This window comes from Anabas testudineus, chromosome 10, assembly GCF_900324465.2.
Source record: "Anabas testudineus chromosome 10, fAnaTes1.2, whole genome shotgun sequence".
Classification (NCBI taxonomy): Eukaryota; Metazoa; Chordata; class Actinopteri; order Anabantiformes; family Anabantidae; genus Anabas; species Anabas testudineus.
Genome location: NC_046619.1, coordinates 11,313,391 through 11,379,902, shown reverse-complemented (window position 1 = coordinate 11,379,902; position 66,512 = coordinate 11,313,391). Strand labels below are relative to the sequence as shown.

The window sequence follows — 66,512 nt, the reverse complement described above, 5'->3', positions numbered from 1 at the left end:
AAATTGCCTTTGGTGACTACCTGACTAGGATTGAACTGAGGCCAGAACCAGGCCAGGAAAGCAGGTCAGGGGTTGCTGTTCTGCGGGGGATCTGTTTGGAGTCTGCTCTGTGGGTGTTTTTGTGTTTAGCCTGGTTTAGTCAGTCTCGGATTTACAAACATTTAAGGTCCTGCTGCTGTGCTGCTTCATTTTTCATTTAGTCGCAGCCCAAGGCAATGTCCCAGATTGGAAACTGCTAAACAACACACTGCTGCACTCTGCACCGAGCTGCTCCCCTCCTCATCGTCTGGTCTGGTCTGAGGAGATGAGGACCTGCTGGTGACCCCACAGCCTGCAACACACACACACACACACACACACACACATTCTTGCACATTTCTATATGCACACTTGTGCAGGCAAACACACACACACACACACAAGCGAGGCAAGAAAACACAGACAGATAGGCAGACAGAACACACACACAGGCAAGATGCGGAACGAGCCGTCTAATTCCACTAATACAAAAAAATCTGCAGAGACAGACAGGTATGACACAGCAACCACTGCAAACACAAAGAGAGACATTACACACACTCTAGTGCACAGTTAAGTGTTTGGTAAGGTCTAACTGTGAAACATAAGTACGCACCCATGCAGACACTTACACACACAGAAACACCTGATAACCAGTCTCATAACTACAGTTATGCGCAGCCTCTGCACACAAAGTATAGACACACACAGATGTGTGGCCGCCACATTTGAACCTACTCACATCAAAACAGAAGTATGTACACAGAGAAAATGCACTTACACACACACACACACACACACCCACACACACACACAGTAGATACAACTGTGAGCACACAAACACACACCTGTGGTTTCAGGCCAGCACACAGAGAACTCCTTAGTTTTCGAGCTGTCTGTCCCACTTAAAGTGAGCACTGCCTGTGAAGAGGATCTGACAGACAGAGAAAACACACACGCACGCACACACACACACACACTGCGATGAGTAAAGTGCTGGAGCAGAAGACCTGACTAAGCTAAATTTCCCCCTGCTCCCCTTTCCTATTTTCCATCTGCCTCAGCGTAGGAGAACCTGCGTGGGGAAAAATAATGCCCACCATACACATGCCACGCTTCACTTTCTCTACTCTTGCTGTGACACTCCTTTAAAAACACACACACAGTTAATCCGCTCTGTCAATCTCTGCACTTTCCTTCTGCTTTCTATTCATTTATTTCTTCCATGCAGCCTTCACTACTCCGTCTCCGCTCATTCTCCAGATTTCCTCGAGCCTTATCTCCTCTTAGTACCCTATCAGCTCCATCTCTCCCCTCCTCCCCTCCATCCCTTTGTCATTTCTGTGGTGCCGTGTGGTTGACCAACAGCCAGGGAGAGACAAGTGCAGGAGTGCCGGCCAAACTTGCCTGCCTCTCCGCCCAAATTACATGGGACAGTCCCAATTACCCTGTGGCCAACCAAAGCATTTCCTGGGTTAGCGCTAGTGACGCGTGCCCCCCTTTTACTGTGGTTACAGGGGGTGTCATTAGACGCTTGTTTTACTGCAACCCCAAGAACGTGCCCGCCGGCCGCATTCACGCCACGGGAAGCACAACTGCAACGTTCCAATAACTCTGCTGGGCCTGATGGATGACAAGTGGGAGAGCATTAGGGGTAACACTGGTGCTTGTAGTAAATTCCTGCTGGCCAAGAGGGAGATGCACAGGGAATGTTGCAGGGAAAATAAGAAATTCTAGACAAGCTGCTATGATTTCTGGGAAGCAAATATGTGTGAGCTGTAATGTTTTTGTGGGATTCAAAACACTGGGATTAAATAAGGACAGCTTTTTGGACAGGTTATACCCAATACTATGTAAGGTGTAAAGCACAGATGTGGAGGGATTAAATGATATATTCTAAGAAGCATGACTTTGACAGCAATGCTGGAGGTTGGCAGCTGGACAAAGCAGGTTGCAATAAAATATACAGTCTGTAGAAATCTACGAGATACAAATGATGGAAATGAGAAAAAGGCACAAGAATGTTAAAGACAACTAAGGAGGAAAAGTTATGTTTTAGTGTCTATGCCAAGTTCTTGATTCATACTGTGCAGGTCCACGAGGATGCATGTGGTGCAATGGTAGAAAATAAGTAAAGGTTATTTACTCAAATGTTGTATTTAAATACTATATAGCTGGACTTTGCTTGTTTTGCATGTTCCTTTTTACCAATCAAAATAACATTAGCTTACACAACAATGCAGCATATATTGTTCCTCAGTGACCAAAAGCACATGCTGCTTACATGTTGTTGCATAATAATTCAGAAATACCATATATAAAAGGCTCATTCTGCATAATCCTGGTTTGACTTTGAGAGATTTGTCCATTTATTATTAATCAATTTGCTGATAATACTTTCATACAAGTACATCTTTTAACAGAGTATTTGTACAGTTTGGTGTTCCTACGTAAAGGATTGGAGGCGCTTTGACCTCTATTACAGCTACTAATTGATCTTTTTAAATTAGAACCACATAAGCGCGATAGTAGGTGAAGGACGGGAAAAGACAGAAAAAGACAGATGAAGGAAAGTGGGCAAACGAAGTGGGGAAAGAGTAAGTGACTGACGCACAGAGCAGGATGAGGGTTTTCAAGAGGGCGGATGGATGGTGGGCTGGGGGGGGGGGGTGGTTGGGGTGGTGTGTGTGTGTGTGTGTGTGTGTGTGTGTGTGCCTGGCGAGAAGCAGAGTGACGTAATGGATGAGAGAAGAGCGGGATTAGCTGAGTGACAGAGATGAAGGGATGCTCTCTGGTGTCACCCATCCTCACTCTCACCACGTCCATCACTCATTTGGAGCATCCAGAGGCTCCAGAGCGTGTGACAGCTGTGCATGCCAGCTGTGTGCAAGTGTACGTGTGTGTAATCAGTTTGTTTGCATACATTTCAAAGTCTGTTTATGCACACGCGTGTATTGTATGTATTAATATTCCCTCTGTCAATCTGTCATTATTAATGCGCTCCATGTGTCAGTATACAAAGTTGTGTTTTATGAATGTATGCAGTGTGCATGTTTTCGTATGTGTGCAGTGTGTGTCTACATGCAATGTGTCTACTTCTAGTTGCCCATCTGGTGCTGCTATGCTGTTCTGCTCAGCCAGCTCTCTAATAGCTCCAATAAGCCTGTGGTTTTGCTGCCTCATACACATACAAACACATATATTCACAGATATGTGCGCACTGGCGCACTGGCGAATACACACACAAATCTACACAACTCTTTAGACACATGTAACCCCTCACTGTTATTCTTCTTCCAGGAGAAAGAGGCCGAAAAATGACCATTTATTTACTTTGAGCTCCAGGGCTGCGGCAATACCGTCTGCCAATAGTAGGAAAAAAAAAAGAGTCAAAGAACGAAACAGAGGAGGGAGTAGGACGGCAAAATGTAGGTGAACAACTGAAGAAGAGGGAAGGAGCAGTGGATGAACAAGAAAAGTATGAGTCAGAAAGATCTGAGCGATGGAGAGCATGTACTGGTGGATGTGAAGTTCGGAGCTGTGGTGTTTGGTTGAGTTACAGTCTGCCTGTGGCTTTTGTGGGATGGGCTGTAACAAGCAGAGAAACAAACCTGGGCAAGAAAGTGGCTGAAATCACTCTGAGCGCTTGATAAAACACATTACAAGTGTTTAATAAACTCATCTTCCAAGTGATTTTCGTCCATTTTGAGGTTTTGTAAGTGTCTGAAGAGACGAATTAAGGTTTACCTCAAGCATTTCAAATATTCAAAGTTGTATTTATGTTTGTCCAGGTCTGTTTGAGGGAGCACTCTGCCCTGCCTGCTCCTGGCCTGACTGCTGGGGCTCCGTTCAGTAGCAGAGTGTCTTTCCAGCTAGCAGTGCCACTCTGGGTCCAGTTCCAACAAACTGAGAACTTATTTACATTTAGGGGAAAATATGCCTTTTCAAATATGTCTTACAAGTCATTTCTAGCCAGAGAAATATTTCTACACATGTAAACAGGACAAATTGACAACTCAACTTTGACGCGATTCCCCTGGATGTGGTGGATTACGCTCAGATTCAAAGCCAGGTTGTTCCAGTTTATCCAACAAAACAGGTCTCTCTTCAACTCAGTGTTTATTTGAATCCTCTTGGGAAAAGCCAGGTGTTGCCAGTGTACACAGGCCTAATGTGGTTTGGGGAGTTTACCTCAGAGTGCAGACTACAGGTGCTTGTAGGAGTGTGCTGCAGTTCTCAGAAGATAAGATGCTGACACGGGGGGAGAGCATGTGTCTCACAATTCCTGAGCAACACGGTCCGACTCAGCACAGAGATGGAAAGAGCTAGAGTGACTGATGGATTGACAGATACACACACACACACACACACACACACACACACACACACACACACACACACACACACACATGCAGACTGCCTGTTTACTCTGAAGGCCAAGGTTGCCACAGTTACCTGCTCTCTCTCTCTCTCTCTGTTCCCTCTTCTGCTCTTTTTCATCCCTCCTTCTCCCTCCCTCATCTTCTGTTAATCTGTTCCAGAGCATTGTGATCACATGGAAAAAAAACACAGCAAGTGCACATATTTCCCCCTTAGCCAGGAGAGAAAAAAACACACACACAGGGGTGGGGTATGGTGTAGGGGAGGGATGGGGGTGTGTGATGGGGAGAAAAAAAAAAAAAAAAGCGAAATAAACTGTTTATTCAAAGGCAGCGCTGAGCCCTTTTGTTGTGGTGGGGACCTGTCTTTTATTAGCAGCCTGAAAAGCCTTCAAAGGCTGGAAAGACAGAGGACATGCCAACAGACGAGTGTATACAAGGCAGAGGAGAGAGGAGGGGAGGAGGAACCGAGGGGGGGAGACGGGAGAGAAGAGGAGGTGGTGAAGAGGACAGGGCGAAACGCTTTAGAAAGAGGCAAACAAATAGGGTCTGGGGACATGAATGGGTAAAAAGGTCTTGGGGGGCGGTGGAGGAGGTGATGCAGGGTTGAGAACTTGAGATTGTGCCACTGGCAGTGGGGACACAGAGCGAAGGCCAACGCAGAAGGAAAAGAGGGGGGGGGTGCTGGGACATTTCCAGATGGACCATAATATGGGGAAACTGTTCAGGCCTGTTCTCATATGTTTGCAACTTTTTACACTGGCAGGACTTTCACAGAGGCTTGTAACTGATTTTGTCAGTGTGTGTGTGTGTGTGTGTGTGTGTGTGTGTGTGTGAGCCTGTGTGTCTGCTGGGGAGGTTAAGAGAAGAATGATGTTTTATATCAGATCTTGATCGTTTAAAGAAAGTCCTGGCAAATACTATCTGGTGTGTGTGTTCCTAAATCTGCACACAGTTAGGGGTATGTGTTTGTCAGCGTGCTGTGTGGTAGGCGTTGGTGTGCATAAACTTGCATGTGTGAGGGAGATGGATGAATTTGGGGATAGCTTGGAGAGGCAAAGGAGACATTCCCTCATTGCGTAACTCCATCTCTCTTATCTCTGCTCTCAAAGCAAACTGTCGATGCTCGTTCCCACCTCTTTCTCCTTCTATCCATCTACTCTCTCTCTCTTTCTCTGTCTGGATCAAGTCTTCAGGGGCACAGCCTTTTCACTTTCCTCCCCTGTCAACCTGCTTTCCATCTCATCTCCTGATCCTGAACTGTTTGTCTACTTTGGAAAACTGCTGTGAAAGTGATGTGACTGCTGTGATCCAACCGTAGAGCACTTGGTGTGTGTGTGTGTATGTGTGTGTTTGTGTGTGCGCTCAAAATATGCTGATGGTATAACCTACTTGTGTGTGTATATGCATAATGCGTGCAATCTGTTTTAGTGTTTGTGCAGTGTGTGTATGGGTGCACACGTCTGTGCACAGTGACCGCTCTTGAAGCTGAATCAAAGTGCTCTGCTTTCAATAAGAGTCACAATCAGCAAAGTGGCAGCAAGCAATGACATCACCACAGCTGGGTCCCCAGCTGGAGCACAGAAAGGACTTTGGCAACTGTTTGTGTGTGTGAGAGAAAGAGAGAGGGAGCGTGAGTGTGTGGATGTATGTGTGTAACAGTCATAGTCCAGTGTATGCATAGTTTATTTGTAATATGCATATTTCATGTGATTCGTAAACTCTGTGGCAGAGTGAAATGCAAGCAGGTTCATGCCAATGTAGAACCTTTCCTCATAGCATTTATAAAAACTTGTGTGTGTGTGAGTGTGTTTGTGTATATATGGTGGCTGAGAGCGTAAGTGAGATTTCCAACCTCAGTCGTCCCCATCAGTCTCTCTGCACATTCTGTGCCTTGTTTGTATTGGAGCAGACGGTGCTGCGGTGAGAAAAACAACAAAATTTTCATCTGTCATTGATTAAGCTCATTGACGGTGGTGTCTGATGTCTTTTACACTCATTCCACACGCACCAACATGCAGCTGCACTCACAAACACACATAGTTAAACACACACACTCTGACTCTCCCTACTCTGCACTGCTACCAAAACTACCATACAGTAACGGGCACACCATGGAACATCATCAAGATCCACACCATTACTGCGTATGTGTGTGTATCTGCGTATGTGTGTGCGCGCGTGTCTGTTTGTGTTGGGTGTGAATGGATTTTCACACGCTAAGTCATGCAAGCCGGAAAATACTGATCATAAACTTCCAACCAGCATGAGCAACCGACAACCCCACACAGAGCCAACACACACACTGGACGCACAAGCTACTGACGTGGTTACACACACACAAACACAAACACACACTGTAAACTGCTTACATACAGACAAACCATGCTTTCAAACACACACACACACACACACATACAACACAGCCACTGAAAACACACTGCTACTGAGCATACCGCACAACCACACACTCCAAACTTACTAAACAAATGTCTGATGTTGTCACTCTGGTATTTACCACTCCACCACTGTCATTTTATAAGCCAGCCACACAACTTTGAATGTGCAAGCATTGTGATTTTCGCTGCGTGGTGAAAGTACAGCTCATAATGTGACAGTTATTGGTTGAAAAACAGAGCTGAAGATCTACTGCGATTCCACTATGTCGACATAGTTTATTTCTCAGCTTCACTAAAGGATAAAAACAAAGGTGAACACCTGAGATGTTATTTTGCTTATAGAAGACAAAGTGCTGCAGCCTCAGCAGCCTCTGTCTTAACAATCAGCTGATTCAGTGTAGCTTTTTCTTACATCTAACAATTTAGACAACTAGTAAATAGATCTTGAATTAAAGATTTTTGTCAAAATACTGTTTTTACCCAATTAGGAATATTATTACAGAAAGCTGTGTGGTATAATGATGCATAACTTTCTACATGACCTAATTACACAACCGAACAAATCTCATGTTGGGTTTAAAAGTGTCCATACGTGATATCATTTCTTTACAGTGCTGTAACATGTTTAATACAAAGGTGATGGAAGTGCACGGTCTTACTTAAGTAAATATGCAAGTGCTTTGCTAAAATTCCTCCAAAACAAGTAGAAGTACTGTTCCAAAGTCTTTGCATGAGTCAAAGTACATGCAAGAATCCTCTTGGTGTGGAACTAAAACAGCAGCTGATCAAGGTGAAGCAGATTTTACCAACTTTATGCACTAACAGGTGGTTAGTCCATAGTAAGACGCCATCATTTATTCATTGATTGAATGTTTTCTGAGAATTTTCATCTGCAGATGACTAACTAGGATTTCTAGCTGTAAAATAGTCAATGTAGCATAAAATGGACATACTCCATTAAGTACAAGTGCCTCAGATTTGTACTTAAATGTAGTTCTTGAGTCAATGTAATTAGTTACTTAACAGCTGGTTATTATTTCTCAAGCACTGTAACCAGTTGCCATGGCTTGAATACATGTCTGAACTCTACCGGAGCACTCTACCAAATAGGATTTCCTAATTTGAGGTTTTGATAATGGTAATAGTGAGTACTCCATAACATCGGATGCAAAACTTTCCCCAGGTGTTCAACCGTGTTGAGAGGTGTTGACTGCGAAGGCCATCGCGTATGATTCACATCGTTTTCCTGCTCGGCAAAACATTCAGTGACCCATTCAGTGACCTCTGTGGAAGCATCTGCATTTGATGTGTTTCTCATTTATCATTTATTCTGGTTTCTTTAATTCCTCACTCATCTATATATGGAAAATGTCAATTATCAGTTTCATATGAATGTTCACAGAACTATGAACCTGAGCAAAGGAGCAGCTTCTTGCAGCGTTTGAAAACTTGTTGAAATATTCTTTTGACTTTGCTCAACACAAAAGCAGACCTTTTTTTCTGTTCTTTTCCATTTTCAGTATTGTATCCAAAACCTAGATGTTTGGATATTTACAGTACAGTCTCTGAAGTTTTCTTTCACTTTGCTCACTGGAGTTCTTCCCAGATCATTAGAGTCCAAGACAATTCCTTCATCATAAAAATAATTTACTCCAACCAAGCTAAATACAGGCTGTACTGAGCTGAAGATAATCATTTAACCTAGTGGTTGTCTACCAGTTGTCACTACTTAATTTGTTCATTTTTTATTGTAAAAGGGAGTAATGGCTTACATGATAAAGAGTAGAGATTTCAAAACTCATGCATTTATCATGACGGCGATTTTATCATCCTACAATGCATCTTTTAAACCGGCCAAAGCACACACAAAAAAATCTTCTCTGTATTATAAAATATTGGCAAAGTATCCTTTCAAAGTACCTCAGTTAGTTATCCTTTCAGCAACAGAATATAATAGAGTAAACCTGAACACAAAGCAAACAGCAGTGCAGCAGAACAGGAGAGCGAAGCCAACAGAGACCTTGGGGAATAGAGCAGTGATGAGGGACGGCTACCAGAGGCACCCAGCAACCAACACACATCAGTGCACATGGGCGATGAAAAACACACACGCATCATTATACATACACACATAAGTGCGCACACACACACACACACAGGCCACACATGCAACACACCTGTAGTGCACATGTACACATAGTACACTTATACAGATTGAACACATACTGTAAATCCCTGCTTGTTATCATGAATTTTCTCATGTCTGCATGTTTCCTCTCATCTCGTTCCCTGTGCTTCCCTCTCCATCTGCGTCCTTCTTCTTCTTCTTCTCTTAAATTCCAGACAACCGTCGCATTCCATATTTCCATCTCAGGAGACAGCCTCTCAGCCCTGCCACTCTCCAGAAGTCCACAGCTCTGTCCAACATACCAGTCTGACTCCAAAGTCCTGTAAGAACACTTTACTTTCTCTCTGTTTGACACTTCCCATATATCACCATCATTTCATCTGTCTGGGACAAGGGCTAAGGGTGACTGAGCATGGGTGGCATCAGATTCCAGTCTGAACCTTTTTTGGTTGTGTCCCCTGCTTCTAACACGCATAGACACAAATCTAATAAATGGCAAAAGGAAAAGGCAGGTGGGTTTTCATGCAGCAGGAGTTTGATTAAAGACAGAAAGAAAGAAAGAGAGAAAGTGACAGAAGCCAACAGAGAAAGTGCAAGGAAGGAGAGGAGAGAGTGTGAGAGAAAGAGAAAGAATGAGAGGAAAATGGAGAATAAAACAACAGGCAAAGTGGGAGAGAAAAGGAGAGTGAGAAAGACTCTGGAGTGCTTTTTTGCTCCAGTGGGACAAAAGGTTACACCATGACGGGGGTAGGTGTCAGGTGATGTGTGACAAGTCCAAATTAAAGATGACATAATGGCAGGGGCCCGAATGGGGTCCAAACTAGGGGCTGAGTTAGAGTGAGGGCGGGGGCAGACTGTGGCAACCAAGTCAAGCTGGGTCGTGCTGGGCTAGGCTAGGCTGGGGCTGGGCAGCAGGGGGCTACCCTGCAGGCTCCTCCATATGGAACGTGTTAGCCTAGCGATTGCTAATGAAATGCAGGCTGACGTCAGGCAGACACCCACCCATTGTTTTGCTGCCTAATTTGTTATAATATTTGTCTTACAAATGAGGATTTTGCCGGGACAGAGGAAGAATAAGAGGTTACAGAAGGTGGGGAGAGGCTATTACAGTAAAAGCCTAAAATGAAGGCAGCAAATGAAGTCTGAGTATTTGCAGTGGAGGCCGAGAAAAGCTAGTGGACTTAGCATAAGTGCTAAGATGAGAAGGGCCAGCGCCTCAGCTGTCTAAGTGGGAGGTATAGTGACCGGAGGACTAGTATGGGTGGGTACGTTGGAAAGGGAGAGACTGCTGTAAGAAGCTTGGAGAATGTGTTAATTGCACTGGGATGTTTTTTAGCATAGACAAACATTTCTGCATTACTCACAACAATTTGTTTTACGAATGCATCATTCAAGCTTCTCCTGCAGCTGCCTGTTTTATGCATCCTCATTTACACTTTTTCAGTGTTTTTTTATATATAATCCCCTGTCCTCTCTCTCTCTCTCTCTCTCTCTCTCTCTCTCTCTCTCTCTTTTACTCCTGCAAGCCCATTCACCCACTTTCCAACTTACAGAAATAGGCGCAGTGGACCAAGTATAAGAATGCTTTTGTTATTCCAAAAGGACTTGTGCTGTAATTGACCACCACCTGGGCATCTGGCAGAAGTCACAGAGGGTTAGAAAGCAAGGGATACATAAAGAAGAGAAAGGAGCCATGGATGGAAAGAATAAAAGAAAGGACAAAAAAGGACAATCTGGGGAAGGAAAGGAAGCGAAAAAGTCTGACAAGAAAGGAAGAGAGATTAATGGAGGAGCCAGAGCGAATGATGGAAAGTGTGTGTGCTATGCCCCTTTCTCTCTGTCCCTTACTCTCCCACACTGACATGTCAATTTGAAGGTGCTTTATTGGCATGAGTAATGATGGGAGGTGTTGCCAGGGTAATTACATAGCACATTAAAGGGTTTCATAAACATTACAGTTCCTCCTCTGCCCGGTGGCAAGGCTAAAGGGGCATGGAGAGGGAAAAAACAGAACGAGAGAAATGGGCAGGAGCAGAAGCGGCACAACACAGAGCAGAACAGAGAAGGAGGATGTAAGAGCAAAGGGCACTTAATGGAGAGGAGTGGAAGGAAGAGAGAAGGGAGGAGTGTGGAAGAGATGAACAGAAAAGATGACAGGAGTGAAGGTTACCATGCTCATGGATTCCATCGCTGAGCGCCTGAACATGAAACAGGAAGAAAAAAACAACATGCCAGATCAGCGTCCAACACAAACCACAGCTGCATTTCACATCAGTATGCACAGAGAGCACAGCTATGGCTTTCTCTTTCTCTCTCTCTCTAACACACACACATACACAGTTGAAATACACAACTACACGACTTTGCATACTCTTGTTGCCACAATCTTTGCGTGTACGTGTAACCATTCACACTATAGCCACATAAGCCACACACTCATCTCTGCACGGTCTGTCACTGAGGGTCATGACACACTTACTCAACCAAACACACACAACCACAAGGACCATAATTAAACAAATATCCACCCAGTCACCGAGCATTGCATATTTATGTACAACCTCACTGGTCAAAAGCAATTAACTTGTACATCCTCTCAGAGCACGCTAACCAGCCCCTGCCAGTCAGTGTCAGACTGCTGCAAAATCTTGCATTCACCCTGACAATTGCGGGATCTTTTAGTGGGTTTGTGCATCTAAATGTCAAATCTAATATTCAGATGGTTGCTGTTGTTGTTGATTTTTATTTCTGTTTCTGGTTTAATTTTATGGGGACCATCAGACTTTCTTGAATAGTTGGCCCCTGCATGAGGTTCTGTCACGACTTAGTGATGATACTGATATATGATCCAGGTGCATAAAGATGGTGCCTTCCAAGTTTGATGTCTTTATGTCTTTGTGTTATTTTTTCTTTTTCCTTTTTTTTTTTTTTTTTTTTACATATCACTTCATCACACAAAGTGTCCAAACTTCAACAAGTAGCCCTGCCAGATGGCACCGGGGTGAAGATGAGACAGGGTTTCATTTAATGTTTGATTTTAAGAGAGTATTATGAATCTGCAAGCCACAGATGTTTTGTATTATTAGATAGTTTGGCAAACCTCTTCCATAACAATGACAATAAACTCCCGAAGCCACTGAATAATTTCCATAATGAAAATCGTACTCCGTATGTTCCCAAGAAGTCAGGTGCAGTGTGAAGAACACGACTACCTGAAAATAACTTACACTGTAAAACTCGATTTCGGCCTAACTGTGACGAAGCCAGATTACATAAATAATTATCCTGACGCAAGTCCAAAGAAGCATCAAACCTTCCAACTTGAAAGTGTCAAAGTAAAATGATTTCATTGCTTTAGCTGGGCTATGTATAGAGACAACAGCTGCAATGGATTCCAGGATGGAGGAGACTAAACGTTCATATTCGCTGGCTTAATCTTGCTAAGCGAGAGAAGGGAGCAGGCTGTGCACCACCAACATCGCTGCTAATAAAAACAATATTTTTCTTTTCTCTTCATCTCAACTGCAGCTCACTATTGTACAAATGGCTCTCCGCTAATTAATTCCTGCTCTTACTTAGTTGCAGCTGTCGATTCTCTCATCTCGCAGATGCGGACAAGTGGCGAACAGGTTCTTATTTCAAAGCCTGCCACACTGTACACATTCCTTGATTTTGCATGGGCCCCCCTGTCATCAAAGGGCCTTTATTAAGTGTCTCATACATTTACACATTGGGGAACAGTTTAAACTTGGCCCGTGATTAACAGAGTAGAGATATCTATCCCAGAAACCAATGTTAGGCTGACATCTCAACATCTGATGAAGGATTATCTGGTGAAGTTTAAGGTCCATGTCTGCAGGTATTAATCAAAGCCACAAGCCCCGCTCTCCCTGCAGAGATCCTACATATACACAGGCCTGCCTCTCTGATCCCCCCTCCCATCCAAACATATACAGCCCAATACCTTATAGACAAAGATAATTGGACACAATCCACTGCATTTGATACATCTGAAAACTCTAAATCTGCACCGTGTCACCAGGATGATGGATTGCATTCATACTGGTCAAAGTTTTCAAATGTCAGACAAACACTTCAGAGTACACAGCAGGAGGTGATATTGCCTGTCTGCTTGTCTTTGACTACATCCAAACCAAGACATATCAAAACGTGATCACGCACACCTCTACACACACATAATGGGCCAACAGCTGACTCAGAACACTCTGAGGTCTGCTTTTGGTGCCACTTCAGTCACCATAACATACAGTCCAGCACACCATGCCTCTCCTCCATGGTGACCTTGGGGTCAGGACAGAATGCCCTCATATAATGAAAGTGCTGTTTGGGGATTTGTTGGACTGTGATAGAGAAAGGGCAAGCACACGCAATGCACCCTGGGTCTTTGTCTGGGTGCTGATGGTATTGACGAGTGCTGATCGATGTTAATTGCTAGACAGAATGGCCATATTGACCAGGCTCCCTGGATGAAAAGCCTGCAGGCCCAGTCGGAGAGAGAGAGAGTGTAAGAGAGACAGATAGAAAGCTGCTGGGCCCAGACCTACAGCAGCTACAGGGCCCCAGACACACACACACAAACGGGACTCATTCACTTTAATGAGTCGAGAGAGGAGCACAAAGGCATAACGTCCATCAATGCCAAGTCTATTCAACACAACAGAGGGTATATGCAAAAAAAATATGTGTGCATCTCTTTGTGTGTGTTTGTGCACATGTGAGAGCATGCACATGTGCACTTGTGAATAATATGAGTGGCAAAGTTGGTCTCCTTCAAAGTAAGATGTTTTTGAGCACGGGTTAAAGGGAAGGGGACAATCGTGTATGTGAGGATGTGTGTGCACACAGGTTTGTGTAAGTGTGTTAGCTAAGGATCAATAGGTAAGAGCTGCTGAGGCAAAGACATTGGCGATCAATATGCTGGCTGCAAACAGAGGGAGGGACAGAGCGAGCAGATAAAAAACAGCCGGAGAGATTAAAGAGATGGATAGTGAGCACAAAAAATGTGACAGAAAGAGAGAGGGACAAAAAAGCCTTAATGTGTTTCATATCAGTTTTTCCTAACTTTGATGTTTTTAGGTTGTTACAAGGGTAAATGTTTATCATATTTGAAGATCAGGTAACGTTCATTTGCATGTAGTTCTGTCAGGACAAACTAGTGCAGATTATTTTCAACATCATCAACTCTAGGGACTACTTTTAAGAAAACTGAGGATGATATTATTCGTTCTCTGCCTTTTGTCCTGTCCTGTTTTCTTTTTGCACTCTAACCTCAATGTGAGTTCATATTGCTGAGGCAGATACACTTGTTTCCCAAAAGAAACTTTGTGTTACATAGATTTTAGAGATTTACAGTGGGAGTAAGATAATCTCAGCATCAGGATCCTTTTGAAAAATCTGCTTTCCGCTTCTATGTTAAGTCAAAGTTGTTTGTAGAACGAGTGTTGAGCTGTTCTGACTGTACTCTGCCATCATACAGAGATGTAGTACAGTCCCTGTTCTGAACCTTTCCATGTGGGCTTAAGAGTACCAGATGGGCTCATACCTCATCACCAGAATGTGGTTCAAATCCCTCCCCACAACATTTACACTTGTGTCCCTTGAAGCAGTGCGGTGAGTGGCAAAAAAGCACCCAGACACAGGTGCAAAGACAGAGCGAGCCAGTAGTAGGAAAGGAGGCCAGAGGCTTGTCTATGGAGCATGACTGGAAAGGCATTCAACCACAGTACCCCTACCCAGCCCGGCTCAGCCCTGTCCAGTTGTAGGAGAATCTGTGCGTGTGTGTGTGTGATAGAGAGACAGAGAGAGATTTGAAAGTACAATGTTGAAAAGAATAAGCTTACAATTGGAGCCAAGATAACTGTCCCTGATGCATGAGGCCAACCCCTCCCACCTCGATTACACACACATTTACTGTCTCTCTCTCTATTCTGTTTCTCTTTGCTGGCTCGTGTGTGTGTGTGTGTGTGTGTGTGTGTGTGTGTGTGTGTGTGTGTGTGTGTGTGTGTGTGTGTGTGTGTGTGTGTATGTGAATGAAAGGTATGGCAGGAGTTTTGTATTGGCTTGGCTGACCGTCTGCGGTTGTGCGGCGGTGAGAGGGAGTTTTGGGAGCGCAGAGCGGGCGTCGCTGCCGAAATCCCTGAGAAATGTTCGTTTTGGATCCGTGTCCGTGCTTACATACCGCCCTCCCGACTGTCTCTCATTCTCCTTTTCATTTTTCCCTCTTAAGGTTTAACTTAAAAGTTATGAAATGGGGAGTCAAAATACATTACTTGAAAGCGCGGTGGTGGAGGGTGTGTGTGTGTGTGTGTGTGTGTGTGAGAGAGAGAGAGAGAGAGTGTACCACCCTCCGCTCTCCATCCTGAGTCCGGGGCCACTGAGGCTGCAGGGCTCGGATTGGAGATAGGGTTATCTTCAGGGGAGATAAAGGAGGGCAAGAAGTGCGCTGGGCTTTAAGACAGATGTTCACTTGACTGAGGCAGGTGTTTTAGGAAACAGAGGGTTTTGTCACACGGTCTGAGACATTTTAGAAAACGAATTCCTTCCAACATACACCTTTCCCTTTAAACAAGTACATTACTTTTGATAGTATGACATAATACTAATAGTTTACAATGCATTTTACTCCTTACAGGAAATTGCACAAACAAATGTAAGTGGAAACAAAGTGAATAGCGCAGACAATAGTCGAGGCAAGAGAGTGGTCTGATTGTGGAAACTCATGGAGACAAGTTGGTTCGCGCTGTAAACAAGTCAAATTATCTCACCTCATTACCAGATGTTTTTCACATAGAACGGAACACTTGTTAAATTGGATATTTTTGCAGTATATGTTTGGTCGGCATCACATAGCGACTGACTAATCCCATTTTGATCCAATAAGTGTGTGTGTGCGTGTGTGTGTGTGTGAGAGAGAGAGAGAGAGAGAGAGAGAGGGGAGAGAGAAAGGTGGGAGGGAGTGAAGAGAGGAGGGAGGGAGGATTGATCCGCGTCTGTTAAAATCTTGTTCTGGTTTGTCTTGGAGTGAGGTCTGTGCCTGCCGACGCGCCTCTCCTGTGCAGCCCCCCTCAAGAAGAGCTTTTTTTTATGGAAGGAAACCCTGGAATTTTTTGAAAAGGAGACGGATCTGCATAACACCAGTGAAGTGGATAAAAACGCACGGCTGGGCTTTTCTGTGCACTATCTCTTGCGTTTTTTTCTCGCCTGGTGTCTGAATGAAACAGGGAGGCAGATATAAGGGCAAGAGGGACGGTGCAGGTCCCGGACTGGGAGTCGATCTGTCAGTGTGATTTTGGGTAAACACGTTTCCAGTGCGCTTGTTTTAACTTTTTATTTCTTCTGCAACTGGGGAGCTCGACTCTTCTCCTCTGGCACAGCGGAGTTCGTTTCTTTTCTTTTCTTTTTTCTTTTTCCCAGAACGAGCAGACTTTCTGTTTCCCCCACTCCAGAGAAACTTTCTACGTTTAAAAAAAATAAATAAAAAGATCGGATTGCATTTTCCCCCTTCAAACATTTTGGAGGTGATGTCATTGTGCTGTGTTTTGGCTGGTATTGTTTCGAGAGGGCGCAGGGAGGATTACTGAAGCCAGGCAGTAAGCAGCGGCGCAGGCGAGCGGGGAAGTCCGAAAAATCAGGTGCAAAGTGCGGCTGTCATTTCCTCGCTGTGTCGCGGGTGGCTGAGTCCGCCACCCAGTCACAGCTGTTCCCATCCTCTCCAGCCACCCCTCCCTCCCTCCTCTTTCGTTCCCCTTTATTATCCCCTCCCATTCTCATTCAGCACTCTCCATATACCCCTTTGAGCTGGACCGCTCCGGGACCTTATCACTCTCTCTGCCGGACACTGTTGCTCGGTGTCACCTGAGCCACAGACCCGTTAAGCCATTGTGGGGGCGCAGACATGACCGAGGCCGCCTTGCATTACCCTGCGCCCGCAGAGCCACCGTCTCCAGCTCCAGCTCACCGTTTGATCCATCACCCAGCCCAGGTAGCCCACTTCCAGCAGCTCCTCACTCTGCTGTGCTGGGACTAAATTCGCCTGCCGCTCCTGTGTGTGCCGGGACAGACACTCCAGCACTTTCTCGTATCATCTCACACAATCCAGAATTCATTTTGGAGCCCAGACCCGTGCTGTAGGGCTGAAACCATACGCATTGGATTACGCAGAAGATTACGCACGTACTGCATCTGTCCACAGGGCTGAGCATCACTCAGAGGGTCAGTAAGGTCGACTGGAGTTGATCATCTGTGACACGTGAGCGCGCTTTCACCTGTTCGTCTCTATGTCGGAGACGCGCGGTGTTTAAAACCCCAACCCTTGGCTACGCCCGTCTGGGCTGCTGTTAGAGAGTGCCCGGTGGTCACTGTGGCACAGTTACCCTGGCCTCACACCCCACATTGCCCGCGTTTACCACATTTACCCAGGCCGGGCGAACCGGGACACACTGCCGCCGATGCCAACGGGAGTGTCCGCTGACTCTTTGACTCTGTACAACATCCAGCTCATTCAAACCAGAGAGGGGAACTCTCCGGACTGTCGGACTGGCTCAGATCGAGCGAGGAGACTGTCATCGGGCCAAGTTCCATAGTGGAGGGGGGAAGCAATGTGGTCCCTTCTTTCCACGCTGACCGTCTTGTAAGTCACGTTTGTCACTTAATCGATCTAATTTCTCTTCACAGGTCATATCAATCTCTCTCCTCATTTGTTGAAACAGTTTAACGGCAGGGCTAGTTGCAGATGAAGATGATGGAGAGGAAGGTTGCAGTGTCTAAAGATTACATCACTCCTCATCACTCCCTTTAGAAAACATGCCATGGAAGGCCCTGTTTTGATTGGCTAACAGTTCAGGGTCGCTGGGTCAGAGTCAGGGCTGTGTTACTCATAAAACCTACCATAAACATCTCCATCACATCTGTACTTACTTCAGGGCTGACCAAGCTGGCCTACAGAAGGCGATTTTCCCCACACCAAGAAAATGCTTGTTTTTTTTCCTATTGAAAATATTTCAGGAGTCAAATAACACCAGCTTTATCTACTGGAATAGGAAAATGATAATGTGCCAAAAGCAAATCGAAGGGAGGAGGATACTGTTTCAGGGGGCTTGAGTTTGCCCATTCAAGGTGTGTCTTTTTAAAAGCAAAGGCATTTATTTTTCTTTCTTTGTGTCGGCTGTACTTCTCCCAGATGGCAGTCATCTCCAGATACTTCTCATTCCTTGCACAACCTGGGCAGGGTGTGTGCCGCTGCTGCTGGTGTCTGCCCGACTTTCTCTCCTCATCCACGTCTCCCTCACACTCTCTCCACTTACTTACCTAACGGCCTATATCTGTCTTCCTGTCTTGCCTGTACCCCTTGTTTTTTTTTTTTTTTTTCCAGAGATTACTTGCTCACATAAAAACGTATGAATTAATAGCTGATGAATGACGGTGCCCTTGGCAGTATCTACACAGGAGCAGTATCACTGTTTAGTCTGCTGCTTTTAGTTTAGGTCTACCAGACCCAGTCATCTTGCTGTTCATTTCCTTCTTGCATATCAGTTTTACCACAGCCACTTTACTTCATCCACATAATGTTCTACCAACTTGATCATCAGTCTTCAGCCAGTGAGAAAAGCCAATAGCCTCTTGCCACAACAACCTGTTACTGCTCTTCTCCTAAAACCACTGCTTCATATTGAGGTTTTCTTTTAACCATTGCTCCACTGTAGGCCATATACTGCTGATACCACTCACACACCCACTAGCCCAACCACTGTTCTTCACCGAGGCCCACTGCTGAACATCTGAGATTCTTGCACCGCGCTGAGACCCACTGCTCCAGTCTCGGCGTACCACGTTAACCACTGCAACACACAGCTGAAACCGCCACTCAGTCCCACCAGGCTGACCGCTCTCACTCCATGCTGGTGCCCAGTCCTCCGTGCTGAGGCCTGCTAGTCTAACCGCAGCCTCCATATGGTAGATCTACTGGGACGCAGGTTTATGATGTCAGATCCTTGCTTGTTTTGGCAGCCAGCCAAGGCGCACCGGGCTTTCCCTCTCTCTATACCTCTTTCTGTCTTTACTCTCCTCAACTTTTACTCTGCTCTCTTATTTTCTCATTTTCTCATCCCTCCCCCACCCCCGGCTGATCCTGTCTCCCTCTTTCCTCTCTCCTTCTCTTTCTTTCTGTGGCTGGCATAACATGGAGTGTCTGTGGTTTTTGTGGGAGCGGGGGAATCCATTGCCGAGGCACTTTTCCTGCAGTGTCCTCGGCGGCAGTGCAGCCTTGGTGTTTTAACAGCTGAGAGTCCTCACAATGCACAGGCGCTCAGGTTTTTTCGGCTGTGCAGGCAAAATGTGAGGGCCAGCACTCTGCTGCATTGCCCAGGATGTCTGCATCTATTAGAACGACACACCAGCTATGGGAAAGAAATGTTGGGAAAGAGAAGGGATGAAAGGAAACACGAGGATGGTATATGTGTGTGTGTGTGTGTGTGTGTGTGTGAGTCAGGAGGCAGTGACATGTGTTACGATGTGCATGAGCTGAACCCCCTTCCTCCTCTTTCCCATTATTTATTTTTTTGTCTACATCTCAAGCCAGACCACACTCTGTGGTTACACTACTGTCTCTTATTTTGCTACTTTTTCTTCTCCTTCTTTTGAGATGTAGCCTTTTTCTTTTTTGACCCTCTCCCCTCTGTCTTACATCTGTGCATCTGCACTCTCTCCCTGATATTATCTCCCACCTCTTTTATTCTCCGTCAGTCTTCTCTGGCTTCATCTCCCCTCTATTTATTCTTACATCACCTTCTTCGGTCGTACTTTCTCCCTATCCCTTTGTGAACCTCTCTATCTACCTCTCTCACTATCTCTTTCTCCCAGCAGTGCGTATGTCTTAGCTTCGGCCCAGCTGTCAGCTGCCTGCTCCTCCTGTATACACACATACACTCTGCACACATCTGCACATCTGTGTCCATGCCCATGACAGTGTGGAGGAGTCACCCCGCTAACCCCAAACATAAAGATGGGAGCCAGGGAATGATAGGAAAGGTAGAGTGGACAGAGAGAGTGAGATAAACTAGGGGAAAGATCAGGAGGACAACAAGTCAGAGAAGGAGAGTGGAGCAGAGAGAAGAGGCTTGCAGAAAGATAGCAAAAGATGAGGTGGGGAAAGACAAAATTCATAGAATTGCTTTGCAGCCCACACACTTGGTTCTGAACTTCATCAAGTCTTTAGCCACTAATTTAGAGCAGTTCAAGGAGTGCCAAAACAGATTTGCGCAACATATCACTCCCTCACTAAAGCTGTAAATAATATTTGATACATCCAAGGTCAAGGTCTAAACTTCAATTAAGCAATGTAATAAAGTGTGAGGAATTTTAATTGTAGAGATTTGTAACTGCAACCAGCTGTTTTAATCATAAATGTTAGTATCTAACAGATAGTCAAGTACAGTGAACAACAAGAAATAATACTAAAAAAGTTATTTTTTCATATGGATATACATTAATTCTACAATCTACAACACACCAGCTACCAATTACTTTCTCCATAAATCATCTTTCTATACATTTGTTAGCTCGTGTTCTCGATTATTCATAGCATCCCCTAATGGAACCACAGTCCACCGCTGTCCAAAGCCACATCACGGCAGAGTGTGCACCTGTAGTCCAGTCCAGCTGTCTACATACACAGAGCAGCCAAATATGCCAGCCCACTCCCTTAGATGTCCCAACCAAAACATGTTCTAGTTGTCTCGGCATGTTTGCCATTTTGCCACGGTCCAGTCAGGTCATTTGGAGGCCAGATTTTGGCAAAACTCAGGGACAGGTCAAAAAGTGGGTTTGGACAAAAAGCCTGTGGTGTTACTATAAACATGGCTCTGGGTGTTGTCCATCTACTGGTTCCTGAACCTCCACCTGTCTGTATGTCAAGTGTCTATACCAGCCACACACCCAGCAATGGGAGTAATTACTCAGTGAGGAAAAGAGGAAGAAAGAGATGGAAATGAATATGGGAGGCCTGAGTCTTCCAACATTCAGTGTTGCTGATATATTTCTAAAGTCATCTGTTTCTACTTTTTCCAGATGTATCCAGATGTTGCTGGTGATGTGCTGCAATCCATTACATGTGAGTGTATGCATGCATGACAAAGATCATTGAACTGTGTAAAAGACAAGTTGTATATTGGTAGTTTGTTTTTTTTTTAGTCTGTTTCTGCTCTTTATGTGTGTGTGCCAACCTCTGTGTGTGTGTGTGTGTATGTGTTCCCAGCGGGTACTTAGTGTGGATGGAGTCAACTTCAGTGTGCATGTGGAAAACCAGACACAAGCGCGAGACACCATGAGTCGGCGACACCATCGGGTCTACCAGCTATACAGCCGCACTAGCGGCAAACATGTCCAGGTGCTGGGACGCAAAATCAGTGCCCGGGGAGAAGATGGAGATAAATATGGTAAGACACACACACACACACACGGTAGAACTAAGCAAACACTTTAGTAAATGTGAGTGTATGCACAGTTAGATGCTTACTTGCACACACACGCACGCACGATCACACCAACTCCGGGCTGCAAGTACAAAGGCTTAAAGGTTGACCAAGTGCATGCATGAATGGATACAGAATGCAACTGAGCAGGCACACTCACAAAAGCACACACACATGCCTCCCCAGGCTTTGGCACAGGGGCAGTGGAGCTTGTCTTCAGAGTACAAAGACCTCATCGACTGGCTGCTGACTCAATGATTCACAAGAGAGCAAAAGAAAGAGAAAGAGAAGGTGTCAGTGAAAAAAAGTGTGAGTTAGGGGGAGAAGCCTAGCAGGTAGCATGTCGGACAGAGTGTTAGAAACTCATCTCCTTTATCGATCCCTCTATTGATTTCTCATCCTCCCTGTTGTCTCCACTGGATTTAAAACAGCAGGCTTCCTCTCCCTCCCTCCGTCCTCCAACACTGCATCTGTCCATCCCCCTCTCTCTCCCCTTCCTCTCCACCTTCTCTGTCTGTAATGATGTTAAACCCAATCTTAAACCACACACAGAATCAATGGGCAGAAGAAGAGCCAAGCCATGAAGCAAGAGTTCATATTTCTGTACTGCACATCTACTCCATTCACAAACACGTCAGGTGGTTGTTCGTAACACTTGCAAGCCAAAGATCTGTTTCGTCAAGAAGATCAACCAATCAACCAAAAACGATCAACGACGTCAACAGAAGGGAAAGAAAGAGAGAAAAGACAGAACGGGTGCATGAAGGTATAAGCATGCAGCGAAAGAGCAGAAGGGAGACGAGTTGGGGGAAGAGAGAGGAAGAGGGCAAGAGGGAGGGAAGTATTGATTTCTCTTGACCCCTTTGTTGACTGAGGTCATGTAGGAACCATTTTAGGGATTTATTTTTAAACAGGCACAAGCACTCTCTGAAGATGTGTAGTTAGTGAGGCTGTGTTGCCTGGAAGGGCGAACATGCGCACACACAACAGTCCACAGGGGCGCACGCGCACATGCACATACTGTACCTTAAAATAACAGTATCGCAGACACACAGTCTGTGTGTTCTCCCACTCCTCTCAGCCCACCGTGCTTCAACTCTTGCCTGTTATCTTCTTTACGAGGCCCAGTTGTGATCAGTGGCCTCTCATCCATGTGTGCGACCGAGCTTATCTGACAACCATCTGTCCAAGCAGAGACATTTACATCTGTCTGTGATTTAACAGCACTTTTAATAGTACCTATGAATCCTGAAACTGTAATTCAGTGTGAAAGCTTTATCTGGCTTAAACACCAAATGTGATAAAAATCTGGTAATCTGTGCAACTAGTGTCACACTGCTTGGCATCAGGTCTGTTAGTGTATTTCTACAACTGTTATCTGTATGATACAATACTCAAACCAATAAATCTGAGAAGAGCCTTAACACACAACATGCCGTATTTCCCTGTATTGGCTCTAATGTCTGTCTGTCCCTCTGTCTGTCCCTTCACAAGCCCAGCTTGTAGTGGAGGCCGATACCTTCGGTAGCCAGGTGAGAATCCGGGGCAAAGAAACCAACTTCTACTTGTGCATGAACCGTCGTGGAAAGCTGGTAGGAAAGGTGAGACTTCATTTTTCTGGAGACATGTTTATCAAAAACATCTAGCTTCCTACAGTTTCCTGACGAGCCTCTCTTCCCTTCTCCGAATGTGTGTGCATGTGTGTGTGTGTGTGTGTGGGTACCTGTGGTGTCTCTGCTCTTTCAGAAGGCAAGCAATCGAAGTGCCGACTGCGTCTTTGTGGAAAAGGTTCTGGAAAACCACTACACAGCTCTGATGTCAGCACGCTACACAGACTGGTATGTGGGCTTCACTAAAAGAGGGCGTCCTCGCCGTGGCCCCCAAACACTCCCCAATCAGCAGGACGTACACTTCATGAAGCGCTCTCCGCCTGGGGAGCAGCCTGACCTCACCACCCCCTTCCGCTTCACCACTGTCAGCAGGACAAGAATCAAGAAGCCGCGTGCTACTGGCCCCACTAGTACTGGCTAACGCTAGCACCCACTGTCTTGTCATCCAAAGCCTTGACCTGAGCCTGCAAATGGCTAACCTAGTCATCTCTTCTGTCGCACACGACTGAATACTTCTCTTTGTTGAGGCAAACATTGACCAGAAACTTGATGAATCATTCATGGGGTTTAGCTTTACACCTACTAATTTGCCACTACAGCTCCCTAGTTAGTGATCATTCCTCACAGTTTTAGTTCCCTTACTGCACCAACTGGACCATCGGACTGGTCAAATTGCTGGAAGCTCTATGGACCTGATTTGGCTCCCTTAAAGGACCAGAAATACGGACAGGAAATCTGAAGGGCAGCCAAAGAACCAGGCTCTATGAAGACCTTTATTTTACAGCCACAAAAACCACAAGGCCTTCATGTCCCTTGTTCTGGACCAGATGGACAATGTGAAGTATGGGATTACAACTGGACCATTCACAGAAAACAAGTGTGGTAAAGACTGAATAAACAGGAAAGTGGGTGCTTAACCTACGGATAAAGGGAAAACAGGAAAGAGGAGAGGACAGTGGCAGCGTGGACAAAGGGATAGAGTGATCTGCAGAAATCAAATGAACCAATAATGGACTATTGACATGTGACGCACTTATTTGTCTCACTGCTAAATTGGTGAGAACCTGTGAGACTGTTGGACGAGTGGATTGGATGGATGGCAAACGAACGAATGAGGGAATGAACGAGTGAGTGACTTACTGCATGTTTGTAAGAAGACAAGGAAATGTATGTTAGTGTGCGCGTGTGTGTGTGTGTGTGTGTGACTGAATGCACCAACAACCATGAGTGAAGCTGGATCACAAGGGACTCTGGAAAGGGATCATCCAGTCTCTGCATGAACCCGTGACAACTCACCGTAGGGACCGAAGCTTTAGAAACTGGAATGTATAAAAGCTAAGCTGCACCACAAACAGCCAGCCAGTCACAGCACACCAAACCATCAAACCAACCAAAGACAACTGGAGACCTTCTTCATGGCTCCTCCCTGTGCCCTGCATTCCACGAGGACACAAACCCTCAGTTTATAGGTGCAGAGGCTGACGAGCGCAGAGGCGAGCACGACTGGGAGGGGTGCCTTCTCATTGCTATAGAAACGACCCAGGAGACGATGCTCCTGTGCGATGCCGTGGATACAGAATGCTGCTACCAGGACATTCAGTGGAACAAACCAAAGTCTCATGCATACACAGGAGAAAAATATTAAAGGGAACAATTTATTGAAAGTTATATATATATTATATATATAAAAGAAAACAGAAACCCTAAATAAGCAACCTTACTATGATGGTTACTATAATTATTACGATAAAATTATTTCATTTATTTATTTCAGCTCTGTGTGCAGCAGTCTTTCTCGACTCAGTAAACCTTACAGAAACATTTCCTGTGTCTCCAAGCCTCTTTGAACTGCTTCTTCCTGTGCTCTCTTTTCTGTCAGCAAGTATAACATCAAACGAGATTCAAGTACACAGACACTCCAGCTGTGGTCGGCCAACTCCAGGGTTGATTCGCTGATCGACAGAACATCACGTTGTTGCTATTGATTATTAGTTATATAGTTAATAGTAAAACTGCCAAACGTTAGCTGATAAGTGCTTTGGTTCCCGCAGTTTTCTATCATCCTGAATAGACTAAACAGAACAAGGAATCTGTACATTTCACCTCAGACTAAACTGGTGGTATGATGGTATAAATCTGAATACAATATATTTGAGATTGTACTGTACTGTTTAGAACAAGATTTCTATTTCTTTAACATCTCAGTATTAGATAGTTGAGATACTGGATGTGCAGAATATTCTTCTTGAGTATTTAATTCACTGGATGAACCAAAAAGCCCTCTATTTATTTTATCCTTACACAACTCCCCACTTGAATTTACAGACATTTTCAATATTTGGGCATAAGAATACATCTATCAGAATAGAAAAGTGTTTTTTTTCCCCCACTGTATTCTGTAGAGACAAAGGATAACCAATACAGATGCCACAGTTATTAGAGAACTACATAACATGTTTGAAAATTTGCTCTGGGCAACTATCAAGGGCCAACATTAGACTGTTATTTCTGAGAATTTCCCTCTCGTCCTCCTAGAAGGTATGAGAGTTACTGTGAAGTCTGAGTTTCCCACAACAATTCATCACACATACTGGGGAAAAAACTCTTCGACCAGCAGATTTCTAATAGAGACAAGATGCAAGAATTTAATGGCTATAGAAGAGAGAGGAGATTCTCAAGTTTTCATGAGTCTTGTCACTTTAGATTAAACTACACAAATACAACAAATACAAATCTAAGATGGATCAGCTTCAAACAGGATCCCTTTGAAACTGCCTCAACAACTGTTGAGCAAACATCTGCAGTCATCCACACATTACAAAGTTTTACCACAAACATACAGCATGAAGGGTCAAAGAGAACAGTGGAAGGGAAACACGCAGTAGTGAGACAGTTTCATAGCTGCTTCTCCTCTCATCTATGCCCCCATCCCTCCCCTTCCTTCCCCATCCTAGCAGGAGGTCACTGAAGAGATGTCGCTGCCAAATGACCCAATCATGCCGGCAGACACAAACAGCTGACTCAGGGGGAAAAAGGGTTGTACCAGAGGATTCCAATTGCACGGCAGCAGGAATCTGTGCTGGAGGGGGTGGTATAAGGAGGAGACAGTGTGGGGGTGGGATAAAGAAGAGCGAGTGGGGGGTGGTGGTGGCGGTGCTGATGGGGTGAGCTGTTCATTTCTGGAACGTTGCTCCAGTTCCACTCGGGAATGATGGAAATATTCCGCGTAGCCAAACCCAGAGTGGAAGGTGTATGGTAATCATGTCGAGGAAGGAATGCCAAATATGTGCGTGAGAACGAAGCTGTGACCTGAGAGCTGCAGGAATTATGGGCCAAAATCCCACAGACCCAGAGGAAGCACACACACCCATATCCAACACATACACACATCATATACTAATGGTGCTCCACCAAGCACAAATCAATCCCACATAACTTATTCCCAGAATTTGAAACATGCTACTACACTAAACTGAACCCAGAAATGTAGAAAAGCAACCCCCTCAGCGGGCCAACTCCCCTCCCTGTCCTAGGAGAGAGAATACACACTGTACAATAACCAGACAACTCTCCGGGGCTCTGCTGTAAATGCACCACTTTGAGCATTTCAAACATGCATCCCTTTTTTTTCCACAGTTAGGGTGTTAAGACTGAGAATGTGATCTTCTGTAACAGGTTGTTTAGACTCCAAACTTGTCTAACCAAAGAGTCAGAGTCCAAGTCTCACAAACAGCTTCCACTGCAGGAGATAGCTGAGATTATACTCCCACCTGGTGGTCATCCTTTGACAATCCCACCACACAACTCTAAATTCAAGTCAGAACTATAAAAGGGGATAATCAAGTTTTTGTACACTGAATAGTGTGCAGTAAAATTGTAATACATACTTTATAAAATGCTTACAAATGAAACAAAGCTGGCTTTAACATTTTTACTTAGTAGATAGTAAAATTCAGTGTGCTATTTAACATTTGTACTGACTTGATATTAAAAAGCTATAATGTTGTTACAGCATACAAGTGATCTGCAGGATCCTATGGTTTCCAGTTACAGTGTGTAACAAGTAAAATAAAGAAACTAAAGGCCAAGTCGTATAAACTAATACAGATATGCAAAGTCAACAGTTTCATTTGTGCCCACATGTACTGTATGTTAGATAAGTCATTCTTTAACAACAGGGCAGGTGTAAATAGAACAAAAAAAACCCCTTACCCTACCTGCGTAAATGCTGCCATCCATGCTGAAAACAAAGTTGTTATCAGCAGCTTTTGTCCTCTTTGCGCCCACATTTGCAGCTACAGCGGAACTGTGCACTGAAATCCAAGTTCTGATGCAGTGATCTACACCTTTGTGACGTCACAGTTCATCTGTTCTCTGGCTTTGCTTTGATGTTTATGACCACATCCAGTTTTGAGAAAACCGACAATGCTGTGTGGACTACACCGATACAAACCCTGATACTACAGCACGTCAGCTGCCTTATCGAGGTTTCTGTCTTTCTCGTTAAGAAAAACATAGCGGCTGAGACAGTGGGAAATCAGTATGATCAGAAATCTGCATCCTGTTACAACCATGTATATAAAGATGTCCCTCATCAGGTTTGTCACGGCCCAGGTAAACATCATGTCTTGCAGTTTAATCGAAACCAGTATATACACTCACTCCTCAGAAAACGGAGTTTGAGTTGATTTAGTTAACAGAGAAAGCTCCACACAAAACACAGAAAGATGCTGATGACTCAAACTAGCTAAAAGCATTTGCTAAAAAGATCATAAGTGTTTTCCTGATTTCCACAAAAACACAAAACACAACAAACTCACACACTCACTGACAAGAAAAGACAGACAATTAGACACTCATTCACGTTACAGTTGGCTCAACACTCCATCACTGTCAAGTACTTTATTCACAATAAGGTCATTTTCTTCTTTAAAAAATCATTTTAATATACAACACAATTTTTGACAAGACAACTCCGTTTACAGCTAAATTTGAGCTCTTGAGTTCCAGCTTCTCTCATAACCAAAGCAAGCACGTAGATGATGGGGAGAGAAAGATGGAGCGAAAAGGGACAGATGAACAAGGGTTGAAGAAGAAAGAAGAAACAATGAGGAAAAAAGACAGTGAGAGAGAGAAAGAGGACTACACTTAGTATGGTTTTTGTACTAAGAACCAAAATACTCAAATAAAATTAGAAAATAACAGTAATAAAAAACAGTAAGAAAGTAAGAGTTAAAGAGAAAAAAAAGCAGAGGTGTACCAGGATGCCGTATCCAAGGCAACCTCACATGCATGTCTGTCTGTTCTGCTCTGTTCTGCTGTTTCACAAGTCCACATACACTAACACACACTCCCACAAATTTGAGTGTGTGCACTTCCAAGCAAGTGTGCATCTCTTGGGGGAGTTATAGAGGGGAGGGAGCAAGGGGGGGGGGGGGTGGAGAGAGAGAGAGACAGGGAGGAGTGAGAGGGAGTGATAGGGAGCAGGGAAGTCAACCCTGACACATTTCTCCCTTGTTCACCCCCTCCATCTCCCATCCTTCCCTCCTTTCCAAGAGCTGAGTAAAGAGTCTCTGTCTCCCACATCACAGCTCCGGTCATCCTCTGTCCATCTGTGCCACTGTGTGTATTTGTGTAATGTATATAAATATATATCTATAAGCAATTCTGCATCTGTAGGATCCTGTATTGGCAGGGGCTGAACTGAGGGGCAGAAGCTGGTTTAAGTTTGTATCTAGGAGACAAAGGGGAGCTTGTGACTTATATAAGGTCTAAGTTAATACTGTCATTAGTGTACTTTACAAAACATAAATTAGTAGCAGAAGGTAAACTTCTTGGGAGAGTTGCGTTGGTTCTGTAGTAGGGCATCCTCATCAGTGTTGACCTATGTGCATCTGCGTGTGTGTATGTGTGTGCATGTCACGGTGCGGGCAGGCAATGGGCACAAGCTTAAGAGTCTGTCAGAACGGGCAGGAAGGTGGCGAGGACAGGGTGGGAGGTGGACAGAGAGACGACAAGGAGAAAGGGGAAGAGATGGGCTCCCTTCCATGACGGATGCACCCATTAGCCAATCAGACCTGGGCTCCTCCAAAGAAGGGTGCGGTGCATGGCGCCACCTGGGGAAGAAAAAGAGTCTCCAATCACATACTGGTCTACTTACTGCAGCAAACATAAGACTGAACATGATTCTCTGACCTGTGCACATATAAACTCTCTCTGAGGTATTGCTAAGCATTTTACCTGCTATCTAGAAATGTAAGTGTAGGTGCGGGAGGGAGATCGTCCCTCTGACTGGCCATTGGTTGACACATTCAGGAAGTCCCAGATCAGAATGGTGTCGTCGTGAGAACTGCTGATGATCTGAAACTCATCAAACTGGAGACGGAACACACGGCCAGAGTGCTCCTGAAAACAAGAAAAGTAAATCAGGAAACTTTCTTTTGCAGCAGACTGTTCAGCACAGTTTAGAGGAACACAATCACCACAAATACATTTATAAAATGCTTAATTTCAGTTGTATAAAAATGATTTTAGGGTTTACTGGAGGACAACTGTATTAGACACAATAAGTGTTCAATAGGTGTTCCAAAGACTAGTTTGTGGTTGGTCTTAAATTCTCCTCATTTCTCAAATTTTAAAACAAGATATGGTAGGATATAGTGGAATTTAACTTTTTGAGGAGAAACTGTGTTTGAAGACTCTGGAGACACTAAAACTTTGGTGCTCACCACTAGAGTGCGCAGACATAGTGTGCTGGCTGGGGCTCGTGGGTCCAGGGCTGCCTGCAGGTCCCACACCTTGATCTTGCTGCAGAGGCAAACATGAGATGACAGAATGTCAGAACAAATTCAGCCTCTGTGAAGAAAGCGGTGTGTGTTTATGACACTCACCCATCGTAGGCGCCGCTGACAATCCTCTTGTTGTCAAAGCGAATGCAGCGCACCAACTCCTCATGACCTTCTAGCACTCGCAAACATGCTCCACATTCTATGTCCCATAACCTGCAGAAAGAGACACCTTAGTAAACAACCCCTACAGTATTTACATAGTGATTATTGCCCGAATGTCATCCCTAATAATCACGCATTATTCTTGCCAACTTTATTTTTATGGCCGAGGCTGTGTTGAGCTGATGGGATCTTAGTGATGTCTAGATAAGAGATCCAGTTTAGTTTTAGAAGAAACTACAAATCACTGCACAAAATAATTTCAACAATGTAAACTGTAAAATAAAAATTTCTTTATAAGATAGCTAACACTAAATTGTTCCACAAAGACAGCTTGGTGAAAAATATGGTAGTTCATTCTGGTTTCTGCTTGTACATACCGTATTGTGTTGTCAGATGAGCCACTGACCACAAGGCGATCTCTATACTGTAGACAGGCAATACCCCGTTTATGACCATTTAGAGTACGCACAAACTCACAGGTGCTGGTGCTCCATACCTGCACGAGGACAGCACAGAGAACTTTGTCAGACAATGGCCAGCATTTAATCAGATGTGTATTATTCATCAAGTTCGACAAGTATCATAGTCCAAACAACTCGCACCTTAAACTCTAACATCTGCCTTTATGTCAATGTTTGTAAATGCAAGTTGGCAACTTCATATTCCAATAGAAACACAGGTCAGAGTGTCTCTGGTTTGAATTAAGGTATGTTTGTAGAAATCTAGTATATTGGACGGAAAAAAACATAAAAACTGTGCTCCAAAAGGGAGATGGATAAATATTTATTAAAGCTCCAACCCACAGCAACTGTGAGCGTTTTTTCTCTGAAAATCAAACTTTCAAATCTTGTTACCTTGATGGTTCGGTCCCCTGAGGCAGACACAATATATTTGTCGTCAAAGTCGACCACATTGACAGCTGCTCTGTGTCCCACCAGGACGCGACGCAGGCTGATGTCAGTAGGTGAGGCCATGTCCCAAACTGCAATTGAACGGTCCTTCGAGCATGTGACCATCAGGCCATTGGCGAAGCGCAGATGAAGAACTGCCTCGTTGTGGTGGATCAGTGTGTTCAGTACCTCACCCGTTGTTACCTCCCACACCCTGCAAATAAGGACAGCAGAAGACAGATAGACAGAAAAGAGGAGAAAGAGGATAAAAGAAAAGATGACAGAGTAGTCCAGTTGACGAGGACAAAGGTGACAGGAGGAAAACAAAACGTGCAACATGGGGATGAAAAAAAAAAATGGGGATGTGGAATTTGAGAGGAAGGACATGAGACAAAAAAAGAGGAAGAAATGTGAGAAAGTGAAAAATGATAGCAGGAAAGAAGGGGTGAGAAGGAAAGAAAAATTTGATGTGGAGCAGTGAAAGAGACAAAATGAAAGAAAAGAATGTCCAGATGGAGAGTGGAAAAGATATGTAATGGGAGTGAAGGAAAAGGGAAAACAATTGAGACATGAGAGAGAATTATGTTTATTAGTTTTGCACAGAGAAACTCAGAGTTCACACATGAGCACAGGAGCAGCTCTGAAGAACATGTTACTCAACAGCATCATTGGTCATTAAGAGTCAAATGCAGAACACACTGGAAAAGCTGACAACCAGACCTACAAACAAAGTGCCTGTCAAGCTGTTGCTAAGGAAGTGAAGTCACATTTTCCTTGGAAACCACCCAGCGAGTACGGCTGAAGTGTGAAGTAATAAGAGAATTAATGTTGAGCTTCTGTGTGCAGTAGCCAAGCAAGTGTCAACATACACACACACAGGCCAGGTTTTTTAATATTTGCAATAAAATATATCCCAGTATCTCTGGTAAAGATAGTAAATCTAACTCATTATGAAATAATACATTTGAGTATTTTATGTATCTTAAGATATATATACGTATGCAAGTGCGTGTATATATATATATATATATATATATTATATATATATATATATATATATATATATATATATATATATATATATATATATATTATATATATATATATATATATATCTATATATACTATATCTATATATATATATATATATATTTACAGCTAGATTGCGATGTGCAGCTGTAGGTTGGGTGGGAGCCAATTGTAAAGTACTCTGCCAGGATTGTGACTTTAGCTTTTGGCATTCGAAATAAAATTTGGAATAGAAAACAGAACCTGTACTGAAAGCGGAAACACTGGCATTGAGAAACTTTAGAGAAAAAAAAATAGAATAAATAATTGTATTGGCACTATTAAAAAAAACCAAAAAACAAAACAAAACAAAAAAAAAAGGACTAGCTATGAACAACTTTAGCACTTCTTCCAGCAGATTTTATATTCTGGGTTTTGGGTAAAACTCTTTCTAAAATTGAAATACTTCTCACTAGTATACATACATTGTCCCTTTGAAGTGTTACTTTCAGAATTAATGTTTCAACCTTACATACGCTCAGGCTTAACAGAGTTTAGCTTAGCAGAGTCTTTACTGAAGAGTTCTGTGGAATTTGTAAGATGCAAAAACAAGTTCACGAGAAGGTTGGAAGAGGAGTCAACACAGACTAGACTGAATTTTGAATTTTGCAAACATGCACACACAAAGCTCAGTACAGGACCAACCTGTTACCTGCTATTTCATTGTCTCTGCTTCAATTTGTCATTAAGTGTGATCTGATCTTCATCTAATTCAAGAGTATTAACAAATATAATGTGCCTAAAATAATAACTGATAATTCTGATCATTATTTCTTTATCGAGAACAACCATAAAAACCTTATAGTACTATAAGTACTAATTGTGAACCCTTGGAATTAATTACTGGTTGACTGTCACTCTAGGTCGTTTTTTTGCTTCATTAATGAGTGTTTGTTGTGCTCTTGGGGTCATATTGACTAGCCGCCCACCTTATGGTACAATTCTTGATCATAAATCCTGTGAAAGTTACTTTTGGCAAGGCATAGCTCACATAAGCATATTCATTTTGTGCAGACCGAACTCAAGAAGTCTGTTTTTTGTCAGTCCAAGAAGCTCTACACCTCCAAAGAAATTGTCTCAACAAGACTACAGGCAACACCTGAGTCTAGTTAGCTTTTTGGAAGTCATTATTCTACGGGTTCACATACTTTTTCTTGCCACTGTATATCAGTCATCCACTACAAAACTCTTCCAGGCTTCAGGCTATTTATAAGTAGGACTTGAGCTGTTTGAGGGTACAGTGCCAGAACACTTGCTCAGCTCTAGTTGCTGCTTGCAGAAACAATGCGAGACAGATTTCACAGAACAATAACCCTGTTATCATTGAGAAACACAGAAATTGAAACAATATAAAAAGGTAAATGAGATCAAATTCTAAGTGCATAGTCAAAAGGTGTCCCAGGTGGGTTACTTTTTATATTTAAAACTTTACTGAAAGGCTTCTTCAGTACCAGTGCTCTTCATCAGTACCATGTGTTTCAATTTAAAGTGTTTCTAGTCTTTCCACTGTCAGGTTTTGTTTTCAATGCCAAAATCTAAAGTCACTCTCCTGGCCGAGCAGTTGGTGGCTCTAGAGTCAGATTGTTCTCGTTTGTCTCCGATTATTAAATGTGTTAATGTGAAAAAGTAACAGATTTCAGCTTATTCACTCAGAACAGAAATACTGGTATAGAGGGTATGCACAGACATTACTTATCCACCAGACAAAACAAGCAGCAATGTGGCTACCTTCAGTAGGTGTAACTGCAAAAGCAGGAGTAAGAAAAAGGCAGTTGGACTTGACAGTGATCGTCACAACTTATTAAAGAACCAGTGGTCAATTGACCGTTTCTCTCAAAGTTGACTAACAATGCTTTTTCTCAGTGTAAACTGCCTGAATTAAAGAAGCATACAGCTTCTGAAATAAATTCTTCTTCTCTAGCACATTAGTGCATGAAACACATCTCAGGTGTTAATTTTTCTGCATCAACACATTGTGAGTAATCAGTCCTAACAAAAATATGGAGAAGCTGCATTTGTCAGCCTAATAAAATTAACTGTCTATAAATGCTTAATGCCAGTGTTTGTCAAGAGTTTACATTATGTTTAAACTGAATATAGGTCAGTAAATATAGATGTGCAGAGTAACAAATTTCTTGGTGACAGTTTTCGGTCCTTCTTTATATTACTGTGTGTTCTATCTGTAAGAAATTGTGTGCCATACCTGACAGTTGAGTCAGAAGACCCGGTGACAATGACCCTTTCGTCATACTGCAGACACAAAACTGAGCCTGTGTGACCTGTCAGTATTTTCAGACACTCCAGAGACTGCTTATCCCAGATCTATAAGAAAAAAAAAAGACAGAAAATGGAAAAAAAGAGAAGAAGCATGAGTGAGGTGCAAAAATTAGATCTTGAATACAGAAAAGAAATGGGAAAAATAAGTGATTTTGAAAATGTTGCAGATTTGGGTCATGATAGAAATTCTCAGAGTGCTGTGGTGAGCTCTGTGTGCATATGTAAGAGCCATTCAGCTCTTCCCCGGGTGTGCATCGGCCTCATCCAGAACAATAAGAAGACAGATCCACTCTTCTCCTCCCCCTACCCTACCCTCCCCTCATCTTCATCATCATCTTCTCTTCTCCTTGGCCAGACAGATAAGTGGAACACACAAAGGGTCTGGAGCTGAGCCTTTTTATCCTATAATTCACTTGTGTTCAGTCTCAGTGTCTGCTGATTTAGCTTAGCGTCATAGACAATACGATGATAACCCATACCGAGCCAGAGGAAAAGATTCAATTCACAAATACACAAACACAGTTTAAAAGAAAAAAAGAAAAAGAAAACACACACACACACACACACACACACACACACACACACACACACACACACACACACACACACGTGTTTCTCACAGCCAACATTTTTGGCTCTCCACCACTGATGCTTAAACACACAGATAGGATCAGTGTTAATTCTTTCTATATGTCAGTTCAGGCCAGTAGGGCAAACAGATACAATATCTTTTCACTGCCTCATCAGCAGGAAATAAGTTGTAAAACCTTAGTCTCCATTAGTCTAAGATGTATACTGAATTTGTATGCACTGTGAGTAGGAGTGTGTTGATTTGCAAGTCTTCACAGCTATGACTCATTGTCAATAAGTTTAAAACATGATATTAGTCTAATAATATTCTAGCAATATTACAATTATGAAAAAATAATTGGCTTTGTTGTCACTTTTTAAAAGCTTAAGCTAGTTGTACTTTTATTATTTATGCTTTTTTTTTTGCATACACTGTAAATCAACTCAGGCTTTAGTGAGGGAACCAGAGTAATTAGCTAGAGAGGTTTATTTAGCTATTACTAAAGATGCAATTACAAGTGATAAACTATAACAACAATAATCTCATTCTTTACTCAACAAATGTAGTAGCACTCAAAAATATACATTCATCACTTGCTCAATTGACCAACTGTTCAACAAGGTGTTCCTAATATCTGTAATAGCGATACACCAATTGCATTGTTCTTGGTCGATTCAGTTTTTGCTTGCTGATATAAATTTTGTTTTCGATTCAGATTTTTTATTTTTCTAAGACATAATTGACAGCATATAGAAATATATTGATAACTTTCCTTGGTAAATTATTTAATTGTAATAATAATAATAAAAAAAAAAAAAAAAAAGACTATAGAATAACTAATTTAAATGAATTCACTAGAGAAATCTCCAAGGCTAAAGGATGGCTAAACCTGATCCAGAATAATGGCTTTTAGCGAAGGGAAGAGCAAAGTGCAGAAATTCTCCACTCCACCGCACAACATGCTTATAAATATGATGGGCACAGTATCAAATATCTCAGACTAAACAGTCGGTCACCCCTCACGGCCTACCATGCTTAAAGCCGTCCAATTCCGATATCTAGCTGATCGAGCGGTGCATCTCTAATCAGCAAATATCTAATCTGCTAATGAAATGGCAACATGGCAGAGCTCAACAGCTCTACTAACAAGTAAACGTATGGAAATATGCATAACTTAAAAGTTCATTCTGTAAACTAGTAATTATTTTCTTAAAAGTCATTGAAGGATTTTGTATATCCTCTACTTGGATGATGACACTGACAGAAGTGAATTAATATTTAAAAACATTTAACCTACTAAACAGTGATCAAACACTCGTATTTTATTAAAACAAAACCCAACTTATCTGCCAACAGGCCCACTCTACAGACATCTGTGGTATCTCTGAACCAAAAAGATTAGAGAAAGAGCCAAGGTGGTGGCAAAGATAACAAAGTGGGCTAACCTTATGTCGGATTTTGTACAACTTTCTACACACATACCTTTATGGAATTGTCTCTAAGGCCACTGATGATCTTGTCATCGTCGTACTGCAGGCAGTAAACCCCTTTACTATTTTCTGAGCGACACTGAATCCTCTGCAAGTTGTGTCTACCACATCGCCAGTTAGCCTCAATAGTCTGGATAAAAAGGGAGAGAAACGATGTTAAAGACAAACCCTGGAGACACCCAGAGACTAAAGAGAAAACGAGAGAAGACATGGGCGGGAATATCACAGATGCATTGTTTTAAGATGGAGTACAATTACATGATATTAGCAAGGTGAGAAGTTCAAGATTCAAGATTTTATATTTGTCTTATGCATAAGTTGGGGCATATAGGAATTCATCTGCAGGGCTGTCTTGGAGTCAAGTAAGAAGTTATAAGTCAGGTAAAGGATTAGTGTATAAAAAAATAGTAGAGTAAAAATAAACATAGAAATAAAATAATAAGTTTTAGTGGTGTATTTATGTTTTATGTTTATCACATAGTGAGGTAATGAGGTGTTAACTGCTGCTGTGGGATTATTGTGAATAAAATATAACTCCAACCCTAATTATGTGGCTGAATAGCAGAGTGGTAACATCACCATGCTCTATGTGGAATCCTGGGGTTCAAATCCCGGCTTTTGCCTTGGGCAAGACCTCCTTACGCATACCCTGCCATTGCCTTGTACCTTGCAAGTCGCTTTGGATAAAAGCATCTCCCAAATGTCTAAATGTAAACTCAACTTAGTAATTATCTTGAATCTACATTTTCTACTTGACTGAAGCAATTTACAAAACCTTCTGTCTTTATTTAGCTTTTGCAATACAATCCTACATTACAATAGCCAGAGGGAAACTATAGCATTTTCAGAACGGAAGGAAAAGAATAATGAAAGCTGTGCAAAACTACTATTGTCAATCAAAATGTTCAGAGCAGCAGCAAACCCTGGTCCTTGAGAGCCATTGCCCTGCTTGTTGTTTTTTTTTACCTGGATCAGTTGCCAGCCTATCAGAAGCTAAAAGTGCAGGGATAATTGGGAAACAAGCAGGACAGTGGCTCTTGAGGACCGGAGAATACTGAAATGCAGTTATGTCTTACCTCTATGTCTTGGATGATCTTGGGATAAAGAGAGTGATAGTAGGAATTTGGTGGGACTTCTGATGTACGATTCTTGAACAAATATTTCTCCCTGGAAGAAGAAAAGTGTAAGCTGCTTTGTGTTCACTTGAATTTTTTTTGTCCACCTACAACAGACACTCAAGATAAACTACATATAAGCTCCTTCACATCCTCAGTCTCAGTCTGAATTAAATTCCAAAAGCAAATTCTCTGACAACAAATAATTAACCTATATTTGCTGTGTCTGACATTTTTTACCTTTATGTAAAACAGTTGTAGGATACTATTGTATTAGGTCTCACCACTGGTGTCTCTCAGACAGGCCTTTCCAGAGTGGGTCAGTGCGGACCATGCGTTCAATAAGCTTCTTCCAGAGCATACCCTCAGAAATTACCCTCTGCCACTCCTTACACACCAGCTCTGCTGCACACAGAGAGCGTGCGTCCAGGAAAGACAGGATGTTCTCTGCTATGTGATCCAAGCCTTGGGCTAGAAAAAGGAAGAGAAAGGGTTGAGTACTGGTTTGCCACAAAACTAATACAATTTCATCTGGTCTGCTCTGCACCTAGGGCTCCTTGTTTTCATCTTTTATTTTCCAAAATAAACTATTCATTTAAAAGGCCTTTAAAAGGATCTCATAAAAGTCTGATCATGAAAATTAATAATACACAATTATTCTGGGAATTAGGAATATATTTGTAATGAAAACATTCATTTTTTGATGTTGCTGTGTGTGTTGCAGGATGGTCTCACTGACACCTTCATGTAGCATGAAACATGCAAGATTATTGAGGAAACTGTAAAAAGTGAAAATGGCGAGTCTTGTGGTGAGCAGGAACACTGCTGTTCATGAAGTTATTGCTACTAAATGTTGCATTTGTACCTGGCAGCGCAGTGATGAAGTCCCTCTGCAGCATGGGTTTGAGGTAGGAGTTGATGTGGCCATGCTGGTAGTGGCACATACGGGAGATCAGCCGCTCGACAAACTCCACCTGGTCAGCCTCGGACCACTGGTCAAACAGAGCGATGCAGTGTTCCTTCTCCTTCTCATAGTTTCCCTCTGATGGGCGCTTGCGGGATCCCACAACAGGACCATTACTAAGCTGTCAAGATCAAACACACAAGTAGATGCATTAAATGTTAGACCAGGAGCTCAACTCTTCTAGCTTTTGGGCTGTTGAAAGAATTTATATAATTTTGAGCACTGTGTATTTCTGTATATGTAAAATGTTTATGGCAGGGGCAGCTGTAGAGCAAGTGAATATATTTTAGATTTGCTGAGTCAGTGCAGTTACTGTCACAACAAGGTATAAAGAATAACAAAATTACATTTTGAAAATAAGATGAATAAAATTATTAATACAATAGCATTAACACAACATCACATAATTCATTAAGGTGAGTGTATTAGGTTACAAATGGGAGTGAATGGAAAGTTGTATTAGGTCTTACAACAGATGTGACTAATGTCTTTTATTGTAGCAGAAACAACTGAGTTACTCATGTTTTATTGGTAGCTTACTGAACCACTGGAAACCCACAGTGGTGTATGGGAATAGGAAAACATTTTTAATCTAGCCTAGCTTGCCTAAAGATAACATCACAGAATTTGGTAAATGCCCCCCATTTTTAACAATTCTGAAACCTATCAAAGCATTATCTTCCATCAACAACCTTTATGAGTGTTCCGCTGGGTTAGAAATTTAAATAAGAGTAAACAATTCATACATTATGAGTAATTTCTTAATGAAAATACTGCAATACCCTACAATTAAATGAACTTACTTATAGCACAAATAAAACAAGCTGCAGATCTCAACCTTTCCACCAAGCTGTGGTCATGGATACACAAACCAATCACCCACACACACATTCAAAAAAAGAAAAACAAATGCTCATGGGTGCACACACACAAACCTTGAGAACTGTGTTCTTCTTTGGCGACAGATCGTCCACAAGATTCTGTGACTCCATCCCTGAAGTGTTCTGCAGAAAAAGAACAAAACAAAGAGAGGGTGGTGGTCAGTTTTTTTTTTTTTTATTTGTTTTTATTTTAACCTTTGCATCTGTGTTAAAGGCACTGTGAGAGCCAGGGCAGCAGTGTGTACAGCGCTGGACACAAGAGTGCCACAAAAACAGCCAAGGAGGGGTAACCATCGTGACTTCTGAAGCGTGCACGCACAAACACTCGTGCATACACACATATGGAGTGAAAAAAAAAATGGGCACTGCAACAAAAAGAATCTATCTGCTTTCTTGTCTATGATGTGGGCTAAGTAGTCTGGACAGGAAATTAAACTGCAGCATCTTAGGTCTGTCACTAGCAGAGGCTAAGGCATAACTGTAATGAAACCTAAGTGAGACAGTGGTGTTAAAACATATACAAGATAGAAATAAACTGGGAGGTACACAGATCCCACCTGTTTCTAGTATGACTAAGGTTTTACAATACACTGCAAACCAGCTAGACACACTTAAATCATTCTAATAACAGGGTTGCAGCAAATCACATATTGACAGTGACAGGGTGAGTGGCTAACCATTTATCCAATCCTTAATAAACAGTTTATAGAACCTGCCAATTAGATATGACTCATTTGGTAAAGAGCAGGATCTTTAAAGCATGTATACATATATAATCATACACAGAACACCAACTTGGAGATCTGCTATCATCTTAAGGTGTTTGCTGCATCATCTATCACTGCAAATGCATATGACAACAAATGTTAAGGCATCTTAAATAAACATGTTTGCATACTATATAATAAACTTTTTCAGCATGATACCATATCCTTGAACTATAAAAGCTACACTCTAAACTACAATTAAAATGCAAATATTTTAAAACAATTTTTTCTCAGATATGTTCACAGACTAATTTGATGAAATGTGACACACAGGGCTTTTACCTGTGATGGGTCAATGCTATTGCACATCTGGGTGGGTGATTACTGAGCCAGGGTGAAATTTCTCCACAGATAACACCCAACCAACCAAAAAAAAAAAAAAAAAACTATAATTAAAACCTGTCAATGTATTGAAATAGCCCATCCATAAAGGCTGCAGAGTTACTATTAAAAGGTGTCAATAAGGGCCCCATCTTAAAACAACAATTACTAAATTATCTACACAAACTAAAATCAACAACCCCTTTACATTTGGAGCAGCACTCATTGCATTTGTAACTAGTCTAACTTAGTGGTGCAGCTACACGGTGAGAGCAACAAAGAACATTATCAGTGGCTTTCCCTAAACCAACCATTCAAACAAAGAAACAAAAGGTCGAGTACTGAGACTGAAGCAGACAGGACAAGAAGCCAAAATGGGCTTGCTGATGTTGATGATCATGCAGAGCACAAGTGGACAAGGGAAAAAAATTAACAGACAGACCAGATTTTGCTAGGCAAGCAGGCAAGCAAGCATGTAGCCTCAGAGCTTGAAGGAAGACCCCCCCACCTCAGCCCTCACACTTCCAGGTAGAAGGGGAGAAAACGTTACTCCTCAATGCAAGGTTATTCTCTGGTGTCCTGTATATCCTTCCTCCACTCACACCAAAGCACTTAAAAAACTGTATATAATTAAAGCGCATCTGATTGCAAAAGTTTTTAGTTATCATTACAGGGCACAATCACTGTTTTACATTCAAAGCTTTTGGAGCCTAATTTGGACGCAAGAACTGTGATTTGACATAATTACAAAGAAGTCAATTATGGTTTGTAAAGCTGAAATTCAAGCAGGGGGAGTTTGAGGACGGACCAGAGAAGAACCTGAGAGCGGTGTGCTTCCAACAGGGAGAAAAGGACAGTGGAAGGTGAGGAGGTAGGAGGGTGAGGGGTGTGGAAGGGTGCAGTCTGCACCAAGGTGGCATGAGAAGTTGTGTGGAGTGGGCGAAGAAAAGTGAAGGGTGAGGAGATGGCAAGGGAGGAAGTGAAGGGAGAGGAGGAGGAGCAGCAGAATTAAGAGGAGAGAGGCAGAACCTGGTTGTGAGCCCGGGTGGAGGGGATGCTCTGCAGGCACCTGAGTGCACACAAACTCTCAGCCACCGAGGAGCAGCCCAGCCAGAGAGAGCGAGGCACAGAGCACTGTGTGAAAGAGAGAGAGGAAGGGAGGAAGGGAGGAGGAGAACGAAGTGGACAGGGTGAGGGAGGAAGAGAAAGGGAAGAGCGAAAGACCAGAGATGGGAAGTAAAGGAAAAGAGGTGGGGGTTTAATGAGGGAAGTTGAAAGGAGGAAACCAAAGGAGATGAGTCAATGAATGGATCAATGAATGGACAGATGGATGGTAGTGGTGGTGAGGAGAGAGTGAGGAACAGGACAGGTTGCGTGTAAAAAAGTGTAAGAGAACAAAAGTAATGCATAAATAAAGGTTTGGTTTGAAATTGAGAGGGAGTGAGTGTGTAATCATCAAAGGTGAGGAGAGAAGAAGAGGGGAGGAGGTGGGGATAGTGAGGGGAAAAACCAGTATTAGAGCTAAACACACATTGGCACAGTGAGCGCAGGAACACACACTCCTTCACACACAAGATACAGACTGATAAACATACACACAGAAGCATTATTAGACATGAACTGGGTGGGAATAGGTAGAGGAGAGGGAGGGGCAATGGGAATAATTGTCAATTTTTGTCATTCTTTTTCTGACAGACACCCCACCCACTGTTCTGCCTTCCCCACTCTTATGAGTGGTTAGTGAATAACACTGGGGAAAATCAAATCAAATACACAGACACAAACCAGACAAAATTCAAAGATTTCCACAGGCTGTAAAATTTCAGTTTGTAAACCCTGCACATGTATGTAGTATTGCCTATGATTTAATATATATAATTATTGTTCATTGCAAGAAAATGAAGACATGTAGTACTAATCTATTGTTATAGTCGATATGTCCAGTTAAATAATTTTTCATACTATTAATAAATGTTTAAATAAAAAATTATTTCCAATTAAGCAGAACTGTTTTCAGTTCTTTATTACTTTTTTTCAACTTAAAACACCAAAATAAAGCTCAATAAATCAAATATTTTACATTTGTTTTACATATATTACATGTTTCTCAATTTTAACATTCACAGTTCATTTTAATTATTATGTATTATTAATATGATGAACTCTGATAAAAGTCTTTAGAGCATAAACTATAGAGAGGTTTCCATTACTTACATGACTCAACGTTGGTTATTTTTGGTCTATAAACATATGTCAGAGCTTCTAGGCTCAAAAGGCTGGCAGGTTTCTGTCCCTTAGAAAACATCTGGTCCATTTAATGTACTTAATAGTCTGTAATAATCAGTTTTACTCTTATTCTTAGACATGTTTTTTTAATGGGGAAGTACGTTCTGTGCTGTATTTTAAGTATATAATTTAATACCTAACCTAACCAAACAGCAACTTTATAGACGTTTAAGTAAGCTGACAAAACAAAGTTATGCCTTGTTAGATTGTCGTCTTCCTTAAAATAACTTTGACCCCCGTAACGTTGATGTTAGCCATTAGTGAGCTACAGATAGCTTAGCTGGCTAGCCTACCAACATGGCCAACTAATCACTTCACAAGAAACACGTTATGTGCTTATTAAATCTGTCTGTATTTAAAGGGAAACGAGGTTGTAATAATAATAGTTCTGTTTACCAATACATATAGTATTATCCCGGTCAATCTACTGTTTTGGTATTGAAATGTCTATAGGAAGTATACCTAGCATTTTTAGCATGCTAGAAAAGAAGCTAATTGCTACCTCGCTAATCGTGGTAAAGCTAACTTACGTGAATGAAAAAGCAATACACTTCCTTCTACGCACTTTGAAAATATAAACAGAAAAGCAGCACATCGTTGAGATTTCAGCTTTATTCTAATGTGTTGTGGACGCAGTTTGACTGTTCTAAACATTTTTACCGTGTATATTCTCTTAACATAAAGTAAATAATATAACATTACCCGTAAATTTACGTGGTTCGTCGCCTCCTAGCCAGAGTTAGCTGGAAGGCTAACTGTTAGACAGGGCCCAGCTAGTGGCGCAGCGTCACCGCAGTGAACGCTTCCCCGACAATCCTCGGCTGTCTTCGGCCGACGACTGTACACGGACCTATTAATTTACCGGCTATTTACCAATTTAATCCCAAACAATATATCTTTCACATGTACCCTATCCTTGTGTTTCTGTCTTGTTTCTCAAACCGCCAAGTAGTCGACGCTTTCTTAGCTAAATGTATCGATAATTTCAGGCCCTCCCTCCGATTGCTGGTCCGCCCTCCTTTCTCCTCCACCTCTCCCGACAAGCCGCTTCAGCTCATTCCTGCCGTCGAATCGAGCCTCGGCGTTTTCCCCCATTATAAGACTGACACTGAACACTTCGGTTGTTCAGGATGACATATCGAAACAATCCTTACCATCATCTCCAGCGTTTTGTCCTCCATCTCCGGCTCCATGTTGACGATCCCCCCCGAAACTCGCTCTGAAAATGGAAACCCAGCCCTGCGTCGGCGGCCCGCAAATGCAGAGACGTCATTCACTTTGCTCAACCACACAGCTTTGGTAGGGCAGTGTCAAAAGGCTGGGTGGGGGATGGAAACGCCCATGCAAAGAAAATAAGGCACCAATTGGACGGATTTTGTCAAAAGGGGAGTGGTTGCCCAGCTTTGCTTTTTATTGATTGGCTTACCGTGCTACCAAGGCTTCCCCGGTGACTCCCCCAAACAAAAGGGCAAATGGATGAAGATGCTGTTGCTATCCTGAAGAGAAATACACTAAGGCAAAATCAATCATCCGCATAGCTTTGCTATGAGATGCTGCAGGATGTTGGCCATTTTAATGGCATGTGTGATTGAAGGCAATGGGAAATCAAATTCAGCTCCATAAAAACATCAACTCAGCAAGGATTTAAAGTTCAGTATTGCTTTTGCTTTGTGATAACATTTAAACTATCTTTGATAAAGATTTTGTCCATCCCGCTACATATTTTAATAATCTACACAGGATCCTGGATGAATAAAATAAATACTAAGGGAATAAGAAAACAAATAAACTAGTGGTAACACTGTACACCAATGTCACAGAGTTAACCAAATAACTTTGCAATGTAAACCTTTAACATGGGCTGATCTAAAAAGATCTGTTTAAAACTTCCATCAACAAAGTAAACCAGACAACTAAGCAAACTGTCATTCTTTAGCTTGGTTCACCCATATCTATACTTTTCAATGAATTCTGTAAACATGAAACAAATATGACTGCTTGAAATGTTTTGATCCCAGAATGTCAGAATTATAATTTCTTCTTGCTTAAATGTTTTTTTTAGTATACCAAGAGGGCTCTTTTTTTTTTTAATGTCAATGGTTTTGTAAGAATCGATTGATGTTTGATGTATTTTGTTCTTTAACAGCTCTGTGAATTGTGTAATCCTGGCTTCACAATGTATTCACAAAGCTTTATGAATGAAAACACCCTATGTTTGAATGAATTTCCTTAATGGAAGCATGGAAACTCAAAATCTCATTTTCCATATAAACATATCACATTTACAATTATATCCACATGAGTGAGCTGACAAATGTAGGTTTTCAACTACTTTCTGGCTACAATAAGCTTTCAGAGGTTAAATGCTACCACATATCTGATAAGTGAAATCTAGTAATTAATAAAGTCTTATTTGAGAAGAGCACTAATTACTTCCCATATCAAAAATATATGGTGTTTTTGCTTCCTGCATGAGAAGACGTATCCTGATTATTCAATTAAACAACAGAATGCCTTAAAAGTAGACATGTATACTTATTGCTCACGCAGCATTGTCAAAACAAAATCAGCTGTTCTCAGGAAAAAAAAGGTCAGGAATAGGACAGACGGCACAGGATAGAGACCACAGCAGATGAGGAGGTAGCAATGGTTTTCAGCAGTTCAAATTTAATACTTTGTCCCCCTTTCTCTACAGAAACCCAGGTAAAAAAAATCCCCCACTCTCATAAAATACAACAGCAGCAGTTACCAGTAAAAAAATGAAATGCAAAAAAAAAAAAAAAAAAAAAAAAAAGCATAGAAGGGATAAGAGAGAGAGGGCAGGGACATGATGAGATGAGACAAGAAAGGAAAATATATTTTTCTATATGTGAGGAGTGAGTCCAAAGTTCATCTTCAGACCGGGTTAGGGGCAGCGAGGAATCTGGGAACTTGCTGTTGTGTTCATTCAAAATGGAGGGGAGAAGGGAAAAAAAAACAAAAACAAAAATAAAATAAAAAAAAAAAAAAACAGAATGAGTCGAGTCCAATCCAACTAGGGGAAGGAACCAGCACTCTAAGGCAGGGATTTATTCAGGAAGGGCTTTCTCCCTCTCTGGATGAAAGAAAATCTCACTCCTCTTCAGCCTTTGTGATGTATTTTGTCATGTGTACAGATGAAATGTATGTGCAAGTTTGTGTATGCGACAGGTTAATTGGAAGGTGTGTCTGTCATATATATGGTCAACACGGTTGCACCTCTCACTTGCTGCAAGAGAGGTGGCATTTTTCTTTCCTCATTTTTTTTTCCATTCATTCCTTTGCTTTTCTTTTTTTCTCCCAATATCAGTCCCCGACTACCTAGTAGTCATCCAAATCAAAGAACTCATCGTCCTCTCCTTGGTACTCCATGCCCTGGAAGTCCACCCTGTACCGCAAGATACCTGAGAAACAACAGAGGACAAATTAACAATGGTAAAACAATAGGTTGCCAGCATGTTATGTTCTGTTACACTGTGGCACCATTAAAGTAACGTCAAGTAAGTATCTGTATTATCATGTGCTAAGCTCCATTATTTATGGGGGGGGGGGAGTATTATCTTAAACTGCATGCACATTCTTGAAAAGCTCTTTTTCAAGTGCTACTTTCTGAATGACAAAAGCAACAAAACTAAAAAGTAAAAGTAAAATTTAAAAGTAAACGTTTGAACTTTTCCTAATTTCATTAATAAAATCAGCTACTATGAAACTAATTTAACTTGCTTTTCCAACGTCTATTTTTGATTTGTTCTGCTAAACGTTCTGCATGATAATACTAGAAGCTAATGAGTATAAACAAATCTTTGCTGTGGCAGGAAACCATGTTAAATTTTGGATACTCTAATTTATTAGGGCACTGATGGCAAGATGAATCACACTTAAGGGTATACAAACACTTAAAAGCTACATTCAAACACTTGAGAGAAGGGACATTGTGAAACTTTAATAACCAAAGAAAAGAGACGATTACCGTAAGTTGCTGATAATTTGCCTCTACTATGCCTTATTTTTATACCACGTGTATTCTTTGCAGAAACTTAATGGGCAAATGTCAGGAGAAATGTGACTCAAGAGAAGAAGAACAGAAGAGTCTGTCCCGCTACTGTTATCAATAAGCATATTGCTGTGCTCTACTGTAGTAAGATTATACAATATGTTAAGTGTGTTCAAAGTGGTCTTGAATGGCATCTTCTAAGCAGAATTAGTTGTAACCATTAACTTCTACATTTAGGTTATAATCTACAGTTTGTGTAAATGTGCCAGTCTTGCAATTGTAAAGCTTAGGTACGGCAGTTGGTATGTGGTCCGCAGCATGTAATAAAACATGTTTCCTAAAAAGCAAAGTTGGATGTAGTGAACGAAAAGAAAACGCATTTCTAAGACACCCTTTATATTTTGCCTACAGCCATCTTCAGCATGGTACAAATATGGAGGTTTCAACCTAATCCCACGAGCTGAAAGTGCATGTTCTCGCTAAGCTCTGTAACAAAGTTACAGCATGAAACAAACACTGGGCAAACAAATCATACATTCATCTGTGTTTGCTGTAAAGATTCAAGTGTCATATGCTCTACGGTAAACATCAGTGTGCTCACCACCAATGCCTCCAAAGCCCTTGACGAACTGGGATCCCTCCTGGCTCTTGTCTGTGACTATCTCCAATGTAGCTCCAAACTTCTTGTAATTGTTGGCAAACCACTCCAGCAGTGGCATACTCTCAATGAGCTCATGTTCCTGCCCCGTCTAAAAAAAAAAAGAAAAAAAGACCAGAGTCAGAAACACTTGGCATGATGGGTAAGATGGGTAAAAGGTCTAAACTAAATTACAGGTATCCGTCATCAATTGCTGCTCTTACCTCTTTGTCTGTGAAGTGAGACTTGTCTTTCTCCTGCTCTGGCGTTAAGTACAAAGTCTTCTCATCTAAAAGGTAAAGAACATTTTTTTTTTATTAATTATAGGGCCTCAATACTGATCATGATGTTTTTCTTTAATAATAAATATTTGGTTTGTGTACCGTTCTCTGCTCCGTTGCTCTCAGCCCCATGCACACGTAGAATGTAACGCATAGTGTCTAAGTTCTCATAGACTATGAGGATCTCCACTGCTCCCATCTCCAGGGCTTTGAGTGTGTCCTCGACACCAAAACAGTACTTCCCCGTGTCCTGACTGATCTCATCGAAGTACCTCCCTATGAAGAGGCACAACTATTAGGGAAAGAACTCCAAATGCTAGGACCTAAAAACAGCTATTCCAACAGCATAACTCACCTATGAGCTTCTTTTCCTGGATGAACTTGACATTAGAAAGAACCTCAGCTGACAGCTCAATAGCCTGATTGAAACCATTCTCTCCTCCATAGGAGATGTCCACCAGCTTCAGAACCTTGGCCTGTAACCTCTGTAGAAAACAAATACGTACATAGGTTATACAAACATACAGGTGGACATTATATTTATAAGCATATCCCTTTCTCCCAAAAGCCAGTACGCTGAAAGATTAATATATTTTCTATCTATTTTTCTATCTAAATAATACCCATTATATTTTCTACTGTTTTAATCAAATTAAATGCCTCTCTTTGGTAGAGAGACATTACAGATAGTTATGCAGAATATTTTGTTGTGACAAATTAAAAACGCTCTGTAGTTTAGTTTGTAAACTATTTAGAAACACATTCAAATACATAATAGTCATGATTGTTAATATTTCAAGTAAGCACACTCACTGGGTCAAACATGTCAGACTGACTAAGCTCAGTCTTAAAGTCGGCAGAACCAGCCAAGACCATTCCTGCCACATTAACTTTGTCGTTGGACACAAAGAGCTGGACAGCCGTCTCAGCTACTTTTCTCACATAGTTGTGTCTCTTTTCCATTCTCAAACGAGCGAAACGCAGAGCAGACTGTCCTCCTCTGCCTGAAAGAAACATGAGAGACACAATCTTTAGAATGTTTATGATCAAAACTAAAAGCCACAAGTTGTGAGCATTATGAGTCAGTACCGTGCTTCTTAGGTAGGTCCACAGTGAACTTGTGCAGCACCTCCCTGGTGTTGCCCTGCAATGTGCCAAACAGTGCCCCACTACCGTCAATGACAATAAAGCCAAACTTACTGTCGTCAGAGAGCAAGGCTGTCAATGCCTGTGTTAGAGAGAGCAAAGGATGAAATTGATGATAAGAGGATAACAAAAATAAATTAGACATGTTGTATGCAAACGAGCAAATGCTCTCACCTCAGTGTGGAACTTGTTGTCGCAGAGGTACAGAGAAGTGTTGATTGGCTTAAAAGGCTCAAAGTCGATATTGACTTTCTTCTCTTTGCCTTCCTCTGTCACAATGGTGCCACAGTACACAACCAAACCATTGGGTGGCACTGAAAGAGGAGAAAAGTCAGATGCTAGAAATCAGATAAACGTTAAAGTTTTTAATCCATACATAATATCTGAAAAATAAGCTAGCAGAATATTAATAATTTTCTGAGTGTCAGAAACGTCCCTATATGTGGATTCAAAAGTTCTAGAGGGACATGACAATCTGATACCGTCTGGTGTGTTACAGATAGATAGCATACCCCCTCATTTTGAAGTTCAATCTTATAATCACCAAATCTTTTAACAAATAAACACTGTCCTCTCATCCGTTAGCTGGATACATTTGTTCTCAGAGAAAAAAAGTAGCTCTTCTCCTTTAGTAGAATGGGACACATTCGTAGCAAGTGCTGGTAGGTACAAAAATACTATGTAGTAGCAAGCACAGAAAAGTTCTGGTTCAGACAGACATTGCCTGACACTGAATCAAGGCAAAGGAGCTGTGTTGGTGGGGTATGTTCTTTCACACAGCAATGACACAATGAAATGTGATATAGGCTAATACAGAGAATTAATTTAGGGAGATAAAGATTATTAGATGCTAAAATTAAGGATTTCTTTAATTTATAATGGGAGCATCTATTTTATTTGTGTTACATAACAATACTTTAAAAATGTGCTCATACATGATTAGTAAGCAAAGCATTTGTTGGATGATGTCATGTTGCATTGTTAAAAGTTGAACCACATCCAATTTTGCCTCTGTTTTTTTTTTTTTTTTGCTGAGGCCTCATGATGCTGGTCCTAGCTACGTATATGCACTCTTGCCATTCAAATGAAGAATGCACCCCCGACACACAGAGCAAATGTCTGTTTAAATCCTACTAGGTTTTAGACCAAATGTCTACCTGAATGTAGGATTGTACATGTAACAACACTACAGTTGTTTATGCCTTAGAGCGGTCAGGGTGTTTATGAATCTGGACCTAGTATATATACATACCCTTGTTGTAGAGTTTTAGTCTTTGCTGTACAGAGGTGATGGCCCCGAGCACAGAGAGCCTGTTGACTCGGCTCTTGATGTTGGAAGCAGTGCCAAACTCATCAGCCAACATCTTGGCCACTCTGGATATCTGGTCCTTAGGGGGGATGATCAGTGAGATCATGCTGGTGCCATTACTATACAAAGAGATAATTAAATGTTAATGTTTACATAAAGACTTTAGCACTCACATTTACAAGATATTATAAGATAGCAACACATTAAAAACTTAAAAGATAGACTTTATTTATCCCGTGATGGGGAAATTCTTTTAGGGAAACCACTACTAGTGTGTAACAGGATGAACACCATAATTTATCTGTCAAAATGACACATGGCTTATAGTCAACTAGAACTACAACTTTGGCTGGTTTTACTTTATTATCTATCACCCCAACTCTCAATTACCTATAACCTTGACAAGTTGACACAAACAAGGTGGCTTTCATTTACAAAGTATACACACGCTGTCCTTGAAGCCAAGAGTTGAGTTTCAGAACCACACTGATGTTTCTCTATTCACCATCACTGTCAAAAGACAGAATCCCAAAGCAGGCTGACACTACACACACAGGGGAAGGTAGCAGCAGCAGCTAGATGAATATAGGGCAAATGGTCAACTGTGTGTGACATGGCTGGCGGTGAAGCACAGAACAGCAAATTCTACACTACACGCCAAGCTGCCGCAGAGCAAGCTACAAGACATTGATGGCAATAACCACATTTCACATATCGTGCTTTAAAATACAAGAAGTCACAGTGACCCTTCAGGAAACAGTTGGTCTGGAATGCTTTGTATCTGACCCTTTTCTAACCTGTAAAGCTTTAACGTAACGCTGAGCAGCTGGGCTGCCATGAGGTAGCCAACTAAACGGACTTAATTAAGACCGTTCGTATAATCTACACTTGAAATTATAAAACAAACACACGTCATTTGAGGCTGAGAAATGCGTGTATCAGATCATGTGGAAGTGCAACAGTACGCTAGCCGGCCTTCCTTTCTCATCAACGTGCTTTCTTGTTAAAGACACCCATGGCGGCCTCTTTCCAGAGATGACGTCTATTAGCGACTTTCATTAGCAACACAGCTAGCACTAACGTTACAACCTGTATGCTCTCCGTTAGACTGGAGGCAGTGTTCACCCCAATGTCTCTCACAATACACAAAGGCAGATCATTAAAAAAACCCACAAATTATTCCGAAATAACACAATGTTTCCAATATTTCGACAGTAATTGCCGCTTAGCAATTAGCGTGCTAGCAGCTAGGCTAGGGTAAGCTAAGTTAGCTATGCTAAGCTAACCACTCCCAAATTCGGCCCCGCTTATCCGATTTCCAGCTGTTGCGGAGGTTCACATTCATACCATCACTCGAAACCATAAACTGTAGTACATGTAGCCCAACCACAGTATCAACACTTTAGCTCTTACCCACGGGCAGCTTCCAAACTCTTGATCAGCTTCTTTATTTTCCATATCTCCACGTTCCTGTCTGCCGCGCTGGGGTCGTCCGCCATCTTTCTGCTGTAATCGCTTCAGCACCTGAAAAGAGGTGGAAAAAAAGTAAAACATATGCGTTAAACCGGTCAGGAAAAAGTTTAGACCAACGTTCAGGCTGACAAAATACTAGTCTCAACTTCAAGCTGAACCAGGTACCTCTCCAAACTAGTGGCGCGGTGTCTGTTAAGGCACCTGACCAGTGCTGGAAGCAGAACTGACCGTGAGGGAAAGACCTTACCCGGGATGGGTTTGTCAGTACAGTGCGCGGAGAATAACAGGCCTACAGTCTGCCAGGCCCTAGCGTCCACCCTGTTCTTATCTAATACGACCTACTTTTCTTCTGTTCCCCTGGAAACCACATGCAATCAAACTTCGAGTTTTTTCGGCACTAAGTACATAGCAGCATAAATGGAGTCCGTACGGTACCTGCCTCGGACAACGCCGCTCCGCTCCGCTCTCTGTCTGCTGCGCTACGTCGAGTCGGTGGTCCGAGGAATGACGTTGCCTTCCAGACCGGTTCCTCTCTCCTCCACACAGTGCGCGTGGTGCCATCGACAAGACTCACATGTGGGAGGTGGTTAGAATTGTGGCGTTCACTTCCTGGAAACCACATAGAAACCAATGGCATCTTTTGGTTTGGTTGTCAATCAAGACAATCTAAACAACAATTGGATGGAGCATGAATAGCGTCAAACATGGGCGGGGCTGTGCAACTATGAATTTTGGGATTTGTATTTGGAGATAGTCGGCCGAAAACTCAGCTGACCTCTGTGAAATCAGTAGTTTGTGAAAAACCAGCAGACCGTTGGTTTCCTGTTTTTTTTCTTTGCTTAAAGCTAAAGACCTCGGTATTCGGACTCATTGGTTCAGTTCTTTATACGTATAAGTCTAAAGCTTTTATTGATTTATTTGCAAATCATTATGGCACAGTGTTCCTTTGTAGGCTGTTCTATCACCCCTTATTCTTACTTGTAGCGTATGAAAAAGGAAAATGACAAAATGACGTGATCTATTATATAGTAGTGGAAAAGAAAGTGCAATTCAAATAATGAAAGCGGTAGTTTTCAATTGCAGTTCACAAATAACGCCAGATATAAGAAAAGGGTAAAAAAAAAAGGAAAGCAAAATATAATGAATGGCTTCTGTTTCCATTAGGCTTTATTACTGTGATAAGATGCATATATATACTTTCTTTATTTTCATTATCTTTTTAGGGATTTTACATATAGTTACATATATATACATATATATTTTACATATAGTACTAAACATAAGTGTGTGTAAGTAGTGAATCAATGCCCAACGCTTTGGCCTAAGTAGAGATGGGCTCTGGTAAATGTGCAGTTTTGGTCACATAAATTTGAACTAGTTCTGATAGGTCAAGGAATGTAAATCCAATTGAGTTTGGATTTACATTCCTTGAGTTTATTTTCATATTCTGACGCATTTTGGTCCTTTGTTAAATAGATTTGTAAATTTATTAGGCTACAATAGACTAAAAGTGTTTTATGAAATATTTAGTATGAAGAGTGACATCTGCTGGGCACTTAGAAAATATGTTTTCCAAATAAATTATATTCCAGACAGAAACAAACCCATATAATATTATATACTTTTGTTTCTATTCCTGACATAACTGTCCTCCTTTGTACTTATAAGTCAGCAGTGTTCAGCCATATTGTTAGCCTGTATGTTGGGACAGTGTGGCATCCAATCTGTTGAGTGGGACATTTCAAATTAGAGAAAGGTCAGCTGTCCAATCAGTGTGACTGATAGTACAGAAACCTTTTCTATTACAAAAAAATCTAGCGAGGTGTTTGAAGCCAGGTGGTTCAGTAATTTGATTTCCTTCTGCTGTTGAGGCTGACAATGCAGATGCAAATCATCAGGTGAGATGCTGGGTGAGGTATCTCTAAGCCTAAAATTGAGGCATGAATAGAGTGTAAGTAGAGGTTAGAGGTAAGCCAGCAACACAACAATGACATTTCTGCCAAGTTTTCTGTAGATGCAGTCATATAAGCAAAATAATCCAGCTTTTCTCAAAGTTTGTTTCTGAGATTTGTAAAGATAATATAAAAACAAAAATTGACAAAACTATAATCTATGTTTACATCATGCTAAGTAATAAATATATTTACATGTAACTAAAAAGAAGTCAGTGCTATGTGTTGTATTTGGTAATATAATTAATTCTATAGAGTCATTTCACCTGACTTTTAGATGAAATTGTGTCCTTTCCTATTATTTCTTTAGTACATGATTATTAAATGATTAGTTAACCTGAGTGAGTATATCACTGTATTTCTATGTCAAAGTTGTGTTGTGTGTCTGTTGTGTTTTTAATGAGCCTCCCACTGGTTATTTACTGCATGGATGATTATGTTTCATCTGGCAATAAGTTATTTAACCCTAACTGATAAAGTGAGTAGCTTCTCATTTACTAAACAACCATGTCGGAAGACACATCCTGTGTTCAAGGAAAAGATGTTCTGTTTCAGAAGGGAAAAATTATTGGCATGAATCATACAAAGAAAACATCTGAGGAGATTGTCCAGTGGAAGTCATGTGGTCTGATGAGTCTAGATTTACCCTGTTCCAGAGTGATGGGCACATCAGGGTAAGAAGGTCAATTGACTACCTGAATATACTGAATGACCAGGTTATTCCATCAATGGATCTTTCTTCCCTGATGGCACAGGCATATTCCAAGATGACAATGCCAGGATTCATTGGGCTGAAATTGTGAAAGAGTGTTTTTTTCACACAAGGATTGGCCACCACAGAGTCTAGACCTTAACTCCATTGAGAATCTTCAGAATGTACTGGTGAAGACTTTGTGCAGTGGTCCGACTCTCCCATCATCAATACAAGGTTTAGCAAAAAATGAATGCAACTCTGGACGGGAATAAATGTAGTGACATTGAAGAAGCTTATTGAAAGGATGCCACAGTAAATCGATACTGTATTTAAAGCTAATGGTAGTCCAACAAAATATAAGTGTGTTTAGCTTTTTTCTTATTTTTTTTTTGGACAGGCACCGTATATGGACACAAAATATGACATATTTCCTCTGTCAATAGAAGATCTGCATCTGCATAGAAGCACACATTGTTTCTTTCACATGAAGCAGTGAACTAATATAGAGTCTGTACAGGTTTAGACCACTAGATGACAGCATTGGTTAAGAGAAAAGTGAATGGAGTCTACAGCTAATAATTATTGACAAAGTAACATTACATACCTGCAGATCAATGGGATGCTCAGAAGTCTGAACTTTTGTTTGTATTTGTTTCACTAATTGTGGTATGCAATTTGTTGCTATGCGCTGGGTATTGGTCATAGTTTATAGTGAACTATACTGTTGATGTTTCCATAAGCAGAAGCATCTCTTTTTGTATGGAGCAACAAACCCAAGGATTATCCTTGTGGTATTACCTCTATCTCAGGTGAGCTATGGGAGTGGGACGAGGTGTGTGTAGTTTCTGCCAGTATCTGGTACTTCACGATGTCTACATAACGGTGAAAAACCGACATAGCAGTTTGTGCAACTGACTGCCTCCCAAATTGCCCAGCACGAGTATCAGCACAAATTCATCACCATCTGCCAACCATCAGAGCTGTAATGATCTGTCGCCTTGAAATGGATGGTGCTTGCTGTACTGTGGATGGGAGCTGTCCTGGTCAGGACTGCCACTCCTCTTTTCACCTGGTCATCACACAGGCATTTAGGAAAGCTTTGAATTTCGACAGGTTGTTTAATCCTCTTATATACATCAGATAAAACATATGGATTTCCAATCATGACAACAGCAAAGAATACAAACCGCTCAAGTTCTTAGGTCATTGTTTCAGGATGTTATGAGAATCAACAATTCAGATACAGATAGTTTTTTGTTATCAGGATACCACAACAATAGCCATGTCTTTACAGAAGAACTTAAAGAACATCACATTTTATTAGGTTTATCAAAGTTTCTGTAGATTCATTAGCAACAGGTTACAGCCAAAGTCAATGTAGTGGGTGAAATATTGCACTCACATATTCAATAAAGTATTATAATTCATTTGTGGCAGGTGAAGCCTATATGGCTGCTTTTTCCTTACTGTCACATTGCACTCTACTGTATAAACAGACAGCTTTAATATCCTGTTCAGGTAATTCCGTTACAGCGGTGATAGTCCTTCTGCTATAGTGACCAGGCCATCAGTAAGAAAGAAAATCGCGGTATGTGTGTGCGTGGTGCATTTGGGAGAGTTGTGGAGAGCATGACCCAAAACAGATGCCTCCAGGTTCACAAGGCTTCTTTTTTGCATCTGTGACCATCTGTTTAAGTAGAGCTGAGGGGAGAAGGAGATGAGTGAAGGTGGAATGAGGGACTCTCAGGGGTATTCAAGGACAGTATTGCTGTGTGTGGGGGGTGCAAACACAGAGGAAGTGAGGAAGCACCTAATTGGACACTTGCAGAAACAGCAGAGAGTTATATAATCACAGATCTATGAACACGCTGTAAATGAGGTAACGTTTCTTTGCAGCATGTCAAACAGGACAAACATCTCACCTGTGAAGATTAACTAAAATATGTCACTAAAATGCTTAAGCATAAAATAAATCTAAGTTCTGTGACATCGCTTCTGTAAGTCCTGTAACAGTGATGTCACTGATGTGTTAAACTTTGATGTTTCTCCTCCTCCCATGAAAACTTGCTCTTCAGCGCGTGCAACACAGCCCTCAACCAAGATGAAGAAACCTTTGAACTCCTCTGAAGGAATTAAGCAGAACTTATTCTCTGCTGACTAGCTAATCTGAGACTCACTGTGTGTCTGTCTCTCAGGCTCTCTTTCTCTGTCCTACCTAGTGAAAGAGAGGATCATAACCATCAGCATTTCAATAGCTTGCTTATGACTTAACCAAAATCTTCTTAGGATGTGTTGTATGGGCGTGAGAATGTGCAACTGTGGGTGTCTGCCAGCCATCTGCTGCACCACGGTGAGTTTTTAGTTTTGGGACAAGTAAAAAAAGATTTGGGATTGCAGTGGCATGGGTGCTTGAATGTGTGTGTGTGTTTCTTTGCAAATCTCAAAGTTGACATTCTTGTCACATCTCTGCTCTCCACAGAGGCAGAGGGAGATTTACGGATCTGCGTTCTAATATTAAGTGGATTAATCAAGAATGGAGAGTCAAGGTTGTCATAAATATAAATGAGGTCTTTTGAGGCATAGGGCGAGACATGCTTCATGTCTGCACACTGTAGACTATTAGAAGTTTATCAGCACAGTGGATTAAGACCAATAACCTCAATTTAGAGGCCAGGACACACAGTCAATCTTAATGATGCATTGGAAAGGGGTTAAACCCAAAGGTAATATGAACCAGCTGGTCTACACCACTCACTGACCCAAGCTATAATCCAAGTGTCTTTTGTGCTTCAGGCAGAGAAGACTTCACTGTATTTTGCTGTTAAAATTAGACTTCAGAACTTCATTTTCTTTTACTTTAATATGTATAGACCTCTGCGTATGAAAATAAAGGCGGGGTTGCTTGAACAAACAACGCACTATCTGGCATCGTCAGCCTGGAGGACAGTGCTGTGTTGCAGGCAAAACATACAGCAGATAAAGCTTGGATGCCACTCCCCAAAGAGAGATTACCAGATGCTCCAATCAATCTCACAGCTTTGCCTGTGCAACATTTTTGCCAGCAAACTATATTGGAGAACTGGAATGACTGGTAATGTTTGGACATGCATGTTGACACATATGCACTTGTGTATAAAGAAATATAGCTGTTCTGAAACATTAACATTACATATTTTTATTTGGGTGTGTTGCTTTGGCTCCTTGAATTAGAACATATATATAATGTGATTTCAGACATTACATCGGAGCCATGACAACAGGCAGACTGAAAAAAGATGGGAAGTGGTAAAGGTGGAAAATAGATTTTTTTTAGCTGCATTAATCAAATTGACTACAAAAGGGCGATATCAGTTCAATAGATTTATAACAGCATATTAAATGAAGACAAAGGTATGTCTGGTGAGGTGAGTTTACTTCGATGAATGATGATGGGAATGATCAAAAATCGATGCCATTTGTGTGACATTCATACACTACAGAGTGTAAGAATTTGTATAGAACTCTCCTAAATGTATTACTCACATTCACATTAGCGTAAATTAACTGTGTGGGTTATATTTTTACCCCGCTTTTAAAACTGCAGCTGTGTGCCTGTAGAAAAGTGTACAAATCAATTTATGAAATGTGTGTGTGTGAATCCACTCTGCTGCAGACAAAGGTATATAGTATGTGTGTCTGCATATATACTGTAGAGCGCTGTTGCTGAAATGAGGGCACCGAACAGACAGCATGGGACAGGGAGATTTAAATGTATTCAGACAAACATTGTGGAACTGTCAGCTAAACCAGTACTATTTCAGCTTTTAACATCATCGACTCATTAGAATTTCAAAATGATAAAAAATGACTGAACAATGTGTTCACCATGCTCGCGTGGAGAGACAAAGAGCTCCAGCTACAATGCAGATGGTGAACGTCACACATCTCAGTTTATTTAAATGTAATTCGACAATGCCACATGGTGATTCATTGTATCCCCTTAGAAAGCAAAAACTATACATTTATAGAAATAAGAAACATATTTGCAAACATGGGCATTTTGTTTTGTGTTTCTAAATAAAAGAAATGTTTCTCTGTGTGTGTATCAGCCTCAAGAGTACAACAAGTGTGTCCCTTCACCCCCCATCATCACCTTACAGCCAAAGCCTAACTGGATGAACGTCAAGAAGAGAAGAGGATCATCAGGAGACTAAATCCTGATATCTGTGAAATAAAAATACATAAAATGGAAATATTGACAGTGATGTCTCTGTTTCTTTAATTTAAGAAGCTTTATGAATATTATTACATTACAGCAGTACGACTTGAATTTGGCTTGACTAACATTAGCAGCTGAGTGAGAGACTGAACATACGATTTACAGTATTTACTCCCAGGTTTACTATAACTATTATTCTAATATCCAAACACTGGCAACATTGTGGCTATTAATCATTTAATTTCTATGACAGGAACAAAAAGATGATATACCATTTGTAGCAGTTTACTCTTCTGACTGTATTGTACAAGCAGTATTTTCTTTCTTCTGCAGTTTTCAGTCAAATTAAAACTCTGCATAGTGTTTCACAACTTTAACAATCACACACACACACTGGTGTAAAAAACAGTGATGGAACTACCGACCCAGTGATCAGTGGACAACAAGCTCCAACTGCTCAATAGTTCAACTCAGCTAATCTTTGAACACTTTAAAAGTGAGTGTTAGTAAGTAGTGAGATATTTCTAGGTCTTAACGTATTTGCTATCAGCCAACAAATTCCTTCATAAAGGACTTTGAATTGACAATCACCAACAGTACTAAAGACGGTGCTTCAGACTATTTAATTAAAGAATGCACCCTAACCTGACAGATAGCACTTTGTGTGTCCCAGTAGGAGAGATTAAACACTAGTTTACTGCATTAGACATTCCAAGCTCAATTTAAAAGACACTGCAATGAGGATGTCTGACAGCTCGCTGGTTCTTCTGAGATATGTAGGTTAGCTATAACAGGACCAAAAGAGACAAATGTTGTTGCCAACCCAAAAACCTTGAAAACACAATTAAGATTCTTCCATCAGGAGTAGAGAGACTCCAGAGAGAGACCTGAACTTGCTTCACATAGGCATCAGGCTTCTACAGAGCAAAATCTAACTCTTTAAGATTCTTCCCTGACAGTTTGGTGCTGCAGCTTTTGTGTCTCTATTTTCAAAGTCGACTGATGAATGCTGTTCCTGTTATTTCCCTTCAGGTCTGTGTGAAAAGGGCTTTTTTTTTCAAGGTTTTTAGGAGATCAAAATTGGTGGCAGACTGTCTTGTTTATAAAAATAACATAAATGGAGGGAAAAAGGCAAGACAAATAAGGTGAGTTTGACTTCAATGAATATTTTTACAACTTAATAAAGGTAGCCACATTGTGCTGCTCTGTGTGTTGTGTAATTAGTATTTTCATGTTTTCTGTTGAGACATCCACCCTCTGAATGGATGCCTTTGGAGATTTGGACAAAAGGAAAGATTATAGGAATCACTGTGATAGCAACAACATACCAGAGAAGCCAAAATCACCACAATCAACAAGATAAATTGTTATTCTACTCTGTTGTCAAAGATGTCTGAACAAATTGGCCTGACCAACCAAATGAAAAAATGCATCTTAAATCTGTGTGCTTATTTGACTTTCTCCGTCATTCAATATCTCCAATACTAAAAAACACAATCATTTCAGTGTCTGGCTGTGTGACAGTAATGCATTCACACTGAAGAACTCTAAAACACACACACACAAGTGTGTGAGTCTGATAGTGAGACAGTAAACACAAACCAGAATTTTGCAAAAATAATTAATATTTATGACCATATGTACAAAAAGCTAATACGTCTGCCTGTTTTGACTGAGACAAAATGCTCTAACATTGGCAGAATGGCACATGGACAAAAGACACTAAGTAGACATGAAGTGGGCAAATAGTCCATGTCACATAATTGACATACATTTCTGTCTGAATCTACAAGAGTTAAAAGTTACAGTTAGGTTCAGAAATATTTGAAATTTGAAAGTGTGGACTTTCAGCTTTATTTTAATAGGTTACACAAAAATATTTTTAGCAGAGCACCTCCATTTTCAGGGGCCCAAATATATTTGGACAAAGTGACTGACAAGAAGTTAACTGATCAGTTGTGATCTATCTTTCATACTTCAAGACAAATAAAGCAGATTCAAGTTATGGATATGGCATTTAGCAGCTCTTTGACTGGAGCTACCAATATATAAAGTCCAAGGGGATCGCAATTCAATTTTGGTGGCGTATAAAGGGAAAATCATAAACTTTGTCACTGTTCAAATACTTCTGAACCTAACTGTATAACCAGTCACAACAAAACATTAGTACTGTCTCCCAATGTTAATAATAGGCAGCCTCATCATTGGCTGCTGGTTGAACAGTAGTGGAGGTTAAACTCATTAAAAAAGAAATTAGATGAAAATGAAACTGTTTCAAATGTGTGCAGAAAGAGCAGAGGTCCGGTCCATGGTTGGCTGATGGTAAAGTAGATGGGGCAGAACTTCCCTACACATCCGGTTTCATCATGCTCCTCGGTGGCTCCCGGGCGTGGGTCTGTTGCTGTTTCTGTTTGCTTCTCTCATCATCACTCCCGCTGTCAGAATCCCCTGAAGAGTCTTGCTCCTCATCTGCGGAGCAATAAACACAGACACACTAGTTTGAGTTCTTCAATGCAAAACATTATATTAAAGCTCAGTTGGAAGTCCTTTCTGAAAGTTGTAATGTTCAGTTCTTGTTTAAACTGCACTGTAAATTCTCATTTTGTGGAAAGTGTGGCAAGTGGCAAGTAATTTGTAGGAGTGCAGTTAACTTGTTAAATGAAGTTGATAGACATAGAGATAGTTGTTTTTTGAAGAGTTATTTGATCAAAGTAACTGAGAGAATTTTAGAGGGTGTATAAGATAACAAAACGGGGACTATTTTAAAAATTAGATCATACAAGACAGATTTTTTTAAATGAAGCTAGATTTTTAAGTCTGGACAACTACTTAAGTTGTTCTATAAACTAATAAATCTAAATCAACCAAACTAAGACATTACAGACCCACACCTATATGCACACATACTCACACTACACATATACATTAGACACTTTCACAGTAATGGGGACAACAAGCTGCCGACCGGAAGCCCGGGCCCTTGTTGGCAGGAACCATGCCCCCCAAAGCCGCCAGGAACCATGCCCCCCAAAGCCGCCACACCTGGCACCCCCCTGGTATGTCATGGCATATGGCGAAAATGCATTAAAAAGGAAGAGATGTCCCAGAGCACCGCCGTTGGCTGACAGACGGTGTCGCCCAGTCGATGCCCCCAGGCCCGAGGTGTCTACTATGTAGTTAAAATTGGGAGGCATGCGTCTCAGCTACAGCCGTGCAGCCTCACCCACTGGACCCCAGGAGAAGCGACCACCCCCTCAGTCCCTAATTGTATATGTGTATGATAAACGACAATGGATGTAGCCACAATAACGCGGGATCATCCACCAGCCCCCCAGAGGCATCCCCCAAAGCCCTGGGTGAATGTGTGTGTATAATGCAGTTAAAACTGAGGGGCATTCGGCTCCAGGTGGGACAGTGTGTGTTTAATCAAACTGATTCAACTGTATGGTTGGTATTTTTGAGGCTGTAGTTTGTGCTGTTGCTATAATCCATCATCTGCCTGGTCGAAATGAGAGTATGAGAGTAATATGTGAGTTTGAGCTCAGAGGAGAAAAGTCAAAGTAAACAGACACATATACATGGGGAAAAAAATAACAGGAATCAAATGCAACAATGAAATACAATCCAACATGAAAAAACACAAACTAGAAGCTGAAAAATCAATGCCTCTCTGACACAATGGAAACAAAAATACAACATTTATCCCAGGGCAACTGCACTGAATTGTATTATAAAATATAAAATTCCTTGACTGATGAAAAATGAACTGATGAAAAATATACAGGAAACATTTTTTGTATCAGTAGAACGTTCAACATGCTTAAAATGACACTGGAAATGAGCAGGCCTACGCTAAAAAGAGCCCGTCACGGAGAGATTTTTTTTTTAAATGAACTCAGACTCAAAAGGCTCTTTAAATGCGACTTTGCTAATTCGGCTAATCTCACAAATATTAATCACTGACACCTGCGCCCTTATGCAGCTTCGGCTCTTTGTCTCCGTTTGCTGCATTTCCAGCAAACTAGCTCGCACATGTTGACTGAATGATACCTCAACAGTGTGATATGTGATGATCCAAAGTAAACAAACAGCAGGCAGAGAAAAAGTCAACATGATACCTAGATATTTGTTCTGCAGCTGGCAGACCAAACAGTGACAATAAAGTGAGTCAATATTGGATTTGCATTCAGCAGGTGAGCAAGATGACTGTTATCACATGTTACTGAGTTCATGTATACTTTAGGCTTCTGTTCTCTAATGGTCAAATGATCACTTTAAACACTCTGTGCCACTCACACACCCTTTTAAAAATACTTCTTCTATTACATTTGTTACTGAATTGTTCAGTGTTTCGTTATCATTTTTAAAGACAGCCTAAATGGACAGTCCATATTACCCAGGCAGAGATGGCGGCCTCACAGTATTTCACCTGGGTTGAGGATATTATTTTGCCAGGTGTTACAGCAGTGTTACAACAGTTGATGGATGGTATTCTGCTTTTCAAATGAGTACAACCAAGTTTTACCATTATACACAGTCCTCTGCTGTCTGCCTGCTCTTTTCATGTTGTACCTGTTTAATTTTTTTTCCCACTGGATTCGAGAAAAGATTTGTTATTGATTTGTTTCAAGAAATAAAGACATAAGGTGTGGCGTCCAGTAAGAATATCAAAGTCTTCATTTGTCATTGATGTACATAGTCCTCAAATCAAACAAAAGCAAAACAACAATATTGGACTGTTAATGCATCATGTAGCAAACAGACGGTACAATATCAACACAAAATCAGTGTAATAATCACATAATAAGCTCAAATTCTAACAAACAAAAATACAAGCAACATCAAACCTGTATTGTTAGCTACCATGTTCACCTGGAGGTAGACTGCAAAACACCCTCCCCATGCCATCTTCTTAATCCTTTATGTCTTCTTTATTTGTATTTTTGTCTGTTTACATTAACAATTTGTTACTACAACTGACCTCTAGCAGTCATACCTTTTTTTAAATCTTTCCTAGCGCAGTCCTACAAACACACATAGGCACCTTCATTGGTTTTAATAAATCTGCTCTCAACTCAAGCCCCCTTGTTAACAAAGTCATTTATTAATTTTATCCATAAACAGAATATACGATTTCTGCTTATGCAAGTCTGTTCTGCTCTGTTCATGTTGTACTTGTTTCATTTTTTCCCATCACTCTCCCTGCATCAGGCTGCGGGAGTCAGTACAACCACTTAGGTTTTCATCACTTTCTCTCCAACTCCTGCACAGCACGTCCACTGACAACGTCCTATTTTTGGACGCTTCTTAGGTGTGAAAATTAGTTAAATTTTGTGTTCCAACATATCTGTTTGGTACACATTCAATGCTCAGTAACTCATCTGAACTGCTTTTTACATCAATTCAGACCCCAACAACTTCATCATTCCCTGCCATAGCTTTCACTCCAGGAGGGTTGCGTTTTCAGGTTCAAAATAGTTTTTCAGGCTTCCATCCATTTGGTCATTTGGTGACTCACAATGAACCAAAAAGCACATACAGTCTGAGTTTTCGGTGCTGGATTGCACAGCAGCAGTCAGGGCAGCTTTATTTCGGTGACACAGATTGACAAAACTACATCACCTGCCATACAAACCAGGTCAAAGGAACATGTTGTAAGATCCTGTCATACTTTGCCCCTTTCAAACTGCAGTTGTACCATTGAAGGTGCAACAAGAAATATGCTTTTGCACTCTAAAAGGAACAATCCTGTAAACATACTACTCTAAAGTGAATATAGTATCAGTATTACCGAGTTTGGTGTTAAGATAAGCATAAGAAGAAGTCAACAAATACACATAAGTCTCTTTTACTCATGCCATCAACATTTATATGGTGTGCCACTTTTCACTCAGCACTTCTACCTCTTTCCTGATTCAAATGACATATTCTTGTTGCCAATACTTGGCGTCAAGTGTAAACACTGAACAGAAACTACATGAGCAGTAGAGGGCAGTAATGCAAAATAAAAATGCCTACAGTCACACAGTAAATGGTGCAAGAAATACCATCAGGATCCCCGCATGCATGTCCAATCTTTATAAAAGCTTTTGCTATTCCAATATTGTTTAGTACAAAGTGAAATAGCAAGTACATTATTTTGCCACTAGATCATGTAGAGTTTGTTGAGAGTTTTTTTTATACCAACACAAACACATCTTTGGTTTGTGAGGACACTCATTGACATATTGCGTACCCAGTCATTACAAACTAAAAGCCTAACATCAGTGCTGGCTCTTACCCCGGCCTAATTGTAATTTTCACCACAGACACAAAGAAAGAAAGTCATGTTACCTTTATAATTACAATATATCGGAGCTACATATTTACTTTGTGTGAATGTGTATGTATGTTTAAGACTTAAAGTCTCTTTTCTTGAAGAAACAGGACAAAGAGAGGTGGCAGCACCTGGTGGCAGTGAAGAAAATGCTGGCCATGTTGGAAGGGATGTATGTGTATAGAATTAATGACAAAAGGTCAGAGAGCACAAACCACATTTTGAAGCTGCAAGTCAACATTTCTGAGCGAGCAGTCACAAATTTCTTTGGACAGAATTAGAGCTGAGTGTGAGGAAGGAAAGAATTGTGAGCGTAACAGATGATCTGAGCGCAGAAGAGGAATTATGCAACTACATATGAGTGAGCATCAGGGATTTGCACGGTTGTAATGATCAAAGCGGCTTGCACTAAGTTTTGGCACTTTGAATCCCCTGACCGTAAACTCAAACTGAACATGAGAACAAGGGTGTCAAACAAGGGAAATATGGCGGACCGTCAGAAGTAGTTCACATTAGCTGGAAATTGTTCATCTTGGCAGGAGATGGAGACAAAGATGGTCAGAGTTACACAACAGGGTTGAATGGTGATGGTTAGCAAAAGCAACTACTCAGGTCAAATAAGACCCAGAAACATTTCAGCAAATAAATGAATGTGCCTACTTCTGTCAGCAGTCTTTGATCTTTAGTCTGCAGACAGGTCACACAAAAACTGAGAGCACAGTGTCACCTGTTCAATATGACCTAAAAGTGAAGGTCATCCTTATAAAAACCACAGCAGCTGTGATTTGAACCATCAGAAAGAAAAGCATTTGATGTATATAGTCACACAAAATAACTAAAATCACCATCAGTTTGTTGGAAATTCTATAGTTTTGAGCCTTTATGAGCAGAACATTAGGTTAAAAAGTCTAATGAGTGTAATATGAACCAACTCCATGTGGAATACAAAATGTTAACTCTTTTTATTGCCTATTGCCAGCTGGGATGTCAGTGAGGTGAGAGAAAACATGCACCTGATAAAGATCCAGCGTATGTCTCTCTCTGCACCCCACCCCACTATTCACACACACAAACTACTGATTGACTGACTAAAACATTACACGTGATTCAACAAGAAGTGAATTCCTTAACAATCAGAAGCAGATAATTTAAAATCCTGACTACATGAATGTATTCTCTGCTGCTCAACAGAAGTCGTTTCTCTTGAAACATGATTTAAGTATAAACATCTACCAAAGTTGTTTTCACTTGACTCACAAACTGAGGTAAGCGTCTTGTTAAATTTCCTTTCTATGGAAGATGGAAGAAGACTCCCTTTGACACCAAAGGCTGTCACAGGGAGTGTTCATCCATCTTCTTCTTCTCTCCATCTTTGTCTCTCCACTTTCTTTACACTTTGCATTATTGTTCACGTTGAGGAAACCTCTTTTCTGTGTAAAAACCCAAATAGTTTTGGACAGGCACAGCGCTGTTGCCTGTGATGGAAGTCCATCTGCTGGGCAGTGAGTCAGAAAGCTGCAGCAGAAAACGTTTGCACACTGGGAGGCACGCAACAAAGGGACAAGATACACAGAGACAAAATGTCCTGTTAACTGTTCCTTTCAGCAGGGCAGCAGGGTCAGGTCAGCTTAAAGATGTCAGAGTCAGACAACTGACATCAAAGTTGTTCCACAGGGAATACATGGAGAACAGTTGTACATTCAGAGCACAAGAGGGTTCACTGGTTAAGTAGAGTAGAGGCCCAGCGAGGGGAAGCATTCACCCTGCTGAAATCATCTTGAATGAGAGTCTGTGCCAAATGGCCCCGAGGGAACTGGACTGTGGCTGATTCTGAGATGACAGAGCAAAAAACAGATAAGCACAGTTCCATAAATACTGTTTGCTAGATTAAA

The 66,512-nt window shown here is 41.5% G+C and overlaps 3 protein-coding genes across 7 annotated transcripts; 1 reads left to right on the top strand and 2 right to left on the bottom strand.

Annotated features, from left to right (window-relative positions):
- Positions 1-15,965: 15,965 nt before the first annotated feature.
- fgf18a (fibroblast growth factor 18a) lies at positions 15,966-24,826 on the top strand. 2 transcript variants are annotated; one of them, XM_026357011.1, is made up of 5 exons: positions 15,966-17,574; positions 21,009-21,051; positions 21,196-21,376; positions 22,907-23,013; positions 23,162-24,826. In XM_026357011.1, exons 1-5 carry the CDS (start codon positions 17,543-17,545, stop codon positions 23,441-23,443), a joined length of 645 nt encoding a protein of 214 aa, XP_026212796.1. In that variant the 5' UTR covers positions 15,966-17,542; the 3' UTR covers positions 23,444-24,826. The 2 variants fall into 2 exon arrangements, with proteins under 2 accessions (XP_026212796.1, XP_026212795.1); XM_026357010.1 differs by having other exon boundaries at positions 23,159-24,826.
- Positions 24,827-27,881: 3,055 nt separating this feature from the next.
- On the bottom strand, positions 27,882-43,902 carry fbxw11a (F-box and WD repeat domain containing 11a). 2 transcript variants are annotated; one of them, XM_026357795.1, is made up of 13 exons: positions 43,757-43,902; positions 39,283-39,351; positions 38,249-38,468; positions 37,668-37,854; positions 37,345-37,435; positions 36,261-36,398; positions 34,134-34,252; positions 30,827-31,076; positions 30,350-30,468; positions 29,913-30,023; positions 29,751-29,829; positions 29,263-29,427; positions 27,882-29,138 (listed from the first exon to the last, which is right to left on the bottom strand). In XM_026357795.1, exons 1-12 carry the CDS (start codon positions 43,793-43,795, stop codon positions 29,266-29,268), a joined length of 1,584 nt encoding a protein of 527 aa, XP_026213580.1. In that variant the 5' UTR covers positions 43,796-43,902; the 3' UTR covers positions 27,882-29,138; positions 29,263-29,265. The 2 variants fall into 2 exon arrangements, with proteins under 2 accessions (XP_026213580.1, XP_026213581.1); XM_026357796.1 differs by lacking the exon at positions 43,757-43,902 and adding an exon at positions 43,305-43,567.
- A 1,346-nt stretch (positions 43,903-45,248) lies between these two features.
- etf1a (eukaryotic translation termination factor 1a) lies at positions 45,249-52,037 on the bottom strand. 3 transcript variants are annotated; one of them, XM_026358480.1, is made up of 11 exons: positions 51,896-52,037; positions 51,401-51,511; positions 49,931-50,106; positions 48,853-48,992; positions 48,622-48,760; positions 48,346-48,536; positions 47,888-48,017; positions 47,635-47,808; positions 47,476-47,540; positions 47,216-47,363; positions 45,249-46,024 (listed from the first exon to the last, which is right to left on the bottom strand). In XM_026358480.1, exons 2-11 carry the CDS (start codon positions 51,484-51,486, stop codon positions 45,942-45,944), a joined length of 1,332 nt encoding a protein of 443 aa, XP_026214265.1. In that variant the 5' UTR covers positions 51,487-51,511; positions 51,896-52,037; the 3' UTR covers positions 45,249-45,941. The 3 variants fall into 3 exon arrangements, with proteins under 3 accessions (XP_026214265.1, XP_026214266.1, XP_026214268.1); XM_026358481.1 differs by having other exon boundaries at positions 51,900-52,032; XM_026358483.1 differs by lacking the exon at positions 51,896-52,037 and adding an exon at positions 51,626-51,760.
- Between the last annotated feature and the right edge of the window lie 14,475 nt (positions 52,038-66,512).

Bases quoted from the DNA above. Each gene is read 5' to 3' on its own strand.
- fgf18a (XM_026357010.1), top strand. From the start codon at position 17,543: ATGTGGTCCCTTCTTTCCACGCTGACCGTCTT. The intron at 21,377-22,906 runs GTAAGACACACA...TCCCTTCACAAG, and splicing joins AGAAGATGGAGATAAATATG to CCCAGCTTGTAGTGGAGGCC. The intron at 23,014-23,158 runs GTGAGACTTCAT...CTGCTCTTTCAG, and splicing joins GTGGAAAGCTGGTAGGAAAG to AAGGCAAGCAATCGAAGTGC.
- etf1a (XM_026358480.1), bottom strand. From the start codon at position 51,486: ATGGCGGACGACCCCAGCGCGGCAGACAGGAACGTGGAGATATGGAAA. The intron at 50,107-51,400 runs GTAAGAGCTAAA...CTCTTTGTATAG, and splicing joins AGTTTGGAAGCTGCCCGTGG to TAATGGCACCAGCATGATCT. The intron at 46,025-47,215 runs GTGAGCACACTG...GTTGTTTCTCAG, and splicing joins GGGCTTTGGAGGCATTGGTG to GTATCTTGCGGTACAGGGTG.
- fbxw11a (XM_026357795.1), bottom strand. From the start codon at position 43,795: ATGGAGCCGGAGATGGAGGACAAAACGCTGGAGATGATG. The intron at 37,436-37,667 runs GTGAGACCTAAT...TTCTTCTTCCAG, and splicing joins CTGTCTGAGAGACACCAGTG to GGAGAAATATTTGTTCAAGA. The intron at 36,399-37,344 runs GTAAGACATAAC...CTTTTTATCCAG, and splicing joins AGATCATCCAAGACATAGAG to ACTATTGAGGCTAACTGGCG.